The 70,775-nt window shown below is 38.7% G+C and overlaps 6 protein-coding genes and 1 pseudogene across 13 annotated transcripts; 3 read left to right on the forward strand and 4 right to left on the reverse strand.

The window, feature by feature from the left end:
• Nucleotides 1-889: 889 nt before the first annotated feature.
• Nucleotides 890-6,053, reverse strand: LOC103705458 (basic helix loop helix DNA-binding superfamily protein). The gene is made up of 2 exons (XM_088712276.2): nt 5,912-6,053; nt 890-5,832 (listed from the first exon to the last, which is right to left on the reverse strand). Exon 2 carries the CDS (start codon nt 3,606-3,608, stop codon nt 1,854-1,856), a length of 1,755 nt encoding a protein of 584 aa, XP_088568402.2. The 5' UTR covers nt 3,609-5,832; nt 5,912-6,053; the 3' UTR covers nt 890-1,853.
• On the reverse strand, nt 5,897-13,870 carry LOC103705457 (uncharacterized). 3 transcript variants are annotated; one of them, XM_039115213.3, is made up of 6 exons: nt 13,619-13,849; nt 8,013-8,075; nt 6,958-7,072; nt 6,773-6,862; nt 6,418-6,516; nt 5,897-6,305 (listed from the first exon to the last, which is right to left on the reverse strand). In XM_039115213.3, coding segments are annotated over exons 2-6 (408 nt in total). In that variant the 5' UTR covers nt 8,015-8,075; nt 13,619-13,849; the 3' UTR covers nt 5,897-6,203. The 3 variants fall into 3 exon arrangements, with proteins under 3 accessions (XP_038971141.1, XP_008787389.1, XP_088568404.1); XM_008789167.6 differs by lacking the exon at nt 8,013-8,075 and having other exon boundaries at nt 13,619-13,870; XM_088712278.2 differs by lacking the exons at nt 6,773-6,862; nt 8,013-8,075 and having other exon boundaries at nt 6,904-7,072; nt 13,619-13,857.
• A 1,809-nt stretch (nt 13,871-15,679) lies between these two features.
• On the reverse strand, nt 15,680-26,787 carry LOC103705455 (autophagy-related protein 9-like). Of its 4 annotated transcripts, none has more exons than XM_088712541.2 (10): nt 26,444-26,786; nt 24,671-25,290; nt 24,262-24,582; nt 23,791-24,013; nt 21,515-21,694; nt 21,213-21,419; nt 18,040-18,117; nt 17,886-17,956; nt 17,659-17,769; nt 15,680-17,097 (listed from the first exon to the last, which is right to left on the reverse strand). In XM_088712541.2, the coding sequence occupies exons 2-10, from the start codon at nt 25,162-25,164 to the stop codon at nt 16,254-16,256; spliced, it is 2,529 nt and encodes an 842-aa protein (XP_088568667.2). In that variant the 5' UTR covers nt 25,165-25,290; nt 26,444-26,786; the 3' UTR covers nt 15,680-16,253. The 4 variants fall into 4 exon arrangements, with proteins under 4 accessions (XP_088568667.2, XP_088568668.2, XP_089783986.1 ...); XM_088712542.2 differs by lacking the exon at nt 26,444-26,786 and adding an exon at nt 26,214-26,389; XM_089927860.1 differs by lacking the exon at nt 26,444-26,786 and adding an exon at nt 26,073-26,389.
• Nucleotides 26,788-32,355: 5,568 nt separating this feature from the next.
• On the forward strand, nt 32,356-38,800 carry LOC103705454 (uncharacterized). The gene is made up of 5 exons (XM_008789165.6): nt 32,356-32,542; nt 37,847-37,961; nt 38,062-38,151; nt 38,276-38,359; nt 38,461-38,800. The coding sequence occupies exons 1-5, from the start codon at nt 32,475-32,477 to the stop codon at nt 38,560-38,562; spliced, it is 459 nt and encodes a 152-aa protein (XP_008787387.1). The 5' UTR covers nt 32,356-32,474; the 3' UTR covers nt 38,563-38,800.
• Nucleotides 38,801-40,305: 1,505 nt separating this feature from the next.
• On the forward strand, nt 40,306-46,108 carry LOC103705453 (protein KINESIN LIGHT CHAIN-RELATED 2-like). Of its 3 annotated transcripts, none has more exons than XM_008789164.6 (3): nt 40,306-42,095; nt 43,577-43,794; nt 45,473-46,108. In XM_008789164.6, the coding sequence occupies exons 1-2, from the start codon at nt 40,444-40,446 to the stop codon at nt 43,785-43,787; spliced, it is 1,863 nt and encodes a 620-aa protein (XP_008787386.2). In that variant the 5' UTR covers nt 40,306-40,443; the 3' UTR covers nt 43,788-43,794; nt 45,473-46,108. The 3 variants fall into 3 exon arrangements, with proteins under 3 accessions (XP_008787386.2, XP_008787385.2, XP_026659824.2); XM_008789163.6 differs by having other exon boundaries at nt 40,308-42,095; nt 45,513-46,108; XM_026804023.4 differs by lacking the exon at nt 45,473-46,108 and adding an exon at nt 44,720-44,911 and having other exon boundaries at nt 40,338-42,095.
• A 1,928-nt stretch (nt 46,109-48,036) lies between these two features.
• LOC103705563 (RING-H2 finger protein ATL16-like) lies at nt 48,037-49,493 on the reverse strand. The gene has a single exon (XM_008789326.6). The coding sequence runs from the start codon at nt 49,158-49,160 to the stop codon at nt 48,168-48,170; it is 993 nt and encodes a 330-aa protein (XP_008787548.2). The 5' UTR covers nt 49,161-49,493; the 3' UTR covers nt 48,037-48,167.
• Nucleotides 49,494-58,645: 9,152 nt separating this feature from the next.
• LOC103705561 (ethylene-responsive transcription factor 14 pseudogene) lies at nt 58,646-59,281 on the forward strand (annotated as a pseudogene).
• The last annotated feature ends 11,494 nt before the right edge of the window (nt 59,282-70,775 follow it).

Here is a 70,775-nt window from a genome sequence, read left to right on the forward strand (position 1 = left end):
TGTCTGTTCATTTGGACAGAGAGATTTATTTGAGGCATTCTCCTCTCTTGCCAGAGAATGGCAAACCCCAAAGTATTCTTCGATATACTGATTGGAAAGGCAAAAGCTGGTCGCATTGTGATGGAGCTGTTTGCCGATGTCACGCCAAAAACTGCTGAGAATTTCCGGTGTCTCTGCACTGGAGAGAAGGGGATAGGGATGTCGAGCAGACCATCGCATTTAAAAACTTCATGTGAGAGGGTGGAGACTTCACCAGGGACAATGGAACTGGTGGTGTTATCTATATACAGATTCAAGTTTGAGAATGAGAACTTCAAGAGGAAGCAACCAGTCCTGGTGTGCTATCGATGGCCAATGCTGGTCCCAACACTAATGCATCCGAGTTCATCTGCACTGAAAAGACTCCATAGCTGGATAGGAAACATGTGGTGTACGGATATGTGTTTAGTCTTGCATCGGTTATTCACCAAAAAGATTTTGGATATTTATACAGGACTAAGAAACCAAAAAATATAAAGTTATCAATGGTTGAGTTATTTGCTGGTGGTGATCGAAGACTGCGGACAGATCACAGGTTCTTCTTGGTTGTCGATGCACGATAATATGACTTGAGCAGCAGTGTTTTTTGGAAGGACCTGTTCGGAAAGACTCAACCCTAATTACAAATGATCAACCCTAATATGACTTGAGTAATTTTAGCATGGCTCTTGCTATCAAATGATCACTGATCAGAGTGCTTGTACTGTATTATTATTACTGGTGATCCATATGTTCATGTTATTTGTCCATTTTTCGTTGACACATTTGGACAGGAGGGTTTATTGAAGACACTCTTCATTATCTTGAGAGAATGAAAAGCCCCGAAAGTGTGTGTGTGTGTGTGTGTGTGTTGATGGAAAATGGAGGCAGCAGAGAGCTACCCCCTGTTTATTGAAAGAAGAAATTTACAGGAGTTGACATAGAGTGTGATTTACAGAGGTTACAGCATTGCAGAAGGAAAATAAGAAGCAAAGTACAGGAGGCTATAGAAATGTTTCGCATTCACATTCAAGAATTACTGGGGTAAACTAAGGATAGTAGTCTACTCCCAAGGTGCTGATGGGAATCTTCCATCTTGGCGGTGCAGAGATGGCTCCAACTGCAATAGGAGAGCAGAATTTTCTGAATCACAGAATAAACAGAGCCTTTTCTATTCAGAAACAATCGAGCATTCCTCTCCCTCCAAGTTTGCCAACAAACGGTGGCAATTAGCTGGTCCCCTGCCTTCTTATCCAATCTGATATTGTTCTTCCTTCTCCATTCAATCCAGAGGCTATGGAAGTTCAGTTGGCTGCCCTCTGAGTTGCAGCTATAGCCTGATGGTGGTCCACAAACTCTTAGCAAATGGGCATCAAAAAAACAGATGGTTGACTGACTCAACTCTTGAACCACACAAAACACAGCCAGAGCTCACATTCCATCCCTTCATCTCTAATAATTCATTCATATGTAATTTGTTGCTCGCCGCTAACCACAAGAAAACTTTCACCTTCTCCGAAGTTGCCGCCTTCCAAATAATTTTTGAGAAGGGGCAATTGAGTCCACCAAAGTTCAGGAAGTTGTAGAGCGAGTCCATGGAGAACATGCCATTAGAAGCAAGCTTCCATACCAGCACGTCCGCAATACGAGAAGGTCTGATTGGTGATAGCCAGTTGTATTGTGATTAAGTAATTGGCCAGTGTCACCCCAATAACCATAGCTGAGAATTTCAGCATCTTTATACCAAAGAGAGGGCATTGGGAAATTTGGCAAGCCACTGCACTACAAGTGCTCTTCTTTGCACAGAAAAATATGGTTCCCAGAAAAATTTCACACTACAATAATGAATTGAGATCCAATTCTGGTGAATAGCCAGCAAGCTTCAGCTGCCCATCCAATCCAACCAGTAACAAGCAAACCTTATTGCTTGAGGGATGAAACATGTCTGAAGCAGCGAATTCATGGACTACCCCATCCATCTCAATCCAACTGCACCCCGGACCCCTCTTCTGGACTCCCCTGCCCTTCATCATCCCCCTCACTATCGCAACCTCGTCCCACCGATTTGCTTCTGCATGCATATTGACTAGAAGCATATGATGTGCGCTGTTGTTTGGTTCCAAAACCATCAGCTTCTCCACAGCTGCTGCTGCAATCTCCAAATTCCCGTAGATTTTGCACCCCGACAGTAAAGCGCCCCAGATGACTGCATTCGGCTCTACAACCATATTCCGAACCAAATCCAGTGCCTCTTGTAAAAGACCAGCACGTCCTAGAAGATCCACCATGCAGCCATAGTGCTCCATCTCTGGAGAGATCAAATAGTCCCTAATCATGCTTGAAAACATCCTGCGGCCTTCTTCAACCAAGCCGGCATGAGCACAAGCACTAAGAACACTCACAAAGGTTACTCTGTTTGGGACTATCTGCCCAGCCTTCTTCATCCTATGGAACATATCAAGTGCTTCGTTTCCATGCCCGTGAACCGCCAGCCCCTCGATGACAGAATTCCAACAGAACAGATTCTTTTCTGCCAACTTGTAAAAAACCACCAGAGCTCTCTCCATGCTCCCACACTTTGCATACATATCGATCAACGCCGATCCCATATAAACATCATGATCGAACCCATTGAGCAATGCATACTGGTGCAGTTCCCTTCCCACCTGGAGGGCTCCTAAATGAGCGCAAGCTGAGATAACAGTGGCCATCGTCACTTCATCGGGGCTGACCCTTGCAGACTTCATTCCTTCAAAGGTCTCGACCGCCTCCTTGAAGTGCTTGTTTCGAGAGTAACAAGAGATCATGGTGGTCCATGAGACCAAGTCCTTGTTGGGCATGCCATTGAATAAGGAAGCAGCCGACTCCACATCCCCGGCCCTTGCATACCCTGCTATCATAGTATTCCATGACACAATGCTCCTCTGCGGCATCTCTTCAAAGAGTCTCCTCGCTGAGTCCAAATCCCCAACACGCGCATAGCCCAACAACATCACCGTCAATGACACAACATCTCTTTCAGACATTTCATCGAACACTCTCTTCGACTCCTCAATCTTATCCAAACTCGAGTAGAAATCTACCAGTCCGGTCTGAATTAAAAGCTGGGAACTGAAGCCAAACCTCCAGATCTTCCCATGAACAGCTTCCCCGAGTCCAAGAGCAGGTACTTGCATGCAGGCCTTGATCAAATAGGAGAAGGTATAGCCTGTGGGGAGAAGATGGGATCTCGACATGTCTACGTATAATCGAAGGGCTCTGATCGGTTGGGAATGGCCGACGAGACCGCCAAGCATGGCGTTGTACACGAAAACATTGGGTTGGGCCATGTCGGTGAAGGTCAGGAAGGCGTAATCGATCTCGTGGAGCCGGCAGCAGGTGGTGAGGAATTGGTTCATGAAGAAAGTCTGTTGGTGGGAATTGGTTTTGATCATGGAGGCATGGATGGATTTCAGGTCCCGCGGTGCACTGCATCTCTTAAGTTTCGATATGATGGGGTGATTGGAGCAGCTTGGAGAGAGTGTTTTGGGGGTTTGGAGGGGTGGTTTGACAGAGAAGATGGGAATAACGCTCCTGAGCCTAACGGTCATGTCAGAAAATCTGAAATTTGGAACACTAAAAAGGGTATATATTTTGACAGTCAAATCTATTTGTTTTTCAGTTTATAGCTGCCGATTCGAGATTGCGGTAGGTTGCAAGGAGAATGGGGAAAAAAGGAAAGGAAAAATATGATGCAGCGAATCGTTGTCTGTTTCGATGTTCATTTTAGCGGGAGAGGAGTTTTTTTTTTTTTTTTGGCCTTTCGAAGGGCCATGGGAAGTGGTTCACCCCAACTGCCCCTTATGCCAGAAGTCAAGTCAGTGGACTACGTCATGTTCCAGTACCAATGTGCAAGGAGGATTTGGAAGCTTGCCATGATTCCATCAGAGATAACTCGGCGTCATTTCTGCAGGTGACAGGTGATTATTTTGGTGACTTATTTGGCTTATTAGATCTGGCTGTCTAGAAACGTCTGAACGTTTGGTGAAAACTTCCCCCATCGAGGTTCGTTGTCGAGCAGACCCGACTCCAGACGGCAGAGATCACCCAGTCGCAGCTGTTGGATGAATCTTTGTCAGCTCGAGATACCTGGAGCTCTTCTTCTGCTCTTGGAGCATCTCGTACAGTGTTCTTCGCCTGGGAGCCCCCACCCTCGAGCTTCTCAAGGTTAACTTCAACGATTGCATTCTGAATGACGAGAGTAGGAGAGGTGCCAACTTCATCATCAGAGGTCCGGAATCCAAAGTGATTGCAGTTAGTGGTTGCTAGATCTTCGATACCTCGATCTCAAAGGCTGAATTGAGGGCAGCTTGGGCTGGCCTAAGTTATGCTCAACGAGTGCTGCAGACCAAAGTTGTACTACTCAAGGAGGATTCAGTGACAGTCATTGGTTGAATCCAGCAAAGCACAGAAGGGGTAGGTAACCACCACCCATTGTTTAGGAACATCCGGGCTATGGTCTGTGGTGGGTTGGTTTTGCAGGCGAAGCATGCATTCAGAGAAGCTAATGGAGTTGCGAATATGGTAGTCTCTCATGTAGCCAACCACTTGGGAGATACTCTTCGGTGGAAAAAAACAGAGTTAACCGGTGCACTCCAAAAGTTACTATTCTTCGACTTTTTTTGGATGTATCCATATCTATACTGTATGATACATCTTTTTTTAAAAAAAAATCGAGCACCCTTCAAACTCGAGAGAAGATCAAATTAAGCAATCCACCGCGTTTTCCATCATTTATGCCAGCTGTAGATCTATGATTGGCTGCTTAGTGTCTGTATGTTTGTGATTAGACGCCTGATACAAGCCTGAGTACGGTCCATCCGATCATCAATTGCTTCACTTGCTAATGAAGGATCGGTGAACCAAACAATGATAAAATGGAGGACATTTTGACCCGTTCGTGTGCGGTGAAAAATTTGAAATAGCTTTTTAGTCCTTCTGGCATTGAAAAATTTCTAGCTGGCAAAAATTTACATACACACATAATTTCTTTGGCAAGATTTGCATTTTCTTTTTTCCCTCTTTTCTTTCACTGAAAAAGTTTGTGTAACCTCTTTTTGCTCATTAGCTAAGAAAATAAAAGATACAAAGCTAGTTGTAGAATATCTAAATTAAGACACATTTAATGTAGTGAATGCTCCAAGTCTAAGCTTCATGTCCATCTGAACCATAGCATGAGTTGCCAAAGGAAACTCGGCTTGGCATCGGCTATCATATGATCAAACGCTAAAAATGAGCGGGAAAAAAAGAAAAAAAAACCATCATTTTTTTTTTTCGGATGTTATTTGCCTGAAAAGATGATTTTTTTTTTTACTGGTTTAAGGAGCATCGGGAAGGATAGGGCAAGCAAGGGAGGAGAGAGACCACGAAAATCGATTAGAGAGAGAGCCCTTAAGGCAAAACCCTTTAAAGATCTCTCGCTCTTCTCCGGGTTGAGAGGAGGAAAGGAAGTGCTTTAGAAAATTATATGAAAACCGAATAAATTGAGCCAAGAACCCAAAAGAGGGATATTAAATTAAAGATCTCTCGCTTTTTTTTCTTGCCTCAGTCCGGGGCCAGATTGACGGACTCTTCTTTATTTTTAACTCCTCTCCAACATTGTTCTTGCTTTCTAGAATGTGCAGTCACAGCTTGCCCATTCTTCTTCTTCCTACAATGCACGCGGCTGGGTCGGGCGGTATCAGATTTTAACTCTTGTCCGGGTTATTTGGAGGCGATCTGGACTTAGGTCTGAGTAACCAGCCAAGCAAAGCAGCGAAACAATGCCAGCTGAATCTGTTTCCTCACCAAAAATAAAAAAATAAAAAATAAAAACCGCATCTCATCTTTAAAAAAAAAAGGCTCAAAGAAATACCTTTAGGCTTTCAAGTTCTCATACTTTGGGCACAATCTCAAGATTAAATATGCTCTTTTTTGGGTATGAAGTATACAACATAATCCTAAACTGCCAACTCACATCTCAGATGCAGAGCATCTGACCACAGACAACTTCCACAAACAACAACAAAAAATAGGAACACAAATAGAAGTACAGAATGACAAGGCCGGCTGCCGTAGATCCACAGAGGCGGCAACTGCTTGTTAATGTAAAATCACCTCAATGCCGCCTGATTTCCCCGCTGCATCAACCAGCCTGCAGGGTTATCTCATGTGGTCTTCGTTTTGGGAGTCTTCCTCTTGGGTTGTTTCTTTGGCATTGAGTTCTTGATCCCAATAAAGAAAAGTGTGGCGCCAAAGAGAGCCAAATTCTGCAGCGATTAACACCAAAAAACTATTAATTGCAATGCAGAGATTTATGGCCAGAACCTGGCAGAGTAGGATAACACATGGTTAAGCCACATGGGAAGTAAAGACGCAAACCTGCGCAAACTTGACAACAAGTTGTGCAAACTCGGGCTTCTCAACATTGTAGTTATAGAAGTCGAACAAAATAGGTGTGACCAACGCCAAATACAAAAGCTGCAATGAAGTAACGCTTTCAGCACCACCAAATCTCAGGAGTAGCTAGAATAGCTCAAGAAAGGATATAGCAAAACTTGAGTACAATATTAGATTGTTATTAACAGAATTAGTAAAAGGACACCTTCCCATGCAAAAGAACCCGCTTGCTGCCAGTTTTACATCCGCAATTTATCCTTGGTGCCTTTTTTTTTTCAGCTATAATACAGTGCTTTAAAAGACAAATGAAGCTTAAAAAGGAGCAAGGATTACAGACCAGGAGATAAGCTCCAAACGAGCTGCTGAAGATAAACAGAAGGCCTCCAAGCCCTCTCAGAACTATAGTAGAAATGACAATATGTTTAATCTGAAAGTGAAGAAAGAAATATGCATAAGTAGTGAAATCACCTGCGAATTTTCGATGGGAAAAAGAAAAGGAACAGAAATAAAGCAGATACAAACATCAACTTCTGGTACTTTAACTCCCAGATGTGAGGAAACATGATTCACAAAAAGGTCATATTTCGGAGCCAAAGCCTCAGCTGCTGGACCACCATCAACTCCAAATTCAGAGAACCTGAACAGACAGCTCAACATTAGTATAAACTAACAGTGCCAAAAGTTCAATTATATCAAAAGCAGCTTCTTAACAATGTACATGCAAAGCCAACTGTTGGAAAATGTTTAACAAACATAATTTTGAAGTGAGATAGAATAAAAAAGACAACTTTCAAGCATAGTGATTCACAAAGAAAAAGGTTGACATTTCTCCTTCAATACCTATTTTTCCTTCATAAATTTGCAAGTCAGCTATTGACAGCTACAATATGATCATTCAAGAACTTCAAGCGGACTAACACCAAATAACATTTTTCCACATCACTTACTATCTGAGCGTTATGGGTTTGAAACATGAAAATAGCCTCTCCACATATCGGAGTAAGGCTACGTGCATCTGACCGTTCCTAGAATCCGCAGTTACGAGAGGTCTCCAGAATTTTTCCGCTTTTTGGTGTATAGGTTTCAAGATTTCGAATGAACCTTTTCATCACTACGCTTATACTGTCCCGTTAGAGAAATGCCGTTCCTGGCCCCCATGTTCTCCCTCTTCTACTAATGTATGATAAAATATATAAAGAGTCTCAATACTTGCAACTATAAAGCATATAAAACTTTTTGATAGGTATCAAAGTTCCAACATGAGCAAAATATTAAACTAAAGTTGAGATATTGAAACTGTGCTTAAGGCAGGTCAGATTGTAAAGAACCCTGTGAAGTGTGATTTCTAGCTTTCAAGACATTAAACTACGGACAAATAACATGTTTTTCGATCTTATACCTTGCATCATTACAAGGAATGAATTCATCATGCTACTACCTCTATGAACATGATCAGACCAACCAAATCCCAAAGTGGGCAGCCATCTAGAATGTGCTGCCTACATGTCATACCAGAAGTAAAGATTAATTTCATCCAACAAAAAGATGATATTTGATTAAGGAACAATGCTACGCACATGGGAATCCATGCATCACAATGTCAACCAAGTGAAATCTACCATCAAGCCAACAGCATATTCCTGTCCATGGGAAAAGTCATTTTCTAAACAGATAATCATGTATTATACAATTTCAAAACTAAATGCATAAGCAGGTTACATAAGGGGCAAAACAATCCTCTTAATGTGTTCTACAAGTAATAAGTTAGGTCAACAGGTCATGACAAATCATTTCTACCATCTCTCTGTTTGACAGCAGGAAAACAATAACGCCAGATAACAATTTCAAATCTAAGTTAAGCCAATCACAGCATTATCCCAAACACTCCATACTAAAGGTAAGGCAAAGGAAACCTTACCTAAGTATTCAGATTTATCAAATGACACAACCCCATATCAATCAAAAGAATTACAACTTTATGCACCAAAAAAAAAAAAAGAAGAATTACAACTTCAAAATACAAGATGTTGTTTACAATAGTCATCATGATCTTAGCTAATAAACTACAGAAGCAAAACGATTTTGGGAAAGCATTTTAAAAAAAGAGCACTAATAAAAAAGCAGAAACAAAGAAATTTAAAAGCTCAAATGACCATTCTGGAACATCAATTGCACCTCAATCCACACAAAATCCAACAGAAACTTAAATCCTAGCTTAAAAAAAGAAAAACAAAGAAACACATAAGCAACATATCTATCAGGAAAAAAGCGGAAAATAGAAATATTCAATTTTGTTATTATATCTTTTGCTCATCTCCAGACATAATGGTGATTAAAAACTGCAGCATTATGTTCATCAAAGAAAGCCTATGTGAGGACAGCCCCTACTTGCTGATTGGCTCTGTCAGACTGTCGCGCAGCGGATCTTTAGCTGGAGGCTCATAAATTATTTCATCTCTTACCGATCACAACAGCGGTGAGTCAACTTAATTTGATACAATCAGAAAAACTCATCTCACCTCTCGATGCCTCCAAGGCCCAAAAATTTACTCTATCTCTTTCTGATTACAAAAGAGGTTCGACTACCAACAGGCCATTGGCCTCCATCTCATTGTTTAATTCTTCAAGCTTACCATGAGTCCCTCCAACCTCTTCTCTATATGCCTAACATATTTCCATAGCGAAAACAGATAATGGAAACTCAAATACAATAATCTGTTAAATACCCATCTGAATCATGAATCTGCTAGGTTTCCATCTGAATCATACTTTTAATTCGGGGTTAACCAAAGAAGCACCCATTAAACAAGTACCCCTTTATCCCAATCCTCATGGGTTTTCATAAGACTACCAATTCACCCATAAACTATCACCATATCAACCTAGTGTATTATATTGTTCTCTTTATTTCCTTTTGTTATTAGATCTTTTGCTCATCTCCAGACATAACAGTGATTCAAAAAATGCAGCACTACTTTCATCAAAGAAGGCCTATATATATTAAGGACAGCACCTACCTGTTGATTGGCTCTATCATTGAGTGGACCTTCAGTTTGATTAAGCACTATTTCACCATCGTCCTTCCCCCAACCCGAGGTTTGATCCAAAATTGATCAATGGTTGCAGTCAATTTTGGCTAGCTTTGGCCAATTTCGATCAATTTCGGCCATTTTCTACCAAAATCGATTGAAACTATTTATTTTTATTTTACTTTATTTGTTTCATAAGTAAATTATGTGATGAAGCTGGGCCTTGGCACAATGATAAGGTTGTTCCATTGGGACCTGAATATCACATGTTCGAAACACACAAACAACTTTTCCATAATAAGTGCAAGGCTGCTATATATGACCCTCCTCAAACCCTTCAATGGCGGGTGCCTCATGCACTAAGATTTTCTTTGCAAGTAAATGTGTTTGATGCTATCTAAAATTCATCAATATAATTCAATAACACATTCATTAAGACCTCATAGGTGTTGACAAAGGGCTAGATAGGGACAGATGATATTGACCATAAGAAAGTAAATGCAGGATGGTCGATTGTAAATTTGGAATTAAGAGTTCGATGAAGATGTCATGTTGGAAGCTATTTCTGCCATTGCAAATACTTTAAAGTGTAACACGTAGTGATTCCGTACATAATTAAAGTTTGATAACGCAACCTTTTTTAATAATATTATGACATTTTACTCCATGGATAAAGTATCCATCCATGTGGTGAAAGAAGAAGAAAAAGGAAAGAAAGGAACGAAGGAAAGAAGAAGACAAGGAAGGAAGGAAGGAAGAAGAAATGGATGATCGATGCATCAAATGCATGATTGATGCAAAAGGTTCCCCAGCAATGCAATTTTGCTTCTTTTTTTGAGAAAGCTATAGTTTTTGCATTGTAGATGACTTCTATGAATCTCAACCATGTTGCCCTTGGAGACCCAAGAGAGGAGCTAAATAATGGTGTTTGCAACTTGAATTGAAGCAGGAAAGAGCCATGCTATTTTTTTCTCTCCCCCACAATCCTAGGCCAAAACATTTCATTTATTCTACTTGATAGTGTGGAAAACCATCTCACATGGCATTTTATTATTTGCTAACTTGGAAAGTATGAAAATGGGAAGGCTTCTAAAACAAGGTTTTTAATTAAATATTTTAAAAATAATATTTCCTAAAAAACTTTTTTTTTTTGCAAAATTTGTGTAGGAAAACTCAAGGTTCCTCCATTTGCTAGGTTGAAAGCTCATGTGAGGCTATGATGGAACAACATTCTGCATCTGGTCAAATTTAGTGCACTGCCTAATACATGGTCCACTAAAATATGCAGCCAAAGAGATGGAAACTTCTCAATTTTCACCTCCTTTTCTTTAAAAAATTCAAGCATGCCACCTTTACAAAATAAGAAATTTATTTGTTTTGGCGATACCGTTAGCCTTTTTGCAAAACTTGTCCATTGTAATGTTTGCATAAACCCATTTGAATAAAACCTAAAATTCAGAAGGGGGAAAAACAGCTAGTATCTATTTGTTTTGATGGTTCTGGCCAGAAAGAAGGGTTTAAGTCACTACAAGGTCCAAAGTACCCCAATACTAGAGCTTATACGTCATGTACCAATACCTCAACGTGCCGTTGTATTGACGCTTGGATTATTGGTATGAGAGCTGCTACATACCTCACTATAACTCGATACAGGGTAATACGTACTATAGCATGGTCGATTTGTCAAACCTTGATCACCATAAGTGGTGATTGCACCCCACCAGAAGTAGTTAATTGAGTTGCTTCCTATACTATCTAAGTTTTGAGTCCAAATAAGACTCCAAATCTAAACCAATTGACTAACAACTACACATCTAATGCTAGCTTATTTTAGAACTTTGTGTAAACCCCCCAAAACAATACAAAGTAAAGGGAAAAAAAATGCTATGAAGCCCCATATCATTACCCAAAATTGTCTATACACCGCTGACATGCAACATGGCATGAGGGGGCTAGTGCCTTATAACATAATTCCAGCATAAATTTCCCCAATCTCTTTGTACCACATTGCATGGTAGCTATGAAGAGAAGTTGTGGCACCATGTTTGAGCATTCAAGCCATGACAACTTGTATCAACGAGTATGATTTTCTTTATTAGCATGATCCTATATTAGCCTATATTATTTTTCTTGTATGGAAACTGTACATGAGTATATATAACCCCTGAGATGTACCAAATGTGTTAAAATAGAAAAATCAAATTAATTTTCTCTCTTTGTTTGTTTTTCTCTTCTTCTGCAAATATTTTAATTTGGTATCAGAGCCACCAATCACCTAATATGCCACCACCATCTCTTCCACCTTTGCTGTGGTTGTCGTTGTCATGTCTAAAAGCTTTGAAGGCTTCTATTGTTGATCTGCTGATCTCTATTCTCGAATAAATCAACACTTAAAGATCCTCTATTTTTTGGTGAATCCGCAGATTCTTTATTTTCCATCAGATCCCCTATTTTCTAGTGAATCAACATTCGAATATCTCATATTTCTTAGTAGATCTGCATATTCTCTATTTTCGGTAGATTAATACTCAAAAAAAAAAATATTTTCTAATGAATCCGCAACTCTCCACCGTTTTTCTCCACAGGTTTTGATATTCGGTTGTCTCTTACCGTGGCTCAGCCACTTTCTCTCCATCTCCGGTTTTATTTGCTGCCTCCAACTTCTTCACCATCCAGTTCGAGGTCTCTTGCTTTTCTTCCATGGTGCCTCCGTCTATAAGAATCGTCGACCTTCAGTTGTCTTCTCTTTGAACTCTGTCCTCATTGCATCTGCTATCTTTTATGTGTCTTCTCGCTGCCTCATCATTAGACAAATCAATCGGCCACATCGACAGACACACCAGATTACTATATTAGTCAGTCATGTTGGTAGACGTATTAGTCTACCATGTCAATTAGCTACGTCAGCATTATCAAACACATTAGTTTGTTGCGTAAGCTTCTTAATCTTTCGCATCAGTTCCTAAGCTACTATGTCAACTTCTGTTTTGAAATATCAAATTTTGTATTATCACATCAGCTTGACACATCAGTCTACCATATCAACTCCTAATATGCTACATCAGCTTCTGAGCTACTATAACAGCTCGTGTTCTGCCACATCAGGCTCTATGCTGCTATGTTAGCTCTTGATCTATCACTACGTCAGCTTCTAAGTTGCTATTTCAACTCCTAGTCTATCAAGTCAGCTTCTGAGCTGCTACTTCAGCTCTTGATTTAGTACATCAATTTTTAAGTACATTCGTGATATAGTTTTCAAACTCAAGTTGGCACCTATAGTACCATCTTGAGTTTAAGGATGGATGTTAGCATAATTTTAAGAATCATGTAATAACCTGTATTAGCTCATAATATTTTTTTTATTAGCATGATCCTGTACCAGTAAGTATTATTTTTTTTATTAGCATGATCTTGTTAAAGTGATTTTAGGAATCCCATAACAACTTGTATCGGTGATATTATTTTTTTTTATTAGCATGATTCTATATCAGCCTATATTATTTTTCTTGTATGGAGTCTGTATACAAGTATATATAACCCCTGGGATATATTGAATGTGCTGAAATAGACAAATAAAATCATTTTCTCTCTCATTTTCTTTTGTTTTCCTTTTCTTCTACAAATATTTTAACTAAATACATACTCATATCAACAGTGTGAATATTACATGTTACACGACTGTATTAGAGGACCCATCTACAGTATTAGTAACTAATTCCAAAGTACGATACATATTAGGGAAAAAAGAAAAATACATATTAGGAAAAGAAGAAAAATAAGCTCCGTAAAAGATCAAAATCACCAGATCCAAACAACAACTGCGTTTCAATCCATATAAAACCTAAATAATCAAAAAAGCCCTAGTTTTTACAAAAAAGAAGCACGTCAATACACCGATATGGGGGGGAGAAGGAAACAAACCCAGTTTTTTCCCCTTTTTTTTCTTCACGAGAAGATCTACTATTTCAGCAAAACGGAAAAGTGCACGACCGCAATCTAAAGCATAACGAAAGCAGAACCCTAAACCATAAAATTCGCCCGGACTGCCCTAAAAGAAAGAACCGTAGCAAAAAATTCAAAACCGTAGCCCGCTTAGCAAGATTATTGGCAAGAAAGAATTACCGAACCAGACGGAAGAGAAGACCAGGGCTTACTCTTGATACGCGGTCAGGATGAAGAACGAGGCGAAGAGAACCCTCCCGGCGAATGACAAAAACCCCATCTCAGCCTCCGACGAAGAGAGCCCCCAAGAACACCGATGAGATCGAGAACGAAGGAGAACGCGAGCGAGTCGGAGAAATCTCGCTCGCTCCGCCCCGCTCCGATCGGATGTTTAGGGAGGCCTGGCCGCCGCCTGGCGGCAATTTAAAGCACGGGACACGTAGAAGAGGCTGAAAAGAGAGCCTACAATAAGCACCCTTGGTCTTTGGACAAAATTACTAAAGTACCACGGCCTTCTTACACGCGGCCGCATCGGCCGGTGTGCGGACAGTCGTATGAGTTTGGTGGGCCGCACACGGCTTGAGGTTGATTCAAAAGAAAAATCAATATGGACCGTTTGATTTTCTGATCAGATCAAAGGAATTTTGTCATGGCCCTATGAGATACGAGACTTCTGCCACGTCTGTAATAGGACCATCGAAAGTGACCCAAGGGGCGACCACCGATCTTGTGAATCCGGGTTGATGGAGCCCCGGGTACTCGTCTAATCAAGGGCCGTCACCTCATGGACGGCCGGACTAAACCGACCGAAAACTGTGAAATTAATTAGGAGGTAGGTAAGATAGAACGACCACTAAGGTGATAGCCCTATAATAATGTGGCTTTACTTCCAACCAAATGGTTCCGAATTCGAAATGTACCGGCGTCGAAAGATCGTATGCTTCCTGCTCGGACACAAGATTTGGAAGGACGTATCACTCTACTGGTAGCTTCGGTGGTGCCAGATATGACGTACTCACACGTAGTATTCGTGCTGGAGCCCATACGGATAACCGAGCCGGGCCCATAGATGAAGAGGGTATTAGTAAAATCGGCCGGAGTGTCTAACATACGGTCATTTCTGCCCGCATCGAATATTCTCCTGGTGGGGTGGGGGCCCAGTAGGGGCTGCTACGCGGGGGGCTTCCGAAAGAGGGTAAGATGAACGATCCTTTTTTTCTTTTTTCCTTTTTCTGTAACATTTCTTTGACATCCCGTCATGCAGAATTTGTAAGAACTTTTTTCGTCGCAGCCGATGAATACATGACTAGATTAACTTCTCTACGCGTATGCCTTTTTAAAGCTCTAATTTCTATTAAGTCCCAATTTGCAAACCACTACTCTGTTTCCCAGCGCCCACCAGGGAAAGTAATGCTCTGTGAAGTAATTATTAGAGGGTATAATTTGCTTGAAACTGACTTTATAAACTTGCTCTGGCCTTTCATTGATTTTTTTACAATTTTTTAGAAAAATAATCATCTGATTGAGTTGAACATTAACTGCAATTCTAATTAACACTAAAGTATTAATTAGAACAAAATCGATAAACAGTAAGACTTGTGGTTGTGGAAGTTCTCACAAAGTTCCAACATGACCATCAATTAGATGTTTTGCCAAGAGCATTCTTATGATTTTTCTAGATTAGGCAACATAAAAGAGGACTTCCATGTAATCTGTCTTAATCTAACTCGGTCTGCTGCTTTAGCATTCAATGAAACAACACTGACCAAAGAGTATCAAACAATAAATGAGGAACCTAACAGGAAGAGGCCACAGAAGACTTTCTATTTTAAATATAGCAAATAGAACTGACTGGCTAGTTGTAAACTTCTGTAATATGAATTTTTCTGAGAGATGCTACAAGTGACTTGGGCAGCCACACAAAAAATCTCTTGGCATGACAAGATTTATGAGACTCACAACAGGGCCAAGCGAACGACGCAGTGGCAGGCTTGTGCCTCATCAAGGAAGAACTTCTATGCTGCTAACTGCCACTGGTTCAATCACTAGAGATTGGGTACAGGAGACCTAGGTTCGAGTCACGCTTTCATCGCAGTTCATGTTCTAAATGAGTTTCAATATGCCATTCCCCATCTTCTTCTCAAAAGAAACACCACAAGAAGCTAAACCTATTATGTTGCAACATGGTCCACACTAGATCCAGCTTGTATTAAAATATCAAAACCTAACACTATAAATTATTTCTGAGTCTCTGACAGTGTTAGAACCAGAAATTCAAGTGCTGCCAATGTCATTTCATCATCTGTAGATATTAAGAATCAGTGCCAATATTCTGATAAAAAGATCCACAACATATATCTGATTCGAGACACTGTAATATCTATAAAGACACTCAAAGGAAGAACTACACTCACCTGGAAGACAATTAGCCAAACCTGATGTACATCCATATTGGTGCAGAGATTTCAGACAACTACTCTAATTTTGGCCTCAAGGAGTATATGTACCTGTATGTGCCTTTCTACATGTTTAAACAAGGCCAATAAACCGACCAATTATGCTATCAACCTCAGAAAAGCTTTTTTCTTCCTGGTAACTTGCAAATGCTTTCAAGAATATCACTATGATGGAATTGTCTCAGAGAAAAAATGGAAGACATCCCTTACATTAGTAGATAGAATATCCAGAGGAATGTAGGGCTGGCACTGGATAAATCTATAAAATGTACAAAAGAATATTGCCCTTTCTTTCCCCCCAAATCAATCGCACCTTTGTCATCATGTTTTATGACATCAAACGTGGTCCTTAAAGAGGTTAGCAAACTGCTAGCTAATGATGGATTTTTCACTATACTGGACCATTACTTCTCGGTATTATTCTAATGGAAAGGTTTTTTGGTGGCTCAGCATGATCATCAACAAATGGGAGGTTGAGTACTTCCACACTGTCTGATTCATTCATGTAAGTTGTCTTGGATAGATTGTGAAAGTTATTCCAGTTTGTGCCACCATCAGTGCCGCCTTGTTGCACTGCAGTTCCATCATAGATATCATCACTGTGTTGACTATAATTGCGGTGACCAAAGCAGGGAGGTTCAAGAAAACTGGTCTGAAGCCCAGATGACTCAGGGATTGCACGGGCCCACCAATGGCTCACAGTGCGATGCTCTGGATCTCGGTGCTGATAGACATTGTTCCTGAATAAAAGACTGGATACGGAGGCATCAAGGTAACTCTGCTGTCTCTCTGAGAGAGGACCCCAGTTCTCATCTTCATCATTGATTTCCATTCGTAGCTCATTGTGTGCTGATGACGAACCTTGGTCTGGCTCAAAGGCCATTTCATTTGGTGACGGAGGAGAGTCTTTCAAATCTTCCCCCACGTCTACAGGGTTAGAAACATAATAACAATCCAGCAGATAAGGCCTTTGATCAGGATTTGATAACAAAAAGGGATGCAGATGATGACCAGTTTTAGGTACATCCTCGTTATGACAGAGTCCTTTCTGCAAGGTGAATCTGTGAATGGCACCACCTTGGCCTCTCAAACATGGGGCAAATTGCCACGTTCGGGTTAGTAAATAATTCTGATCAGTTTCCTGAGGCTCCTGACTCTGCCTACAATTGCGAAGAGTGAATAGAAACTTTTGGCCATGGGCACTTGGTTCCCAGGTTGGATATGCACTTTGGAAGCTGTACAAAATTCGAAACAGAATCAAGTCAAGAGACCAACTCAATAAAATACAAAATAAAATAACAAACATGACTTCCATAGTTACATGTCAAGCAATAGCAATTCATCGTCAGGAGAGCCATTAAGAAAATGATATATAGCTCCATGTGGGCAGTAATAACTCGAGCATCAATTAACCGCAGATGACTAGCCAACTAAATGATGAACTGGGATAAAATGTTATTTTGGGGGAAAACAAAGTCGTATGAAGACCCAAAATAAAATTAAAAAAAGTAGATAAATAAATAAATGGCCCACAATCTTACAATATAAGTTGAGGTGGAAGAAGCCAATTCAGAGGAAGTGGTGAAAGCTTAATCAATGAATTATACATAGAGCAATAGGACTGATAGGGCATCGGTAAAAAGAATAAGCATGGCTCTTCATAAACCCCGAGTTGCAAAATAATCAGATGATACACTTGTATCAAAAACTAACAGCATGTTTAAGATCAAATGATCAACAATGAAAGCCTAAAGAAATGTGGTCAGTCATACCAACTAATTACAGAGAAGCAGTACCTTAAGAAAGATTTCTCCATTTTCCCTTGAATACTCCTCCTGTCCTTCGCTGCATCACATGGTGAACCATACTTCCTATTGCCATGTCTTTCAAAGTCAAACACGCTCAAACTATTATACAAAAAGTAAGAGATTAAATTAGCATGCATCAACATGATATCTCAAGAAAAAGGAAATGATTCAAGAATGTTTCTAAGATACAATCGAGAAGAATACAAGCACAATACCTGCAAACATGACCAACCCCATCAATATACATGGTGAAGTCTGATATGAAATGCAAAATGTCATCAACGCACTGCACAATGTTTGAAAAAATTGTTAAATTATAAGATGCATGCAGCATATATTTAGTATTTTAACAGCAGGTCTGGACGTTGCCTTCGGTATGACAAATATGAGCAGAATTGGGGTGAGAAAGATTGAGACCATCTCCTCCAGCAGCATCATGCCAGTGTACTGCAAAGTTAAGAAGTATAAAGATTAAAGAGTTTGTTGTAGTTTTGAAAGCCAACTTTAACATTGGATACATATGTACATATACACGCACGCATGGACATGAACACATATACACAAATGTATGCTATATCTAGTTTGCTATTTGCCGCTGTTACAGATATCAAGGAACGAAGAATTCCTGTTTAGCTTAAAAAGCAGAGCTTGCACCATCTTTAACTGACAATGTAATAATCATTGTAAGAAAAATTATTTAAATGTACCATAAATTTTATGACCAGGATATTGTTTTTGAGGAAGCAAAAGCCGAGAAATCACTCTGAATCACAGAGTTCTCTACAAAATATGCCGCATATATCAAAGTCTCCCTCACCTTAATTTTTAATTTCTTAGGGAGTGAATTTAAAATTTATCATTCATAAGTGACCACACATCTGTCTATACATGTCACAACACATATTTTTTTTCTCTTCTTATATTGGAGGTAGCCTCCAATATCATAAAGATAAGGTTACAAAAAGTTCACATTGCTTGATAAAGACACCACAACACTCATATTTTTTCCTCTTCTCATATTGGAGGTAGCTTCCAATATAATAAAGATAAGATTACAAAGAGTTCACATTGCCTGATCATGTATTTAGCTTACAAAACAAATCAGTGGGTGTTTTGAGAATAACAGCTGGTATTTTAAACTACTTAATACTGCTTTCAACCATCTCTTAAATATCTTGGTTTCTTTCTTTCTTCATCACAGCCTACAGCACCTCCAAGTAAAAGAATAAATGAAAAGCAGCAGCACCTAACGTTGCATGTCGACTGGTAGATCTGGATGAGACGTGAGTTCCAAACAGCATCCTGATACAAACTGGGTATGGATACAGCAGATTTGGACGCAACTTGATTTGATCCAATATAAATTATTTTCAAAATGGAAGTCTAACCTACATGACTTGGATCCAGTTTGAGTATCCATCCCGCCAACAGAATAAGGAGTGAGTTGAATATGGCGACAGTCAGTGGCCCTAAAATATCCAGGTCAAGCTAGACCCAAAATATATATATAGGTTCCTTGCACCCTTAACAGAAGTACAGCAATTAGCATTCTCTTTCTTCTCTTTGAAGAAAATTTCTCTCTCTTATACTTCAACTTCAAATTTACTCAATTATTTGGGGCTCTCAAACATTTTTAAGTTGGTGTCCTCCTTGACAGAACCACCAAAACAAGCTGCTCAATGCTTATATGATACCTCTACTTTAAGCTGGCAACTTGACAGCTTAGGACTTCCTAAGCATGCATTACATCTATTTCTGCTACAAATAACATTATGTTGTTTCTTTGATGACCATGACCCACCTTCTCCAACAAATTCAATTTGAGTGCATGAAATTCAGGATGTAGGTGCTCTCACTTGTTGAAGCTGCAAGAGCAAGGATGGCCGAATTGTCCCAAACCGCCCGATTCAGGGCATGCCGAGCCGTAACGGCAGTGGATTGGGACAATTTTGGCAAGAAAAATGAAAAACTGAAAGAGAGAAAAAGCCAGAGAGGGGGAAGGGACCTTCCTCCACCACTCCGTGCGGCTCCCCCGCCCTTTGTCAGCCTCCACCTGACGTCGGCCCTCCCTCCCCCACTCTCTCTCTCTTTTCCTCTCTCTCGTTCTCCCACCCCCCCCTCTCTACTGTGTCAAGACGCGCTCTCCCTCCCTCCCTCTCTCCCTCCCTTTCTCCCTCCCTCCCCCTCTCCCTCCCTTTCTCCCTCTCCCTCTCCCTCTCCCTACCTCCCCTTTCTCCCTCTCCCTCTCCCTCTCCCTACCTCCCCTCTCTCTCTCTCTCTCTCTTTTTCTCTCCCTCGTCCTCTCCGCTATGTCAGTACAGGCCCGGCACAAAAATGGCATGTGGCATATTGAACCGTGCGTCAGGCAACCAGTCTAGGCATACCGGCATAACAATCCTTGTGCAAGACTCAAGCAAATCTCCAATGTTGTGACAACATTAATTGAATTGACTGAGTTGCTTCTATAAGTTGTTATCCCATTTTAATACCAAAATCTTTCTAGGTTGCAAACTTGAAGTCATAACTTCTATGTATTCAGCCCTCACTTCAAAGTTTAAACACAATAGGCTGGTTTACCCACAAAAAAAAAACAAAAAAAAACAATAGGCTGTCACTTCCAATTAGAAAGTTCAATCTTCAAATGCTTAATAAGTGTAACCCATTAACATGGCTAGGTAGGGTCACTGAATGGAAAGGAGCTTAACGGCTAATCAAATCAAATATGGATACATTTCATGGTTATTGACCTCTTTTATAACCGGCCATCAACCTGACATTAACCCTCCACCTTCCTCATCCAGGCTTGGTATCAACCACAATGGTGTTTCAAGCCAGCACCCCTTACCTTGATTAGCTTAATGGTTAATAAAAAAAGGAAATATATTGTAGATATATGCCTTTCCAATGTGTCCCCTTACCTCATGGAAAACTAGTTTCAAGCTATTGCTAGTTAATCGGATTTGGAGTGCCCTATTCCTGATGTGAATTTCATTTATTGTGAACGATGTTAAGCAAGACTAAAGGTAAAATATGAACCATTTTGTGTTTCAATCATGTAAGGTCATAGATTTTCAATTGTAGAACACAATTTTTTATTGACAATCAGCAATCTTTTATTGACATTCTTCATACATCAATTGCATGTGTAAGGAATCATTTCTAGAAGAATCAGATGGTATACTTATGAAATAAATAAAACTCTCAGCAAAATAAGCCTCTCAGCTTTTATTTATTTAAATATCAAGACCAAGTTCAATTACCTATTTTTCTGCTAGCCCACATCATACGGCTATGAAGCAAATGCCTATGTGCAATAAAGCAAAATGCAGTTAGCTGTCAAAAAGTCTATTCATGGAAGCCGTTTTTCATGAATATATACATGGAGTCAATATAGTGGTGATGGTAAGAGCTTATTGAGAAGAAAATAATGGTACAACAGAAAAGTCTCATATACGATGATGCAAAGATCAATAGATATTTCACAACCAATTGAAACCACAGCTTAAAGCATATCTTGACCATCTGTAGTTTAATCAATTAACCTGAAATAGGGTTTCAAATTCTGCTCGAACCAAAGCACTGTGTTCTTTACCACGCCATCTCTTTGCCATATAATGGGTATGCTGGACAACAAGAGACATTGCTCCTTCCGGATCAAGAACTTGAAGCTCATCAACCATGGCTGCTCGACTTATAGCAGTCACAGCACCAAAAACAGCAGCATACCACAACAAGTTGCGACCAAGAATCTGCAGAACCAATTAAAGTGCAAAAAGTTGAAATCACACATTTTTACATTAAGGAGAGTAATGCAAAGGCAAGGTGACTTCAGTAATGGACTTACATGACCCTCTAGCAGAGATTCATCTATAAATCCAATGATGATCAAAATAGAAACAAAGCCACCAGACGCAAAAGATATGAATTTGGCAATTATATTGATGCGAGGTGATGGAAACTGCTTGAGATAATTTGAAGCATGTTCCATGCTATTGCTGATTCGATGTTTGAATAAGTGGTCAACCTGAAACATAAGTAAAAGAAAAGAAGAGTTTATAATTATAAGTTTACCTGGTTGTGTATAAACTGCATCCAAAATGGGTTTCCATAACAGACATGAACTCGATGCTCCGCATAACTGATCACGCATGATGCACCACTTAATTTATTATGCATACTCCATGCATTTCTATGAGTTTTGTTTCATCTTTCAGGAACCAGGATTATAAAATAACATGAGAAGCTTTGTAGATTTGAATCAAACTAGCAGTTCCATGAAGAACTAATAATATTAGAGTTCTCATCCATCTAAAGAAACTGAATAATTTATTTTTAGAGTGCATCAGAACAAAATTTGAGTAAGCAATGGCAAGAAATAGGAAGATGCAATGTTTTTTTAAAAAAAATGGGTACAGATTCAAAACCATTCAGCAGAACATTTCACATAAGTTGTCAAAAGATGAGGGTTTTCTACTTCAAAGCCTGAGAAAATCATTGGCTTAAAATACACTCAAATAGAAGATACTAATGAGTTAATAGAGATTAAATCTATGAACATGTACTCTCTAATAAATAATCTTTATATGGAACAAAGATACACTTGCCATAATGGTTCCTCCATAAAATCTAATGTCAATTATGTTTGCCAAAGGACAAGCCTTATATAACACACGCTTCTGTAACCACGGTCTGATAGTTATAAAATTTAAACTCAGCCAATAGCTCCATTTGATAAAGAAAATTCTACTTAGAAGAAGAAATAATTGAGAACAACAGTCAGGAATAATCAGTCACACTGATGGTTTATAATCTAGATATTAATTTTGACAACATTAGTTGCATAAGATACTTCTAGTTTTGAGTAAAAAGAAAAAATGGTGCAACAATACCAAACCCAAATCCCATCAATATAGGGTTGGCTTGGACAATTTTAGCCTCATGCAAGGACTCAACAAAAATTTCCAACTGGCAGGTCACCTTACAGCAGGTCTTGAACAGTTTGTTCTAGAATTCTTCACTTATGCTGGTTGACAGGATAGAGGAAGCTTGCCAAAAATTGAAACAAAATATCATAAAGAAAGGTTGTGGTAAAGCTGCTGTGGACAAGCATACTCCACTTAGCCCCAATTCATATTATGTATAGTAGTATACTCATGCAGTTTCAATTTGTGTATTCCAGATTACAAACATTCTTGTATCGACGCTACTTCTCGGCCTCAGTTGTTGGGCTGTAATCTTAAAATCTTTCTCCAGCATTCTTGTCTATCTAAAGTTGACCTCATAATAAAATCAAGTCACTTAAAAATCCTCAGCACTACCTCCACATAAGTAATCTTAGGCCTGGTCATACTCCTCACTCTTCTACTTGTGCTTATGTCACCCCCCTTACAAAGACATCCTCTGCTTTTCACTTCGCATGCTCAAACAATTAAACCATCTCAATTTGTATAGTGAAAGTTTACATAATACTCCAGGAAAAGAAATATCCTTTTATTCATGTCAAATCTTTTTTGTAGCAATAACAGCATTATTTATTGACTCAAGAGCATAATGGAAAAAAGAATGCCGGTTAAGCATCATTGTTAACATACAGTAAAAAGGCATGCTGGTTAAGCATTATAGTTAACTCAAGAACAAGACAGGAAAAGGCATACTGGTAGAAATTAAGCTAAACATAAATGGCATGACGATTTGCATGTATACATGCAGTTTTGCCCCCTTTCCTCAAGGTGAGGGGTTGGAGGGGTTAGGGCAGTAGGAAGGCAATGGTTGTGACGAGTCGATGATCTTAAGCAATGCAAATAAGAAATCAAACCTTATAAACCAACCTATCAGAGTTGATGCCTTAACTGATAGACAAGCAAATTAGTTTCTAACTGTTACATGTTATAATAAATGATAACAAAACAACTAATTATTCAGAAAGAAGAAAAAAAGTTTATGCATTGGCAAAGGAAACCTAATGTTCAAATTTCAAAATTCCAATAACGAATATATATATATTAAAAAAAACACATAGGCAATGACATAAGTTGATAAGAGAATTTTAGTGAAAACCAGATCTGAGGTTTAAATGTTTGTTTTCAGATGTTATCAATTGAAGCCATTTAGAGAAATTACCTCATTAAATTCTCTGAAGATCCACTTTGATAAGTTAGACCACCTTCGAGAATACACTATACTTGGATGATGATAAAATTGTTCAGCGTGCCTCAGAAATAAATACGCCAACATAAAGATAACCAGGCATGGCGAAATGAGAAGCATCCCAGTCCCGATAATTATTAGCCTCTTTTTTAATAATGAGGGGTTTGTGACAAAATCCCTCTGAACACAGAATTTACTGCAGAAAAAAATCCAGAGTGAGCATGTACCACTAAATGATTTCAGACTCCAACTTCTAGTATCATGTAAAAAGATTTTAAAATCTCATTAAAAGAAATTTCAAGATTTTTTTATACAGGAAGCATGTGCAACTTCCTGGATGTAATCCAAAGTTTAAAGTGATAAAAGTTCAAGCAGATGTGTGTGGTGATCAGTTAAAACAAAATCCACAAAGTATATAGAGTACAGAATGAAACCAATGCCTACTTGTCAAACATGCTCTGAAATATGCAACAATTTAGCGTCCATTCAAGAGTCTTTGTCAGTATCAAATGATTTTTCCTTCCATTCTTCCTGGATTTGACAGCTGGACCAGCACCAGGGATCCACCCAGGCATTGGAAAGGCAAGAACACCTTTATTTAGCATCCCAATCAAGTAGTTCTCCTTGCGCATTATTCGCATCACCACATCATGCGCAGAAAGATCTTTGACCACACAGAGTCGTTGTGAGTGCTGTAGTTGAACAACTTTTTCTAAAATGACAGGCCATGGTGTTGTTTGAATTTCGCGATCTGTAACATTAAGACTGAAAGATACACAGGAATATAAATTGAACCTTGGTCCATTTTAGTTTAAGAAATTAAACTGCAAATTGAACAGAACTGTAAATTTACCTATTATAATAGAAGTGATGAATTTTCAGAGCGTTTTTGAACTGCACAATGAACTTTAGAATGTTGAACAGTCCGTAGATTGTCATTATAACCATGGACCCAACAATTATCGCTTTTGTAATTGTGAAAGGTACCAATGGATGAGGTTTAATTGCCTTCTTTGCCAGATCGCAAGGCTTGCTACCTGATTCAAATGCATCGATCCCACACTTCACATTCCACAGGGCATGCCAATCAACAACCAATAAGAAAAACCAAATAAAACATTCCACAAAGATCACAGACAGAATTTCAAATATCCACTTGACTATAATGCATGAAAGCCCCTTCTCACAATAATAGTTATACAGTCTGTCAAAAAACAGGTCTAAATCAGCAATTGGTTCCGCTTTCGGTCCTTCATCATTAAGAAGCCCTGATGGGCTCTCACTACCAGAACTTGGCAACCTTTGGTATGCAGACAACTCTATCTCAGGAGGCACATCATCAACCATCTGAGCAGTTAGAGGTGATTCACTTCGCAGTTGCCATTTAAATCTGCTGGAAATATTTCCACCCTTTCAAGCACTGAACATCCTCAGAACAGGTAAAAGTAACCATCCATGCCCCGAAGTGATTATCTGAATGACAAAGAAATGAGCAGGCGTTAAAAACAGCAATGATTATAGTCATTGCTAGAACGAGGATGGTGCCCCTCGAAAAGATTAAATTCTAAAAGTGTTAAATCAGAATATCGCATATGGAAGACGCACAGGGAAATTCCACATTGTTCTTCTAGAATGAAAATTCAAGTCAATGAAGAAAACACATGGAACAATGACACTCGACAAGTTTGTTCTTGATTATCATATTTAAAAACATATATTTTGGTGTTTGAACTAATGAGGGATAGGAGAAAAACAAACAACACCAACAACAAGATACACCAAATCAATCATGCTTTTCCTCCACGAAAATACTGGTGGATAAAATAAATGAAATGCTCCATTGAGTATCTCTTCTTTTAAATTCATGAGTTTGAGTCCCTATAACAAAAGCTGAAACGTATCATCTTATCCATAGCAACCAACTTGACACCATTGATTTGGGTTCAATATCCAACTCCTACTCTATCATGCAGACCTATAGATAAAGCAAGCAGTTTTCTCCCTTGTTTTTAAAGTCTAATGGTCCACAAGGAGTGAGAATGTCTTGTAAACTGAGAAGTGAGAACAGAACGAAGGTGGCTGGGGCACAGAGAAGAAGGAAAAGAGACGAAAAGGAGAGAGTAGAAATAAAAGAAGATATCGTGCAAATCAATGCGACCACATTCCCACAAGATCGGAGTAACTGTAAAATTACGATTTTATATTCACAGTGCTTCTAATATATACCCTACAAAAAAAATTTAACCCTACACTACCTTCAAGTAAAAATTCAGCTCTTAAGATTACAATAGGAAGTATCCGTCGGTACTTTTATTCTCTAATCTTGGCCAAAGCTATCTTCATCCTTCATCGCTTAAAAAAAAAATTAATTCAGCAGCCAAGAATCAGTGTGATACCTCAAATCTTGTTGAAATCTTCACATGTAGAAATCGCAACGAACAAAATTAGCTAAAACTCTAAATTTCACCGAGCAACAGATTCCTCTAATAAATCTTTTTTAAAAACTCATAATGCAAGATTTCAAGAATCCCCAGTTAGTCTAAAACCAGAAACAGGTTTGGAGTAATGGAGAAAAGAAAAAACAAGAAAAAGAACTATTAATCACTCGAAGAGAAAAAAAAGTTACCTGTTTGTCATGGAAAGATAGCGCTGCCCACCGACTGAAAGCACCTAAAACCCCCGGAAAAATCGAATTTTTAAAGAATCCCAAGAAGAAAAGTCCGACTCAAATGGAAACTTGGTAAAGAAGAATCAACAAAAAGGAAAAGAAAAGAAAGGAATTAAAGGGCGAGATTTTGGAAGAATGATCGACAGAGGAGATAGATTGATTGCGTGGCAAGAATCGGAATTTCTTGGAGCCAAGAAAGACGTATCGGTGCCGGTCTCGCGGCGTCGCTTCCGGATTTCTCTCTCCAGCTGCTGCGATCGCCGACTTCTACACGGAAAGGTGAACAAGAGAACGGGACGGAATAATCTCCGTCTCCGCCTGGAAGTACAGTTTCCTTAACGGCGTGATTCCGTTATAACGGATCCCACTAGAACTGCTGATGATCGTCGTAACAGTCATAACGGCCATTATTTTTCCATCTTATATTTTGAAGTATTAAATTAACAAGGGTCTATTGAAACGATACTCAAAATAGAAAGCAGCAATATTATTCACTTTATAAAATCATATGATTCTGGATACAACACCTTTTAAAATAAAGTTCCGAAAATTTTGAATTCCCAAAAAATATTATTATATTAAACAATAAAAATAATAAATAATAGTTATTGGTTATATTATAATAAGTTATAATTAAGTTTTTTTTTCATGAATACTCTTCTAAAAATTTAAATTTACATGAATACTTTCTTCAAATTTACATTTATTTTTGTAACCTCATAAAACATTGTTTTTGCACAAATATCCTTAATATAATGGTTCTTCTAACACCATTAATAAAAAATATATTTATTTTAATTAAAAATAAAATAAAATTTTATTATTATTTTTTTGTCGTCTGCTGCGATCATCTTATAAATATTTCTTTTTGCAAATCTACCTATTAAAAATATTTTAGTCATTTTAATTTCAAACCATTAATTTTTTAATGATTTTAGATAGCACGGCTATATATACAAAAATAAGAATAAAAAAATAGAATAGTAAAACAAGTATTTTATAACAATATATATATATATATTAATTTTAAAAAAAAATTCATACAAAATTTGATATTTAAAAAAATATTTATGTAAAAAAAAACCTCTATAATTATGATGGCGTCGTCATGGGACTCCATGCAGCCGGACCTAAAGCCAGAGAAGGGACCCACCTTAGCAAAAAAAAAGCGACTGCACTCGGCCGAGCTTTTTGGTGTGGGGAAATGATGGGGGCGAATATCGGCGCCCTGTGAGACGTAGGGTAAATTATTTAGCACTGTGTCTCCGATACGCACTGTGGGAAGTTGGGAAAGAGAGCTCCTGCTTCACTTAAAAGCCTGTTTTCGTACTCGGGCCGTAACTATGCTTCCCAATGCAAGACATAGCAAACGAAACAAATGGGAAAATTTTTATGGAATTCGATGATCATATGATTAGACAAACAGACGAAACAATTGAATTTTTTTCTGTACTTCAACAATCATATGATTGTACTTAAAATGTGCGTGCAGGAGGTTGATGCGCCATTATTTTCTCAGTTCATGTACTTGATTATTTTAAAGTGGTTATGGAAATTTTGGTTGCATCCCATTCAATTTCAATTTTCCTCCTCCTTTTAGAGTCCCGTGATGATCATAATTTAAAAATCTATAATGATGTTCAAATTGTCTGACCGTAGGCTTCGGCTTTGGAAAATGTTAGGCTATGCAACTCATTTGTAAGGAAGATCATAATTGTATCAAGGTAAAGCACCAATAGATGTAATTATATAAAAATAAATGCTATCTTCTTTTAAACCGTCCACTCTTCTTGTGTCTATATGTATGCATGTGAGCATGTTTGTGTTATGTACGCATGCATGCATGTATATATATATATATATATATACCTGCATGTATATATATATATTATAGGTATATATGTATTTATATCTAAAGTACTTTAAAAACCATTATGGCAACATTCCATTGTGACCAAGGGCTATGGACCATGAAATAATACTCGAATTATGATGGCCTGGTTCATTGGACCAGCCTATTAATAAGATATCCCCAGCCTACTAAAAAAAAAAAAAAAAGAAGTGGAACACACACCTTGCACATGCCTAGTTGGAGGAAGACTCCCCTCGGCGACTCCCGAAGAAAGTCGGACTCTTAAAGGCCACCCCCCTCCTTCAAGCCACCAACGATCATCATTGATCTCATCGTCGATTTGGATCCTTTTATTATACTTTATTTAAGATTAATTTACATACAAAATTAGTATTATTGGCTTTGTGTTACTATAGGCGGTACCCACGATAGCATGGCCATATAATATCTCGAATTTGGGATGTGATACGAATAATTTAAATTATAGAGATAGAAAAAAGATGGCTGGTAAAGTTTTGGAATTATGCGGCTGTATGTGAGTTTTGTGGAACCATGAAACCACAAAATACTATTCAATATAAAACAAATTTTTAGAGGGCCTTTTTCACAAAAACCCAAGATTAATGATTTATCAGTGCTAGCAAAGCTTGTTTTATAAAAAGTAACCAAAATAACCATGCCTTGAATTCATTTATTTTGATTTCACTATAAAACTCATGAACCCAAAAATAAAATCTCAATTATATCCTGTATAAGAGAAAAAAATAGATAAGGTTGCATATTTTTAAATTTTAATTCTGTGGCTGGTCTCCCTATTAAGAGATGAGTAATTATAAGTAAAATGCAGGCAGGTCATCCTTCCTCTTTTCAACCCCTACCCAACAAAAAAAAAAGAAAAAAAAAGAGTTGAATATGAAGGAGAAATTGGATCTAGATATACATGCTCTTTTATGCTTTGCATCCGTGAATGGTTGTTTGAGATTCAAGCATATTAGAATATCAAAAAGTCTAGAAAAAATTATACAAAACACGATTTGGCACTATGAATACCATATGTACGGTTTTCTGAGACGACAACTAAGCTAATATGCAGCAAAACTCCAATAAATATTAAAATTTTGATTATGATACTTTGCAAAACTAAACGAACTATCAAATCCAAATACTCTCAACTTTTTTTAGGAAAAAAAAATATAGTTAGTGCAAATGGTTATTACAACGACATTGAATTATAACATGCTTCGCAACACATCCAATTTTTCCTTTTCATTTTATGTTGTGAATATGCAAAAAAAAAAAAAAAACAACTCACAACCTTTACCTTTTTTTGTTAAATTTCCATACAGTTGAATGCATATGAAGTGAGATTTAGACACCATGGGTAAAGAGCAACTAAAATCAATTATCAAGTCAAAGTTATCCTTTATTTGTTTAGCTGCTCATGTTTCTGGTATGGATTGCTAATCACACTTTCAATTTTTGTTGGCATTATTGAAAAAAAAAATAAGAGAAAAAAATTATATTTCCATCCGCCTGTTACAATATACAGAAGCAGCCTTTATATAGACTAGAAAGTTGACCAAATTTAGTAAGACCGACTAAGTTTAACATAATCAATCAATCAATGGACCTAATCAATCATATGATTTTAATTCTTCCTCAAAGCTAAAGGTAAAGTAGACACCAACTTGAGTTTGAAAACAAAAGATCGCAAGAGGCTAAAAGGATGAGATTTCGTGATCAAAGAAGAGCTTTGGTGGACATCATTCTTGAAGGAACTAATATCATAAGTATAAAATTTCTCAAAGTACCATTGGACAGAATTCAGTTCTATATCCATCAATAGATGCATATTGCTCTAGAGGATAATGCTCAACCATGCCATGATAGAAGCTTTGTCAAAAACATTGCAATATCCCTCTCACTTTGTGCCTGATAGGTGCGCTCTAATCTAGCAATCCTAGCATCAAATCGAAAATTTATACAAATAATAGAAAACATAACCATGCTTGACATTGCTATGGCTCCCTTTTAATCTAGCACAGTAGATGCAACAATAACAAAGAACCTTAAAAGAGAATATATGCAACTTATTTAATTTCCAAGCGAAAGTTTTGCGTGACGTTGAAGCATTCTCTATTTATACATCACGACACAGGCTCGTGCGAGGAGAGAGGGGCCACCATCTCCACATCTCTAACTCTATTTTGTCTCCACATCATCCCTTAAGTGTACTTTTAAAAAAAAGGGAACGAAAGGATACAAAATTATAGTCTCAACGGCATTCTCTCTCTCTCTCTCTCTCTCTCTCTCTCTCTCTCTTTATTTATTTATTTTTTTTTATTTATATAAAATGAATGATCCACCGTTTAAATACAAATACATTCAATAAAGTCAAAAAATAAGTCTTGAAACACTCTAAATAACTCTTTGGAGTGACTGGGCACATACGAAGCCATCCAGTTCGTAGCTCCGTTAACACATCTGTTGGAGGTGTAAAGGGGGGCCACAAACCTTTAATCCCATACTACTTAAGTAGTGGAAAGGATTGTGCTTATAAGGGTCTCCATCTTCTTTTCCTCGCGAGGCACCTTTTGGACAAAGCCATGAGGGGTATCTTCCGTCCTGGAAAGACGGGGGGCTCTCTAAAACAGATAATACCTTGTGACGGGACGCAACCTCTTTTCTTGCTCTAATAGATAGGGCACCACACGTGCATGGACCTTCCCCCGCATAATCCTTTCCACTCGGAGATAGTGTTAGGGGTGTAAAGGAGGGCCACAAACCTTTAGTCCCATACTGTTTAAGTAGTGGAAAGGATTGTTCTTATAAGGGGTCTCCATCTTATTTTCCTTGCGAAGCGCCTTTTAAACAAAACCGTAAGGGGTATCTCCCGTCCTGAAAAGATGAAGGGCCTCTCCAAAGCGGACAATACCTCGTGATAGGATACAATCATTTTTTTTGCTCTAACAACATGCTTAGCCTAAAAAGTCACATCATCGTTTGTCATAGTCTAAATATTTTCTGCAACTTATTTAATTTCCAAGTGAAAATTTTTGCGTGACGTTGAAGCATTCTCTATTTATACACCACGACACCGGCTCATGTGCGAGGGGAGAGGGGCCACCATCTCCGCATCTCTAACTCTACTTTGTCTCCACATCATCCCTCAAGTGTACCTGTTAAAAAATGGAACGAAAGGATACAAAATTGCAGCTCGTTCTTCTCGCGGCACAGCTCTCTCTCTCTCTCTCTCTCTCTCTCTCTCTCTCTCTCTCTCTCTCTCTCTCTCTCTCTCTCTCTCTCTCTCTTTATTTTTATAAAACGAATGATTCACATCCTTTGAGTATGGACAATAACAAGTCCTCGAGTGCTCTACATAACTCCTCTTCTTCAATCCATAAGGTACCTTTGGAGTGACGGTCCACATACGAAACCATCCAATTCGTGGCTTCATTTATTTCTCTAAACACATGCTTAACCTGAAATATCAAATTATCACTCATCATAGCTCAAATATTCCAAAGCAGGGAGTGACCTTCCACCGCCACTGGAGCCACTCTGCTTCAGAAATTGAGGTATCAAAGATCCGGCATCCACCAACAACCACTATTCTGAAGTTTGAGCTCCTGATGACGAAGCCAGCACCTCTCCTCGGCCCACAGCAATCTCTTTTTGGGGCACCTCATTTTCATCCACTTCTGGTGCTGCATCCTAATTTATCGTTCCATTAAAATTTGATAGATAAAAGATGATAAATTAGGTTAAACTTTATCAGTATCCGTGCTTCCTTTCACCTGCATCGCGTGCATCCAACGCCAGAAAATTAAGCCGGCTCTACCCCAACCTTCCCACGTGGCTCGGTCCAATTAGTTGCGGCAAGCGTTTGCGTTTGACGCTGCTCGCCCGAGGTCGCAGCCACAGCAGCATTGCAGCGTCGCACCGACCTCCTCGCGCTTTACCGTGGTGACGTCGTCGTTTAGGACGGGGTGTGGGTAGCGCCCCCGCAAGGCGCCAAGCAGGCGTAAAGGCGGGCGACACGTATGGGCGAAGTCCTATATCTTCCTTCGTTTCCCCCGCCCTCTCTCTCGTTCCCCTACGCTCTTGATCACAGTCTCTTCTCTTCTCTCGCTCGCCATGGTTTTCTTGGTCAAGCTCGGGAAGGCTCTCTTTGCGCTGCTGTTCATCCTCTCTGCATGGCAGCAGTAATCCCTTCTCTTCTTCTCTTCTCTCCCTCTCTTCGTTCTTTTCGATCGGTTCTTAGGGTTTTGGCGTTTTGATTCGCCTCCGTAAAACTGCGGTTTTTGGCTTTTGATTTGCTTGAATGAAGCGAGCTATGGTTTCGTTTGGGTTTCTCTACTCGCTGCATTATGAGAAAAAAACGGCTTCCTTTATCGTTTATCCCGTTTCTTTCTGTTTCTTGTGTTTTTTTTTTTACTCTGATGTCGTTCGAAAATGTTTTATAGGAACTGTTTTCTTGATTCACTAGTGAGGAGGTGAAGAAGAGACTGCTTTTGAGCTGTGATTATAGTTTATTTTTTTGAGAGATCAACGTAGCTTGTGGACTCTTCGAGGAAAAACTGTGTTTTGTGTATAAAAAGTTCGGATTTTTCTCTTCTGATGCTGGAACGGGAAGTTTATGCTTTTGTTTTGATTGCGGTTTCTTTTGAGCGATCAGCGTAGCCTGTAGATCTGTAAGAGAAAAAACTGGTGTTTTGTGTCGTCTTTGCCTAATCTTTTTCGGAAAAACTAGTGCTTTGTTGATAAAAAAAAGTTTGGATTTTTCCGTTCTGACGATAGAACGGGCAGTGTAGCAGAGGATGGCTCAAGGGGAATTATCTTTTAGATCTATTGGGTTGTGGTGCTGCAAGCTTTTGTTTTGAGATATAAAGGTTGTTCCTTTTTGCTCTTAAAAGTTTTGAGGACACACTGGTCACTGGTGTTTAATTTCAGCTAGATTACACATACATTTTCTTCTGGTACAGAGGACATGATGTTTGACTTTCAATGCAAGCAATGAAACTGGCATTCCTAAATGGTGATGAAATTATTAAATAGGAATATCATATGAACTACCATGGTTCACTCCTACGAAATATTCATGCTAGGGTTCCATGATAAGAATATGAATTTTTTTGGAGGGATAGCTACAGTTTGGAACTGGAAAATTTAAATCTTGTTGCATTTGAACTGGATTGTTAAATATCTATATCCTGTCGCATGAAAAATATTTTTGCAAACTAGGTGGCTGAATGATCTAAATGTTGCCATATGCAAATTATTCAACTGCTATTGATGATATCCTCAGGTTTCTTGTTTTAACTAGAAAATTTAAATCTTGTTGTATGTGAACTAGATTGCTAAAAAAAATCTAAATGTTTTCATTTGTAAACTATTCAAATGCTGCAATTATATCCTTAGATTTCTTGTTCAACTAGAATATTGTAATCTTGTCGTCTGTGAACTAGATCGCTAAAAAATCTAAATCTTGTCGTTTGGAAACTATTTGATTGCTTCAATGATATCCTCGGATTTCTTGTTTAACTAGAAAATTGAAATCTTGTTGTTTACGAACTAGATCGTCCAAAAAATCTAAATGTTGTCGTATGTAAACCATTCGACGGCTACAATGATATTCTTAGATTTCTTATTTAACTAGAAAATTGAAATCTTGTCGTTTATGAACTAGATTGCTAAAAAAAATCTAAATGTTGTCGCATGTAAATTATTGGACTGCTACAATAATATCCTCGGATTTCATTAGAAAATTTAAATCTTGTCGTATACGATCTAGTTCAGTAAAAAATCTAAATGTTGTCGTATGCTGCAATGATATCCTCAGATTTCTTGTTTAACTAGAAAATTTAAATCTCGTCGTATATGAACTAGTTCGCTAAAAAGGCTAAATGTTGTCGGTCGTCAACTGTTTAACTGCTATGATGATATCCTCAGATTTCTTGTTTAACTAGATAGTTTAAATCTTGCCGTATATGAACTAAATCGCTATCTAAATGTTGTCGTATGCAAAATGTTTGACTACTACAATCATATCCTTAGATTTCTTGCCATGTGTGAATTGCATTCTAAGAAAATCTAAATCTTGTTGTATGTAAAAGGTTTGGCTACTCCGATGATGTCCTAAGACTTCTTGTCATATATAATCTATTTTGCCAAAAAAATTGAAACTTGACATATAAAATATATTGGATTACTCCAATGGTATCCTCATACTTCTAATTGTGTCTGAAGTATATTGCCAATATCAAGTTTTGGTGATATCGATTTTTGATGTATGTTAGTGTGTCAGATTTGGAAACTGAAAGAAATTTAAAATCCATCAATGTAAAAGATTTTGCAGGTACTATTCAGATAATGCTATCAATGACTATAAATACATTAGCTTACATGTTTATAGTTCTTGTTAATTTTTCGATTTTTGTTCTCCTTTGTATAACTTTCATTTCCATCATAGTAATCAGTCTAGAATCTTGATAATGAATATTCTAGTGTTAGTTTTAGCAAATCCATTTGTTTCCGTTTTATTTAGCAGATATGCTTACTGATTGTATGTGAGTTACATGTTTGCCTACCTTTCCATTTTGAAAAGTTAACTAATTAAATTTTTTAGTGAGTTTTTGAGCAGCTCTAATTGTTTTTGTTAGCATAAGTGAACTATTTTCTCTGCAAATATATACATCAATCCTTGCATCTTTCATACATCCAACCTTCGTATTTATCTTGTGCTTTGGATGAATGAAAGTATACTGCAATTTTGTTCGCATGCATGGATGTTTAGATGTTTGGAACTTTCCAGAAACATTGTTGATCCGGATTAAAGCTGCTGAAAATATTTTATTGTTGTAAATTTTTGCTATTATGCTTCAGTGGACATGATTTACCAGTAGTCTGGAATATGGTTTTGATGAAAAAAGAGAAAAAATATTTTTCTCAGAAATTTTATGAAGTTTTTTATGGATTCTGAGAAAGAGAAGACTGTGTTTCTATTTTCATATCTTTTGAGGTCTAGCCTAGAATTGAACGGAATAATGTATGACTTGGTTATATACAGATGTTATAGATTTCTGTTTTCTGCTAGATCTGATTACATCCAAATACAGATCAGACATGGAACAGGAGCATAAAAGAGAAATCTGAAGTCCATTAAGTTTTCTAAGTTAGAATTACTGGCCAATAGGGTTCAGTCGCAACGAACGCGTCAAATGTTAGAGTTCTAGTATTTGCTGTGGTTGGTTTCAGAAGGATAAGAGATCTGATGACAGATTTATTGAAGATAGATAAAACTATGAAAGTGGATTTGGAGAATCATAGAAATATAAAATAAGAGAAAGTTGAAAAAAAGAAGAAGAATTAATGACAGATGTGCAATACAAGAAACAAGATGAGCAGAAGGACTCGAGAAAAGGAAAGAGGCGAAGAAACTCATTGAAAGGAATCGTAAAGCATGAAAGGAGCTTTTAAAGAAAGAGAGGCAAGTATGGGACAATAAGTATATATGTGTTGAGTCTGTTGACAACGTATTTTTATCTTTGGAGAAGGATGTTTCTTTAAAGGAAATTTTATTTTAGATCAGTGATGGTCGATATACAAAATTGCAGATAGAGAAGACTCAGAGAGAGAATGATGACTTAAGTTGGTGCTTGTTAGTACAAATCTATATTTTAGGTCCTTCGCTAATGAGGGCAAAAAAGTAAATATCAATTAGTTGCTAAAAAAGAGAATTCCCTTCTATGAATAGAACCATCACACTTGTCCATTTCATGGTCTCTGGATCAGCCATCCAGTATGCTCCTCAAACACTCTGTCCAACCATGTCTTCCTTCGCCATGACATTAGCAGGAACAAGTTAGATTGCCTTACAACTATTTATTTTCATTTTTTTTAGTACTTCCTCGATTCAGTCATTTTTCATTTTTCCTGCAACATGTATGTTTTCTATGATCTATATGCTTAGCTTCTTTTATAACATTGCTACTGTTATCACCCATCTTTGTTTCTTCATTGCATCTCTTTTTAGATGTCAGTATTCTCTCTATTTCCAAGTTTATATTGATTGATAGGCCAGGGGTATTGGTTGATCAGGTTAGCATCCCTTTTGTGTGTTTGGAGTCAGTCATGGGTTTGAGAATGGTGGAGGAGACATATTTCAGGAAAATAGGTTGTTTGCTCTGCCTTCTTCAGTATCTCCTTTACAATTTTCATTTGAAATCACTTTGAAGGGGGAGTTTCTATTCATGGTTGCTGAGAAGGGGGATGTAGTTTTAGCTAGATCTTAGCAGAAATGTAGGGGTTGAAGGATTTATGACTTTGTTTAAATTTAAAAGTCATACTGATAGGCTGTTCTACTTATGGTAGCATAGACTATGGAGTTTAAAAATGATTAGAGCTCTGGAATTTGCTTGAGATTCTGAGTTTTTCCCAGCTAGTGGTCTTGTGGAAGGTTTTGACCTTTCACAACATTATAACAAGGGGTCGAGGCTTTGTCAAAAATGTGTTTTCTTTGAGATGATGAAACCATATCTTGTGTTCTTTTGTGCAGAACTAAGTTAGGGAGAATATTGTGATTTTTGGCTCGTAATTGATAACCCTTTTGCTTTTCTCCTGATTTGGAGAAAAACTTTCTAAGCTTATCTTAAATTTGCCAGTGTTCTGTTGCTTTTTGGTTGGTATGGCTTTGTGGTTAGTTGTTGCATGTCTGTTTGTTTCTTTTTTAAAGGGCTTTCCCCTGAGTGTTCTCTTTATTTGTTTGCCCCTACGGACCACATAGGCGATATTATCTCTTAGTTTGTGTTCTTCCCCCTTCCCTCCCTCTTCTCTCACTATGTAAAAGTGATTATCTGCGAGGCTTTTAATACGAGCACTTGAGCTTTTCATCAGCATCTTATGGCATGCTGGTTTTCAATTTGCATAGATGATACCCTTGATTTGTGAGTCAGTTCAATGATGCGGTACATTAAGTAAACATCTTGTGTTTCTCACATCCATAGATGATAGTGCACAAGGCCACAAACTGTTGTAGATGATGAAACAAGTGATGAATGTTGAAGTTGATCTGATATACATTATACAAATCATGGTACATCTTGTATGTATCTCAAGCGACTAATGTATGTTGATGTGCTTTGAAATGGTTATGCATGTGGACTTTTTCTAATTTAGATTGTTCTTATTTTGCTATTAGCTATAGGTGCCGATGTTATAGATATTAATGCTTTGTTGGTAGTTTGGGGTCCAATGATATGGATGCTTTATCTCAAACAAAGATTAGACTTGGATTATTCTGATATTTAAGAATATGGTATATCAATTTAATGCTTCCCATAATGGTCTTGTTTCTAGTGCCACCAAATGTTTCAACAATTTAGTAAAATCATCAATTAGACATTTTCCAGCAGATACAAAGCCAATGTTTTCCTTTTGATGGAGCTCGCAGTCAGCAGCTGTTGCCTTTTATTGCCTATATAAACTAACTCCCATCATTATTTTCTCAGGCTTGATGAATTTGGAGCTGACGGTGGACCTGCTGCAAGGTTTGTTGGGCCCAAGGTTGACTTTGTCACGGATCGCGCAAGCTCAACACTGGGAGTACAGCTGCCAAAGATTGAAGTGAGGAATCTTGTTCATCCTTTTCCTTTGTCCATTTAGTCAGAAGTAATTAACTTGTATGACTGCTTACTTGGGTGCATCACCTGTAATTTGCTATTAGATTAAAAGTCTGATAGCTACTGGTATAGCACTGAAGGGAATTGGAGGCATTTTATTTGCTCTTGGTAGCTCAACTGGTGCTTATCTCCTGGTCAGTGTACTTTCTGTTATCAAAACTTTATACCCTTTCTTTCCATTGAACCTTATATAACCAGCATGATCATCACTGTTGCATACATCGTTTATACTAAAATTCCCCTTCATTTGTTATGCAGTTATTGTATATGGGAGTCAGTGCCCCTTTTCTGCATTATTTCGACGACTATGATGATCCCAACACTCTCCAGGGCATCACACTGGTTATCATCAGCATTCTGACTTTACTATTCTACAGCATTCAAGGATCTCTATCCTCTTTCCTTGCTGTTTTTTCTTATGCATGGCTTCTCACTGCTTGCAGGATCTGGCAATTTATGGAGTGCTGTTTTATTTTGTCGGAATACATAGGTTGATGCTGAAGCGGCAGGCCAGGAGGAGGTCCCTTGGACCAAGGACCATGTAGACAGCACAGATGTATCGGATATCCGTCTACATAAAATAAGCAAGTGGGATATGGACACTGTAGTAGCTCTTTGTTATGGGATCTAGAAAAGCTCAGAGAGCTGTGGTTTGGTTTCTCGAGTTTCAGAGTGCTTCCATATACATTGGCATGTCATTGTGGAGCTTCTTGTGTTTCTGTTTATTCTGACATAAACTAGTATTCTGCTTGGGTTAGTATATATGCTGAATTTTGTTCGCCATGCCTGATCTTGAAGGTATCGACGGCCATCTGCATCTGGTATGCATGATCGTAGATGCAACAAATATGCTCTTTGATTGAAGGAAACAATTGTGTAGTTCATGATGTAGCTCTTAGATGCCTGCTGTTGGATAGAAAGAGTAAGGGCTTTCGGAACCATATAATGATGAGTATAAAGGCTATTTTCAAGGATAAATAAAAGGACTATTTACAGGTGGGTATTCCACAATTCTGATAGGTTTTGAGGATCAAAACCATAGGCCAAGATCACATGAAATCTGAACTGTAAGAAAAGAATAACATACCTGAAAATTTTGCTGCTTCAAGGATTGAAGTTGAGAGGAAAATCCCCTGGCAAAACCTAAGTAGAATCCATCCTGGATCAACTCGAGTTGTCCCAATGGGAACGAAAGCAGAATTGAGAGGTTGGGAAAAGCCAGTAGACAAGAGAGAGAAGAAGAGAAGATCTCTTGATTCTTCCACTTTGCTCGAGCCAGCTGACTCTACTCGGTCAACGGTCTTTGGGCCAGTACTTAAAGGGCTCGAGGCCCCACAATGATTAAGGCCCACAAATCCCATAATAAATAAGGTCCACAAATACCACAATAAATAAGGGCCACAAATACAACACACACCCGAGCAGCCCATCTCAGAGTTGGGGAAGGCCCGGGAAGGGGAGAACACGGAGGAAATGATATCGTTTTGGTACTCCCTAAGCCTGAGATGGATGAATTCAGCTCTTGCCTATCTAATGGCTTAAGACTTCTTGGGATACGATCCCCAGGATTGTCTGCAATCAGCCAAGTATTTGTGCTGATAAAGGTTATGCAATAGTTATATGAATTTGATTGCGGAATTTTATATTTGAGTGCTAGATAAATTTTCCTAAGTTTGAGTTTGTTTGAGTTAAAGTTTTTGAGTTATCATGGTAGTAAGTGTAGTGTAGTCATATGATTGTGCTTGGAATCAACTAATTCTAATCTGCAAATTGGAGTGCAAGTAAATTGCTTAATTGTACTTGCCATTGGAAAACAAACAGGAAGACCAGTATCATTGGTGGATCAGAGTTTACCATGAAATCAAAAATTTTGGTATCGCTGAGGTTTTAGATGACATTATTGTTTAAACATTCAAACAATTTAAACAACTAATGAATGATCTGGGATTTGTGCTGGTAATCATTACACTACAGTCACTACTTAGCAACTTCATCTTCGATTCTTAGGTTGTGCATACTCAAAAAGCTAATACATGGTAATTACAATATCAGGGGGCCTCACCTTTTCTTTTTTTAAAAAAAAGTTAAACAATTATATTTTATTTTTCTCTCTATCTATAAGTATTTTTCAATTCTTGTTTTAAGTCATAATAAAACATAACCTAAGAATTTAATTCTCGGTGTTTGAGAAATAAATAAATAAATAAATAGAACAGGAGCTTGTTGCACGTGCGTCGTACGTGCCATACGTGCCAAAGCACTAACCCCGTGTGACGGCGCTCAAGGAGAGGGGCCGCCGTTTCTGCTATCCCGGCGGTGCAAAACGGGGCCCGTTATCCTCCCGAAACGCGACTCGGGCTTATCTAGGGTTTTACGGAAAGGAACGAAACCCCTCTTCCCGGAATACCCCTTCCCTCCTCTCAGCCATGAGACGAGCTTCTGCTCGCCTCCTCTCCGCCTTCACCAAAACCCATCCCAATTCCCGAAATCTCCCCAAACTTCTCTCTCCCCGCCCCCTCCCTTCGAATCCCTCTTCCATTTCCAACCTGTTCCCCAGAACCCATCCCCCGATCCCGTTCCCCAAATGCCCCTCCCGCTCCCTCCAAACCCTTTCCGCGAACGCCCCTCCTGCTCCCCTCTCCTCCCGGCAGCAGAAGCTCAAGGAAAAATCCGACCTTGAGGAGGCCTTCGAGTCCGCCACCACCACCGACGACATCCTCGCCGCCTTCCAAGCCTTGGAACACGCCCTCGACGAGAGCGACAAGAGGCTCGGCCTCGCCTGCCTTAAGGTCGGCCAGCATCTCGAGTCCATCGACTCCGAGGACCATGAGAAAGTCCTTGGCTTTGGCCTCAGGGCTCTTAAGATCCTCGACAAAGATGGCGAAAGCTCCATCTCGGTTGCCATGGCGCTCCACCTGGTCGGCTCGGCGAGCTACAATCTCAAGAGGTTCAATGATAGCTTGGGGCTCTTGAATCGGGCCAATCGGATTCTGGGCAATTTGGAAAGAGATGGTTCGAGCGAATTCGATATTCGGCCGGTGAGCCATGCAGTCCAGCTGCTGCTCGCCAACACGAAAACGGCAATGGGTAGAAGAGAGGAGGCTCTGTTCAATCTTAGAAAGTGTTTGGAGATTAAAGAATCGATCTTGGAGCCAGATAGTAGGGAATTGGGGGTTGCCTATCGGGATTTAGCAGAGGCTTATGCTGCAGTTTTGAACTTCAAGGAAGCCTTGCCGCTGTGCTTTAAGGCATTGGAGATTCATAAGACACAGTTGGGGCAGAATTCGGTTGAGGTAGCTCATGATCGGAGGCTTCTTGGGGTTATCTATACGGGTTTGGAGGAGCATGAGAGGGCCTTGGAGCAGAACCAACTCTCCCAGAAGATTCTGAAGAACTGGGGCATGGGTTCTGACTTGCTCAATGCCGAGCTGGATGCTGCCAATATACAGATTGCTTTGGGGAAGTACGACGAAGCCATCAACACTCTGAAAGGGGTAATTCAGCAGACTGACAAGAACAGTGAGACTCGGGCATTGGTGTTTGTCGCGATGGCTAAAGCATTGTGTAACCAGGAGAAGTTTACAGATGCAAAGCGGTGTTTGGAGATCTCTTGTGGTATTCTTGAAAAGAAAGAATTGGTCTCTCCTGATAAGGTTGCTGAGGCATATGTGGAGATATCAACGTTGTATGAGATGATGAATGAGTTTGAGACCGCTATTTCTTTGTTGAAGAGAAGTCTTGCAATGATTGAGAGAATTCCGCAAGAGCAGCATGTGGAAGGGAATGTCTCGGCAAAGATTGGCTGGTTGCTTCTCTTGACTGGTAAAGTAGAGCAGGCTGTTCCATACATGGAAAGTGCTGCTGAGAGGTTGAAGGAGAGCTTTGGGCCGAAGCACTTTGGGGTGGGATATATCTACAATAACCTGGGAGCAGCGTACATGGAGATGGAGCGGCCACAGACAGCTGCGCAGATGTTTGCACTTGCAAAGGACATCATGGAAGTTTCACTGGGGCCACACCATACAGATACCATCGAGACGTGTCAGAGCCTTGCAAATGCATATAGTGCAATGGGAAGGTATTAGTTTCTCATCATTTTTACTCGAGTGTCATTTTATTTTATTTTTTAATGTTAATGGGAATCCGGATTCTGATGATACCTTTTGATGGCCACAGGCTAGCATAATAATATGATCTGACAATTGATTCTTTTGGATATTGATTTGATGCAATGTGAGATGGCTCTGTGGACAACTATAAAATTATGGTGGTTCGTTTGTTATCTTGGGATCTAGACATGGTTTAGGTTCTCCATGTATTGCACCATCATGCCATAATTGTGTCAAATTCATAGCCAATCTTGTTGCAGTCTTTACCCTTGTGATAGAGCACCAGTTGATAATTTATTGTCCCTGCTTTTTGTGTTGGTTAAGAAAAGCCACCCTATCGTCACTAGATTATGTATTATGCTGCTTAGATGTATTTGCAACTGGGTTTCACTATGGCAGGATGATGAAATATAGAATCTATATAACAACTATGTAATCTAAGCCTGTCTTATCAGATAGGATTGGCTTCAAAGCACAGCCCTGAACAATAAGTTATGTAAGATTGAGGGCTTTGTCAAAAAAATTGTTGCTGAATTTATTTTCTCAGCAAGAGGCCAGACACTTTGCTTCTCAACACTTAGTGTTACTCGGCTCTTTTGCATTGTCTTCATATAAGTGGACCTTAGTTATTTTTTCAGTATTATTTGTTATTAGGCTTCTCCAACAATCTGATTTGGTACTGTATCTACAGAGTGAATTTCATGATACTTGACAAAGCATGGTGGATGTCTGTTATGTGGCTAGACATTCTTTGGATTTTTATGTATGTGTAGGAAGTACAAACAACATTACTTCCTGTTCCACTTGTAACATATTGCGTGGAAAATTTGACTTATTTCTCGAGTCAGCACGACTTTGTGTGCTTTTGTGTCTTATGTTAGACATCACATTTTTGGGGATTCTGAAAATTGCATGTCAGACTATCAAGGATTTCGCATGTTCAGTTATGCTGACATTGCTAGTTCTGCATAAATTTGCTGTTGTACAAGATATGCATCCTTTTGAAGCTCTACCGTCTGTCCCTTACCTCTTGTAGTTGTAGATCTGGAGTTTTAGGTTGTCATTGAAAGGACATTTTATGTATTTGGTCTTTTCTAGCAAATCATGAAATCAAATAGTCAATTTATTGCAAGACACTGAAGGATTGGAGTCTAAATCTCTAACTCAATTAAAAAAAGGTTTCAGCTGTTTAATTATCATTACCTATCATCTTAACTCTTTCATCACGAACTTGCATTGGAATGGCCTGTGATATTCCTGCCATCTTTTATAAAATCATTTAATATTAAGTTGACAATAGAAATCTTGTCGTTGCGAAGAACACTTAGATATGTAATGAAAGACAACTTTAGAATCTTGTGAATTATTTTGGTAATATATTTTCATATTGAAGAGATATTCTACTGAGGCAAATCATATTATAAATAATATCTTCTGCCATGAATTGCAGCTATGCCCTTGCATTAGAATTCCAGCAACAAGCTGTTGATGCATGGGAGAACCATGGTCCGAGTGCCAAAGATGAGCTTCGAGAAGCTACTCGGCTTCTTGAGCAGATAAAGAAAAAGGCTTTCGAATCTATGTCTAATGCAGTTTCTCAGGAGGCTCTGCCTCTGTCTCATGGAAGTGATGCTGTTCCTTCCAAACTTGAGCAGCATTGATGACAAGGTCAGTTTGTACGTTTTGAAGCATTGTGGATTTGCTGCTGGTATTCTTATATTCACGCATGAATATATATGTCTTAGAATTCTTTGCCATGTGAAGTTGTGATCATGCTTCTCTTTCCTTTCGACTTAGCATAAGTCTTGTCTTCCATTTGAATTGTTAGCTTTTATATCTAGAATAGCAGCATACCAGCATCTTTGTAGTAGCTTACCCTATACTTCTGTTGATCTGTTTCATACATCTCCAAATCCTGAGAGAAAAGTACTCTATTTTCTGGTAGCTCCTGTGGTGGTGGAATTGATACCCTGTCGCTACCAATCATAGCTTATCTGGAACTCCCTTTTGGAGATTATTTCATGTGCCAGTCATGCCCATAAACTTCATCAACCCATGTCTGTCCAATAGAGCAAAATTTTATGCGTGCTGAACCATCGACTTGGAAGATTCTCTTTGTCAACTGAAACTTGCATGTGTTAGAGGAATAAACAGCCCCTTTCTGATCCAGTCTAACCGACCTCAAGCTGTAATGGCATGTATTGCTCTCAGTACATTTGATTGCTATACTAAATTTTCCTTTTGATCTCCTGTTCTTGAGCATCACAGGAGACGTAGTCCTTGAGTATGACACTAGCTGGGAACAGTAAACCTTCTCTGAGGTGGAATAAGTAGGAATGGACGTTAATGTTTGAACGGTGTAAACCTAGAAAGTCTTGTTTTTCATAACATTCTTCTTTATCTAATCCAAGCAATGAGTGGGGAGCTCTCCGACTGTCAGTTTTTGTTTGATTAACTGTCCAGTAGATGTGTTATGGTCTTCATGTCTATGTTGATTCTATGAATCATCAAACTAATCAACACCACCACCTAATTCATGCTATGGCTGCATTGTTCATCCTACCAAGTAACCTCCATACTCATTTGTTTGCAGGTCGCCATCATGACCCCCACACTTTCTAATTTGTACAATATCTGGTTTAGAATAAGAATGTGGAGCACTTGGCAGTGCCATCCATTGAGAAGCTTTTTCATATAAATTTATCTTCAAGAACCTCCTTATGATGTAAGCATATTTCTTCAAGAGCTTGGGAACTGAATTTGATCTGCAGACTCAAAATTTCAACACTGCCCTTGAGATCTATGTTTTCTCTAGATCCCCAGTCTAAAATTTTAATTGCATAAAGTTTGTCTAAGAATGATGGTTTTTATTTGTGGATTGCTGCCACTTAGGTTTCTTGGTCCAATACCTGGGCGGCCACCTTGCTTATTGGACCTCCATCACTCAACGTGCCCTGTTTTTCTTTTTTGCTGGAAAGCTGTTGGTCTATGTGTATACCTTATTGCAGAGTGGACCCCATATAGCAACATTTCACCAGTGGTGCCAAGAAATGTAGTAGTCAGATATCCATTTTTTTTAGAGCATAAGAATGCCATGTAAATCCAAACTATTCAATTTTTGGGGATAAAAAATAGGACCAAGATGTTGCAAATTTGTGTCATAAAGATACTCTATTTGCTACACCAGTGATTATCCTTAAAAGCGATCACAAATTCTTTTTGAATAGTTAAGCATCAAAAGATGTAACTGACCTATTGATTCAGATCATGCCCATTTCTGAGTGGTTTGCAAGCCTTAATAGTATTAATTTGTTAGCCTTGATTTTTGCTCACATTCTTTATGTAGGATTTCTGGTGGGTGTGATTCTAAAGCGCATTTTTTGCAGATGAGATTCTAAACTGCATTTTAGAGAGCGATCACCTATCCATCTGAGAACATGATGACCGGTCCAAGGTGTACCAGCGGTTGGAAAAGGTTTCTCGGTTCAGATTAAAATAGTATATTTCAAGTGGGTCGCTCATAAAAGTGAAGAAATAAGATGTTCGTCAGGCACCATTACCTAATGATTCCTGCAGCAAGCACCATTGTGTTGCAGAATCCAGACAGACTATCAAAGAATGTACTGGGCATTGGAGGTCACCAAGTGTGGATCATGGTGTTGAGTTCTAAATGATGTTCTCACTGGTAGCATCAAATTCAATACATTGGAGTTGAATAAGTCGGTGCCCGTTTAGTACTGAAAGGGACAAAAAACTCCAGGATGCTTAGGTTTAGTATTTAAAAAATGATTTCTTAAAGTGAGATTTTCAATGTATACAATTGCAGGTGCAGGTGTTATGTTCAGAGTTTTAATCAAGTTTTTCTGGCACATTTTCTTTGGATTCACTTAAAGGCTACATGTCTCTGAGCCCGTTTGGGCAGTCTCTGATATTCTGACAATGCATAAGCCAATTGGTCTGTATGAAGGATTTCATAACTGCATCCTGTGGATCAGTGTCGACCTGTTTTTGAAATTGGTGGTGGAAGAAGGCTGGATAGCCATCAGCACTGCATGCACCCTCATGTTGCTGATGTGAATGATGCTTTCTGCTTACTGGAGGGATGGTTATTTTTGATGGACAGGTCTGAGATGGTTGGATCCATTGTCTGGTTTTATGGGACCCTCCATGTTCTGGACAAGTGTTTGACAATTATAATTTGAATTGCTTCAAGCCTGCAAGAGGCCAAGTAGATATCTCAAAAACTTAAAAAATGAGTGTTCGAGGTCCCCTCATGGAGAACGTAGGCCTCAAGTTTGCTACCCTCCAGGCTGCTGCTACTCTTCCTCTCTTGCTTGACTTGTGCCTCCTCCTCTCTCTCTCTCTCCCTCCCCCCCCCCCCCCCCCCCCCCTCATTTGTTATGGAGTACATGAACTGGTCATCATTCCTACTTGTTCCTTTCATGATAGCAGCGTGTTCTGAAGAAATTTAAGAGGAAAGACCTGTGAAGTTTCTTTTGGTAGCCCAAAGATGCGAACTTATGCTTTAGTCCGGTTTGAACAATATCGAACTTCTTGCACACCAGGTATATTGGTAAGTAAACGACAATAAGGGGTGATGACCATAAATCTACTTCTCCGTCGTCTACTTGCTTCACAAATGAAAATAGTTATTTTGGCATGATTATAGGTTTTGATAAAAAGCATGCCTATAGGTTTGGAAAAGTATTGGGTTTTGTCACATTTGGACTTGGAATGATGTGGGGACAGCTGTTGCCCACTTGCTGTAGCTTTACTTTGAATTGCTTCAAGCCTGCAAGAGGCCAAGTAGATATCTCAAAAACTTAAAAAATGAGTGTTCGAGGTCCCCTCATGGAGAACGTAGGCCTCAAGTTTGCTACCCTCCAGGCTGCTGCTACTCTTCCTCTCTTGCTTGACTTGTGCCTCCTCCTCTCTCTCTCTCCCCCCCCCCCCCCCCCCCCCCCCTCATTTGTTATGGAGTACATGAACTGGTCATCATTCCTACTTGTTCCTTTCATGATAGCAGCGTGTTCTGAAGAAATTTAAGAGGAAAGACCTGTGAAGTTTCTTTTGGTAGCCCAAAGATGCGAACTTATGCTTTAGTCCGGTTTGAACAATATCGAACTTCTTGCACACCAGGTATATTGGTAAGTAAACGACAATAAGGGGTGATGACCATAAATCTACTTCTCCGTCGTCTACTTGCTTCACAAATGAAAATAGTTATTTTGGCATGATTATAGGTTTTGATAAAAAGCATGCCTATAGGTTTGGAAAAGTATTGGGTTTTGTCACATTTGGACTTGGAATGATGTGGGGACAGCTGTTGCCCACTTGCTGTAGCTTTACTTTCCCAGCATCCAGAGGAAACCTGCGACCTTAGGGATTTTTTTTTTCCTGGGTTTTTTCCTTTCAAGGCAATCGAAAGTTTCCAAAGACTGCTGAGAGTGGAAGGATCTTAGGAGAACTGAATGAATATAATACGATTGACCATTCTTGTTTAGAACTTAGAAGTTTCTCGGCCATCAGATACATGATGCCCCTGTGATGCAATTCTAAAAGCTTCAAGGTAAGAAAGGATGGACGTATAAAAAGAAAGGACACCTGCTTATAAGAGAGGGTTATAAAAAAATATGCTTTTTTGCTGTGTTCTCACTTAGGTTCTTGGTTCTAAATCCGTCGATGGAGCTCTTCTTTCGACAGAGAGAAGATTAATATATGCCTGAAATCAAGAGCTCGGGGAAAGACTAATGTCTCAGTATGGGGGCGTACGCTTACGCTTACGACGCAGGCTCGTGTAGGTCACTTGGTCAGAAGAAAAGAACCATAATGGATTGAAGTGTTAAGGTCCTATAGCATGCAGAAGATAATTTTTCACCACAAAAAAAGGGGAAAGGAGAAGAGCTTAGTTAAACAAGGAAGAAAAATTTTAGCCTATCCAGTGATTCAATTCCAGTATACACTCCCTCTATGTTCATATGATAATCTATTCCAAAGCCTGTTAGAAAAAGAAGCAGCAGCAGCAGGAGAATTCTCTTTGGTCACACCTCGTTTTGAATTGGAAGAACGGAACTCCTTGAGCTCCGGCACTGACCGAACGAGAAGAAAGTCCGCCGGATCCTCCCTGAATTGCTGCTGCTGCTCTCCTCTTGGAAGTGTGGGTTCTGCTGCAAGATGTTCTGCACCGCCATGTAGAGCTGCCTGTCACTGGAGGAGTCCATAGAGAAGGACCTCCTCATAGGCTGGATGGAGAACCGCTCGTCTTTGCCCCTCGCATCGATGCACTCGTCCCCCATGCTGCTCCCATGGTGGAGTTTCCTCTCCTTCTTGTGCCCACCCCTCTGCTCTGCTTTCCTGGGGGGAGGATCCGTATTGGTGCTACCGGTGGCTGGTTGAACCTCGTCCATGCCATCGTTACTAATATCTATCACGATATCCCCACTGTGCTGGAGATTCTGGTGGGAGGCCAAGTCCATCAAGTTGTCGGCAGGAAGTGGAGTTGTGGTTGTGATGTCCGACCTGCAGAGGGGACAATTGGCATTGGTTTGAAGCCAAGTATCGATGCAGTCTATATGGAAGACATGGAGGCAGTTGGGAAGCAGTCTAATCCTCTCTTGATCTTGGAACTCATTCAGGCACACAGCACACTCATGGAAGGACCTCTTCCCCTGTTCATCGCCATCATCACCACCACCACCACCACCTTTCCGGTATCGGAATGTCGGTATTGCCCGGATGGCGGATTCTTCGAGGCCGCGGCTCTGGGTGGCTCTCGCGTAGGCCATGAGCGGGTTCTCCCCGAGCCTCCCGGAGCCAGAGAGCCGGGTGATGACATCGGAGCGGCGCCAGTTGAAGCAGCACTTGATCACAAAGACATAGTAACTGAGGAGGAAGATGGATGTGGAGAGGATGCCAAGGATCGAGATAGCTAGGATGGGGAAGTTGCTGTATGGGGAGGGAGTTGGGGATGGTGGTGGGGGTGGGAGTGGGGGTGGTGGCTTAAACTGCGGATGGTGCCCGCATCCTGGACCCATTAAAATAGGAAGAAAAGCTCCTGTTGGGAAACAAATGAAAAAGCCTGAACGATCAAAGTTAGAAGCGGGGGAGATTGGTGGTGATGGAGGTCATGAACATAAAATAAAAGCAGAGAATTCGACGAAGAATGCGATCGAACATTCACAGAACTTCTACAAGAACAGGGGAATAGGATTCTACCTTCCCGAGCGATGGAGAAGTGCACTCAGACCAAGAAACTTTAATGGAGAGGAGATGGGATGGGATTCGCAGCGTTGGAAATGGGAGTCGGGGATGCCATGGGCTTTTCGGTTCACGGAAACGAGTTGATAAAGAGGACTGGAGAACAGGGCGAGTGGAGAGGGGGAGGTAGATTTTTTCTGAAAAGGAAGACTTCGTGGCATCATGTTGACAAGAGCGGATCCAAGACCGCCCGGTCAACACGATTCTCTTTCTATTTTCTCTTGATGAGATGGTGAGATGACCCAATTTTATGGGCCTCACCTATTTGCCCTAAAGGGTCAAAAATTGAGAGGAGCGTGATAGAAGTTTGCCTCCTTTCTGAAACACTAGGTCCATGTAGCAAATTGGTGGTCAAATTGATTTAATTTTAGACCAATAAAATCTAACGCTTTTAAATTCTAATTGATGAAGAATGTTTAGTTTTTACGTACATAAATTAGACATGAAGGTGATTAGAAAGGCTATAGCATGTAGACGTGTCTGATAAGTTGCTTTACTGTAGAATCTAAGTCTTTTTTGAGGGAGAAACATAGGCTTCATAGCCATAGATATAGAAATATACGTACTTTGATCAAGTCAATTTAGTAGCTTAACGTGTAAGGCGAGCTCAGCTGGTGCATAGCTTGACCAATTGATTATGAACTGTGCATTGAGTTTAAATGTTGGATGATGCACTTCTCAATATTTTTCATCTAAACAATTTATAGCTGGTGACTCTCTCCCTTTCTCTCTCATAAATTTTAAAAAAAGAAATGTTTAGTTAATAAAAAAAGATTATTTTCTATATCCTGTTTGGTTTACTTGTAAGTTTGACTCTATGGTAGCTGGAGCTGCATTGGCCATATATGATTGTTTCTTCCTCATGTTTTATTAATTGCGACATGACATGAGAAGATACTTGTATTACTTTAACATGGTTCATCTGCCTCGAAAAGAAACAAGAAATGTCGGCATTATTTTTTTCATAAAATAAATGACAAGATATGGGGCTTCGTAAATAAATCTAAAAATATTTAAAATTATCGGATGGAAGCTCCTAAACTTCTAGTAACATGCTATTAGCAAACTTTTAACCTTGTTCCTCACATAAACTCACGGTTTAATGCAGACATTTTTGTCGTGAGATGATATTAAAGACAAGAAGATCTGTGATGGTCGCAAAATATGTTATATAGAAATCAGCAGGCAACCAAGTCCACGAGTAAACGACCGAACGTAGCTGAAAGGTTGGCCTCTTGACTTCCAAGTCAAAAATGCGTTATCGAGAGAGGAAGAAAAAAAAAATAAAAATTAATTTCCTACTCTTTCAATGATGCTGATATATCAGAAAGTTTTTGTTGACCTAAACTGTCGTTTTTACTTTAAAAAATTCGCTAATAATTTTTTTTTCAATTTTAAAGATGCCTTCACGGCCCACGGATATTTTTTTTTTAAAAAAAAAACAACACAGGCCAACGAGATTAGCTTCTCTTCCTCTAAAAGTAAAAATATTATTTTCTACGTTGAATATGCCGTGTTCCAATCACAACCATTTATTTTTATATATTTTATTTATCAAACATATATCTTGATGTATTATTTAAATAATTATGATCGGTGCTGTGCATAGCCGTACGTGCATGCATGCATGAGACCGAGGAAATAATTTCTCGAGTGGGGACTCGGTTAGTCTTTCCAGCCTTCGGAGCCTTCGGAGGGGAAATACCGCTTCTTGGCTCCACGGGTTTACCAAGTCTGGTCTTTGTTCAGGAATTAGCTTTTTGTTTTGTTTTGGTTTTTTTTTTTTATGCGTGTGTTCTTGCTAGAATTTAGACGTATTGGAATTCTAAATTCACATCACCATCACCAAGGAGGAAAAGTAAAAAAGGATCTTTCCTAACATCAAATCATAGAGTTGATTTAAAATGATTCCAAGGCTGGAGATGATGTGATGGCGGACATGATCGTGCCTAGAAATTTGAATCCCTGGCTACCAATAGGATAAAGATTGCAGAGTGCCAGTAGTGCAAGCAGCTATGATCATATTCCTGTACGACCTTTTCCATGACCTCATTATTTTGGTGGGGCCACACCATCCTCTTCTTCATGGGGGGTAAGCTGATATTAGCTCAATAATATTTGCTGTGATGTTGTGATGTGGATTCGATGCAGGAGACTACTGAACTGCAATTGCTTCAGAGAAAGATTTCAAAAAATAATTGCTTAAGATTTTTTTTTTAATCTTTGAAGAAATATGGTTAGAATATCGCCAAGCACCGTTAACAAATTGGCTTACTTCTGTACTGTTTGACTTGCTCTTATGCGGTCAAGAAAAGGTTTGATCTTAAATTGGGTCATGATGTTGATATGCACCGAGCAAATTCCAACGGCCGGATCCCGGAAGGTTTTGCTGATGGAGGCATCATTTTTTTATATATATAAGTTAACCTTTCTCGTCCTGTTGGTTAATATCGAGTTTATCATTTAATATCTAATAAATGCACTTTTAACTCATCATAATATTGAATTAACTTTATGTTCTAATTATTTCATTTCCTGCACCACCAGCCAACTTATTGTGTATAAGAAAAAAATATCTATGGACTCGAGACAAATTCATATCTTTACTCAACTACATGTGAATGAGCACCAAATTATATCGAAACAATGCAAATGTGTAGCAATAGATGACTGCTATCATGAGATGAACGATCATTAAATAATATAATTCATGAGCACATATCGAATCACACATAGTATGCATTTTTTGATGATCAATCATCTTTTAATAGTGGCCGGCTGGCCGTTTAATCGCGTGCCGGTATGCCTCCAAACCGTTGGTTTAGAACAGCTATAATTCTCAAATACTGCAACAATTTTTGGCGACTTTGGGAAGCTAAGTTCTCTAATCTTTGACTTAATCCAAGTACCATGTACCACTCTTTTCTTTAATTTAAACATATACAATGTTGGACTCGAACTGCTCCTGGACAATCTGTTTGCAACTACTGGATGCCAATGCTATGCTGTCAAGGGCCGAGTGGGGGATGGCTAATTGGCGACCCCACATATAAAAGCCAGAGAAGGACCTTTCAAATCCATCAATCTGGCCGAGGAAAAGCTTCTGCAGAAGGGGATGGCTTTTATGAGCAAGGGACATCCAACCCATCAGAGAGCAGAAATTATCGGCAGTGCACAATTTGGTGATACAGCTATTACCTTCTTTGGGCTGGAAAGTAGATGCAGTCCCCAAGAAAATGATAGAATTGTGACAATTTAGAAAGCTTAAGAACAGTCATATAGTCCCTGTATGAAACTTGGCAGCCTTTTTGTTTTACTTTCTTTCTTTTGTAAATCACATTTCTGTACTTAGTAAATAAGTGGTTTGATTCTCGAGCAGTACATCTCAAAAATCCGGGCTTCTGTGTAGTTCGAGTGTCCTTGAATTGGTGGGTCTCCCAGCTTTTTCTCCCTTTTTGTTCTTTTTAGGTGGAAGTGACTAAAAGAACTCATAGGCTAACTACTTATATGGTACATACTCGTCGTATATGATGCAGATTTTGACAAGCTGAATTGAGGGCATCACTCCTGATGAGTCCCATCTGAATTGTGCTAATCACATAGCAATGAGAAGTGTATGCAATGGGAAAAGAAGGTTGTATTGGCAATATTGACATCAGGTGTTCAGAACTCTGCTTAGAACTACCTAGCTTAGCCAGAATTCTGCAAACAGTGCTAGATACCAGAGGATATACATCTCTCATTTCTCCACTGGGTTCTTATGAGTTTGCTCTGGCAGAAGGGAGTATCCTGCTGAGAAAAATGATTTAAGGATAAGTTAGACATGCTGGTGGAACTTGGCTTTCCAATTCATATAAACAAACAAGAATGACCAATGTGTTTTCCCTAATCAAAGCATATTCTCATAGATGTTTAGGGCAAGCAAGATCGTTTTGAGCAATAAGGTGGTGATATGCCTCCACTTTGAACTCTAAATCTCTCTCGAAGGCAAACCATTAGAAAAGTGGTGCCGACTAATTGAGCTAACGACTGTTGGATGAGCCGAAGTTGTCGTGACATGATCTCTTATAACATAATTGATTTATAGGAGTGCTCTACATGTGGTAATGAATTGCGCCGATAATTTCATTAGGGAAATATATTATTCTCTAGCACTGTTTCATCTCTTAGCACCATTGCTGAGGAACTTCTCCATTCTCCAAAGTCTAAAGGCTGGCATCTAATGGTGATTGGAACTTGCATTGTTATCCGTTCGGTTCTTGTAATTAAGTTGGCTTTGGTGCTATGTTAGGACTTGGTCTTGACAAGAAGAAAGCACTTACAGAAGTTAGGATCATGGTTGCTACTTTTTGTATATTTATTTAGTGGGTTTTGTTGGATAGTTCGGATTGGCCGATGGAAGTCAACTTGTTATTTAATCAGTGAGATGGTTCAAATGGCAGGTGGAAGTAAACTTTGATGATAATTGTAGATGGTTCAAACAGTCGATGAAACTAAACATTCTTAGTCATATGTCAGATTCAGCCAAATCTTTCTCCTGAAGAACAAGCAAAGGACTTGCAACTATTCTTTGAAGGGTTTTGTTATATATATATTTCAAAGTTCAAACAGACAGTGGGATCAAATTTCCAATTCATCATGTATTAAAATTAGGATGATCCATGAGATATGTGTTCATCAAGGAAAGGTATCCAGCTTTGGTCTAGATCCTCCAGGCTAGAACCCTTCTTTTCCCTAGCTTGCTTGTTTAGGGCAGGTCAGCACACATATTTTAACTGGTGCTACATTGCTGTTCCTATCACTTTCGCCGATCTTGGTGCTTGCATTAACTTTCCATGAATCATATGGAAATGATATACAATTATTTCAAACACTAGTGGCTCATTGTGCAACTGAAAAGGGGAACAGAGAAAAGGGAAAAGAGAGGAATATGTAATTAAATCAACAAGCTTTTATTTTACAAGAACAGAAACATTATATACTTCTGAAATCTGAACTTGAATGTTTCCAATATTCTCTTGCTGTTGCCCTCCTGAGCATAAGTAGTACTGAGGAATTCTGAGAAGTGGAATGATCTATAGAGGGGATTATTTTTGTTGGCCAAAGATTGTGTTGGAGTGATGAAGCTATCCACAGCAGGCATGACAAATGTGGCAATTGAAGTTCTAGTGACAGCCGAGATAAAAAACAGTCTACTATCAATCCTAGCAGAACCAAGAAAGGGATCGGAGAGCTTAAGAATTTGAAGTCAGACATAAATTATGAAGCTTGTCGCAACACATTGCTCCACAATCTTCAGCATTCCATTAGTAATTATCTCTGCAATCAAAGTTTTCATAAAGTTCCAAACTTCATATTAAGCAAAATAACCAGTTAACAATCTAAAAGCTGAGGAGATATAAGATCCACGAAGGCCGACGCAGTCATCCTCTACCATTTCTCTTGTTCTGCGACATTTTCTGAATTGGACTAGTACCATGTTGGTTAAGCTATTAGATCGTCTGGAATATAGTTGATGATCTAACTAGGAAATTCAAACAATATTTCGATGAATTCAAACTCCAATTATCCAGGAATATTTGAAATATTTAAAGCTGGAAGTTTGTTTGAGGTCAATGACTATGTATTCTTGGTATCCATCTTAACATTACATCTTAAAATCTTCTTTTCTACAATGTTTAGTTAATTTTGAATTTTGTTTATTTTGTAATAACAAGCATGCGAGCTCATCCTTGTCATCGATATTCTAGGACTAATGGCAATTCATGCAAGTTTTGTCTTATATCAACCAGAACTGATTGGCACCAAGACTATCCTAGAGCAATATTAGTAATGTAAGAAATGAATCATTTAAAGTGCGGTCATATATTTTTCATTGCCCTAGGGCTTCTTCCGAAAATCTTTTCTCTGAGCTCCAAGAGGCAAGAGGCAAGAGGCAAAAGTAATAGCAGAAACAAATATACCTCTTCTCTGTTTCACAATTTAAGAACACTAACCTCTAATTGATATCCAAAATTCACAGCAAAGGCATTTCGGATGGGCTCCACTCCAATCCAGGTGCCATTGTATAAGGCTTGAAGCCCAAGAACGTTCCCTTGAAGAAGAAGAGTGATGAGATTAGGATCACAATGTTCTGGTAAACCCAATGTTAAACTTGGATCTGGAAACATGGTGCGCAGTAATTCACATTCATAAAAACATTTCTGCTGAGTTCTCCACTAAAATAGTCCTCCTCAAGTCCCAATCCTTCATTAACGAGCTTTAATGGCCTCAGAGCCACCCCTCCTGTCTCCACAATATATTTTCCAAGAATTTCTCTGCACAAATATGTAGAGCAATAAGGCTCAGGGTGTTACTGCTTCATGAATGCTTTTCTCAGGTGGTTAAAGCTGATAGTGTGAGAAAATTTTGAGTCATGTTACATGAGGCAGAACTCAATGGTTTCTTCCAACTATCCACTTGATCAGCTCTGTACGCATGCATGTCTAAGATTGAACTCATGCAAAAGATGCAAAGAGTAGCAAATGATGAATGCCACAGTCCCCACCTGTAAAGCTTGTGTTGATAGAATTCTTGCGAGAAACTGATATATAGAAAACCATGCTCTATGGCTGGAAGGAGAGAGTTTGATTTTGAGACTCAATTTCTAAAGAAAAGAAAAACGGAAAAAAGAAAGAAAGGTTAACACTTAACAGAGTCGGGGACGGAAGAGTCGGTACCGTATGTAGAATTGTTTAATATGGACGTGGCAGGTGGCTGAAAACAGCCAGCCGGCTCGATTAAGCTTATTTCTTAAGCTAGTGAGGTTTGTTTTTACTGGAGCAATCTTTAATAATGGGATCTGATGTGGCAAAGATTCAACAGTCTGTTTGTGATTATTACTGATCTCAGCAATCCACGGAGGCGCTGACTTTCGCATCGGCCGACTTGCTGACCTCATCATCGATCGATTTGCCGACCCAAACAGCCGACCGAGTTGCCAATCCGCGCGGATGGCCAGCAACAAGGGGCCATGCGTCTTCAGATTAAAATATATTTAAAACAATTAAATCTTATTGAAGGAAACGTTATAGCACTATTATAGTCCGTCTTGCATGGCATAACTTTCGTAATTAAGCTCCTAACGTGCATAAAATATAGGCAGTTACCGAGCACTTAGGGTGCACGTCCATCTTACTCGATAACAAGAATCGGCCCTCGTTCTATATAAATCTATACTCGGGACCCTATGTCTATGCACTATTATGCTCCTCACTACTTTCTCAGATTTATGCTATTTTTCAAAATATTTACCTAAGGTAACTCTATATCCAAGGCCTTTCTGTTCGGCAAAATTTGGCGGCCTTCACCATTATTTTTCTTTTTGCTTTCGGGTTGGATTCTTAGGGCTCGTTTGGTTCGCGGGAAAAGAAGAAGGGAAAGTGTGGTTAATGGAAAAGTAATGAGATACCTCTTGTTTGGTTGGAGTTTTCAAAGAAGAGAGATGGAAAGTTGTATTCCCATAGGAATATGATTCCCATATTTCATGGAAAAGTCTATCCCATGAGAAACATAGGAAAGTTACTTTCCCATGAGGCGGGAATCACTCTATTTTTATTTTTTTTCCAAAAAGGCCCTTCAGCATTAAAGAAGCATTAAAGAGGCATTAAAGACCTAATTTTTATTAAGGGTATAATAGAAATTATACATAACTTTCTCAGGAAGGTGGATGGTCAACCAAACATAAGCACTTTATAAATTTGTCACTTTCCCATAGTCAACCAAACATGCCAAAAGTACTTTCCTAGGCATCTCTTCCTAAAAATCTACTTCCCAGGAATCATATTTCTAGGGGAAAAAATACTTCTCGCAAACCAAACAAGCCCTTAGGTCTCTTCGAACACAGCTACAACTGACCACTTACCATTCGCTCATCTCAACTTGGAGCTGGTTGGCCCTCTTTCAGCAAAAATTTTTGCGGCGATAGGATTATATTAGATGGTTCTTCAAGCAACCGGTAGAACTAAATTTTTCTGCTCATATATTTAAATCAGAGCTACTGGTGCTTCCTGGCATATCCAAGCCAATAAATTTAAGTCACAGATCAAATGAAAAGCCAACACGTGGAGTTTAAGAAGCAGAAGAAACCAGATCATCAGCTAGCTCCTGGGCTTGTTGCCACCTTAAGAGTTAGAATGGACCCATGTAGGTGTCATCGAATGGACCCATGTACAAGTCGACCTCCTTTTTGTCATCTCGGCGTGCCTTGGGAAATCACAGTGATGATAGCTCGGATCATAATTCCGAGTCAATGGTTTCCACTTGGCAGGCTAAGGATTAAAAATGGGTCTGCAGTCACCTACTCCGCGTGAAGCCAATTAATACATCCAAGATTATGATAAGCAACGTGACTCTTTTCTTGCTTCCAACACTTTATCAAACTTATGTGGAATTTGATGTCCGTGGCCATTCTAAATTTTCATATTTTTTTAAAAAAATATATATAATTATTTAGAACTTTCAGTAATGAATATTTTTGCTTATTGGTCTGAATGAAATTCTTTTCTCCACTGCAGCATCAACATTTTCTATTCTAATTATTAAATATTTGGTTTGGAATCATTTAGATTTTTTTTTCTTGCATCTATTTCTCTTCTTTCTTGATAATGTAACTCATCTTTATTTTTCATCTCGATTGTAAATACGATTAATTTTTAATAAATACCGAGTGACTCCTCCTGCCTCCCCTTTACATCAAAAAGATAAGCGACATGGCTAAAGTTGGTTAGGCTCCACGTTATATTTGTTTTCAATAAGAAAGGTTCTTATTAGGATGGGCATCTCCATTAGCCAGCCATACTCTTTTTTTTTTTTTTTTTTCCCCTAACATGCTGATAAGAAAAGGTTGGTCCCAAACGTCACCACCACTGACCTCACAGACCAGAATAGAATTTGATGTCAAATGCACCCCACGAGGATAAATTTCCAAAGATTCCATGATACCTCTTGTTATCTTATATGCTAATACACCATATTATAACATGAATGCATCATAATAATAATAATAATAATAAAATACAAAACAAAAAAGGGCCTTCCAAAAGCCATCACTATGACCCATCCATGTACAACGAATCCAAGTCTAGTTCTTCCCCCCCACCTTCCTCCAATTCTATTCTCTTCCCATCACGTGAGAATCTTCCACAGGCCACCTGGCCCCACCACCATCTCTCCCAATTTAAATCCCAAGAGAGCCGTTAGCCGCCTCGCCCCCATCCCCGCCCCCAAACCAACGGTTTCTGATGGAAGAAGACCCTTCCAGGGAAGGAGGGAAGGAAGGAGAGACCAAATACCGAGGCGTCCGGCGCCGTCCGTGGGGGAAGTACGCGGCGGAGATCCGCGACTCGACTCGGCACGGCGCCCGCATCTGGCTCGGCACCTTCAACACAGCCGAGGAGGCTGCCCGGGCCTACGACCGGGCGGCCTACGCGATGAGAGGTGAACTCGCCGTCCTCAATTTCCCTGATGAAGTCCATTCTCGGAGCACCGGCTCGGCGTCGACCAGCTGGGGTGCGGCGAGGGAGCAAGGGAACCAGGTGATTGAGTTCGAGTACTTGGATGACAAGGTGTTGGAGGACATGCTGGATCATGGGGAGGAGAAGGGTGGCAAGAAGAAATGAAAAGGCTAGCGTTGACATGGAACCTCATCTGCTTTTCTAAGTCAATAATTTTGTTTGTTTTTCAGTGCACCATACCTCCTATATATGTATGCCTCCCTTTCTTTCTTTTATAGCTCTTGCCATCTTTTCATAAAACCAATAGAAGCCGTATTCTCCCCGCAAGAAGTTGTATGATATAAATTCAGTGCGAGTAATTCTAGATGTATAGATGAATGCAGTTGGGCTTGGTGCCTCAATTATTATCTAAAAAGTATATGCGTGTATGCGCGCGTTCGTGTGTGTGTGTGTTTGTGAGGGAGAGAGAAGAAGAAAAGTTTCTTATGATAGAGAGAGATGGTGGGTGATAGGGTAGTTAAAGCTATGATGCTTTATGAGAGACTTCGTGCACATATCAACTTCATGGGCAGTGAAATAGGAGTCGAATGTGATTTCCATCATGTTAGCGTGTTCTGATGGGCTGTATTACTGTTCAGGTTCCTGACTTTTGAATCGGTTTGGTTGGCAATATATATATATATATTAAGATTTTTTTTCTAAAAAATAGATGCATGCATATATATGATACCTAAAAAAAATAATTTTTGTATGTTTAATTGGCTATAAAATAGCTTATATTTGGTTGAGTAAAAATATCCTAATTTTTAGCTGATAGAAATTAATTTTTTTTGGTCTCTATGAATTTTTCTTTCTCATAAAATATGAAAATTTTATTTTTTTAAAATAAATATTTTTTATTTTTTAAAAAAAATTCAAACAAATATAAGATTTTTTTTTTTTTTTGGTTGACCCAGTCTCTTTTATTCTCTTCTGGCAACCAAATGAGTCCCTTGTGGTCTGAGATGCTACCAAGTTAATTGGCTGATATTTTTTGCGTAGACCACCGTCTCACGATGATGGATAGCGGCTGTTCTTATCATATATACACTGTAGGTTCGACAATGGCTGGTCAACTCATTTCTATCCTAGAAGAATGATGGAATTCTGTACGAAACATGGAGTAGAAATGTCCATGGTTTACACCAGGTTTCTTAAGCCCAGTGATTCATCAGACAACTAAAATCACCATGTTTTTAACCAAAAGGTCTCCAATTGTAAAAAACTCAAAAACAAATATATAATGACCATCATTTGAGGATGGTAGAACAGCATGTAACCACACATATACTTGTTGCATCCTGGAATAACAATGTCATGCATGGATAACATGGGATTGATACACTTAAACCCATTCTTCCGCCATTTTCTAAGCTGAGCCTTAAATCATACAAAAAACGGACCATGGTACCATTATGTTTCCAACTCGCTATTGAATCACAGTCGCCCATCCCATGCTGGATCCTATTTTCATCATGTACTCCTTAATTTTTATAAAAAATTTAGAAATCGTTGCCGGCAAATTTTATTTTATTTTATTTTATTTTTGAGGAAGAGGGAGGCAAAGCCACTCGGCCTTTATTAGAAAAGAAAAGTTTACATAATTAATTTATAAAAAATTGCAAGAAGGAAAAACAGAAAAGTGCAATAAATATTTTTTACAAAAGATAGTGATCTATAAGTAAATCTATTAAACTATTCAACAAGTTGAACAATCTCATAAGTGATTTGAAGGATTTCTATATCTTCAATGCGCAATTATATAAGCTCTATATCCTAATGTGAGTCAACATTTTTTTTAAAAAAATAAATCAACATCTCTCAACGTGTAGTGCCAATGTTGCGAGATTATTCCAAAGTTTGAGATGAGGATTAAACAGCTTTTCTGAATACATATGCTTCTAGCTGAAGAAGGTTGATAAGATTTTCTCCAAAAAGCAATAGATAGAACTTGATTTCTTTAAGAAAATTCGAGCATTTTGCTCTTTACATATTTTCTAACATATAGCAGCAATCAACTAATCCACAACTTTTCTCAATGGTTGTTGGAATTTTTGTTTCTTTATTTGGTCCACAGATTACTAACGTTGGTAGGTCATCCTCTCAGATTTTGCTGCACTTTAATTGTTGTCCATAAACTACGGGCAAATAAACACCTAATTAGTAGATGGGAGATCGTTTTTGTTCTTCTTCTACACAACACGTATCCATCACTAACCTGCCATCCTTTTTTAGGAAGAATCTCTCCTATATGTAGTCGATTTCTGAGTACAAGCCACATAAAAATTCTTACTTTTTTAGTAAAGCCGCCTTCCACATGCTCTCATAAAAAGGACAACGAAGGCCACTATTATTAAGAAATTTATAAAAAAAGTTTATTGTAAAACAATCTCCTTGTGAGAGTTTCCATAGGGGGACATCGCCAATTCGAGATGGTCTTACATGCCAGAGAGCTTCTTTAAAGGTATATAGTTGACCCATCTGTTGTCTTGTAAAGGGTCCTCTTACTTTAACTTTCCAAGAGAGTGCTCTCCATGACCATTGTAAGGCAATCTTGCAATCCTACTTTACTACATTAGCATAGAGCTCAGTAAACAAAGAGGAGAGCTTCAAGAGCCCCAGTCAGCTATCCTCTCAAAAGCGAATGTTCATGTCATTTTTCAATTTAAATGACAGACAGTTCTAAAAGACTTTAAGCTATTTGCTGATGTCTTTCTAAATAGGGAATAGGCTTTTGAGGCTTTTTCTAATCGTCATCCCAAATTTCTTCCTCTAATAGTAAGCTCTTTGAATAAGCTTCCACCAAGGACAGTCATTGCCCTGCAAAAACTTCCAAGCCCATTATGAAAAAAATGCTAAATTCATTCGCTCAATATTTTCTCTACCCAGCTCTCTTTGTTTCTTAGACCTACACACCAAATTCCAATTCACCAAATAATTGCCACTCAGCAAAATTCGAGGAATCTATTTCAGCGTCCGAGCCAAGAAGAACAAGATGCAAAGGGAAGAAGTGATCTTGCTATATGTCTTGATTATTTCTCATATTTTAAAGTTGAGAGCAACTTAATGCAAAAGCCAATAGATTTTTCTAATGTTGATGCTCCCCTAATATGCTCAAATATTAGTTGGATGGTCAACTAACTAAAAGCTAGCTAGGAAGATGGCCAACAAAAGTCCTAAGAAGAATTCACATGTTAATTACTACGGTGTGCAACTAAAGTCCTTGCTCCACCAAGAACGTACCATAGGATGATAGCTGCGGAGGTCCAAGAGATAATTAAATGCCCCCCACCTAGCAAAAAGGGAATCCTAGGCGAGGACACAATAGATTTGTTCTATCTGATTTTGAAGAGACAAGAAACCGTCAATCAATTAATAATATTGTAAGGAGAGATGGAGATTATGTGATACATCCTGTCAGTGAGAAGGTGCAGTGGGTATCCAAGCTATATAGAATTCTTCACTTTTGGGAACCGAATTTATCCAACAGTTGTACAATGTGGTCAGATTTATTAAGTTAACACGCTCTATAGATTTGGATCGTGATTAAAGTTCACTAAAATTATTCACTTTCTAGATGAGCCAGGCATCTTAAAAGAATAAAAATTCCACACCGCACCGTCCAAATCACCATCGCGTTCTCCACCCAACGTGGCATCTAACGAATGGGCCATACCGAGTAATGACACCAATCTCTTTCTGCCACGTAAGCGGTGAAAATTTGGCGGGGACGAAATAGTTTCCTCAAGAAAAGGCACCCATCAACCCGGCCTTTATGCGGGTCAAAAAGAGCAGCCGGTCAAAGCCGGACCCTTCCGTTTTTGAATTTGACTACCTCGAGAGGGATGCCACGTGCGACAACTTAATAGGCTACTTACCTTACCCTACATGTGTTTGGTTCCGCTGCTTTGACCCATGCCGCCGGACGGCCATGTAACGGCCGTGCAGAGCTAAACTTACGGTCACAATGAAAAATTCCTAGTAGAGGTTGTAATAAGGTCCGAATAAGATACGAACCGAATATATAGCACATCATAAGCTTCCCGATTCCAATCTTAGATAAAAATTTATATCTACACTTGCAAAAAAAAGTTAAACAGATTAGACGGTTGAGCTAGTAGTCAAAATTAATATATAATTAAATTAGGAAAGTTGTCGGTGAATATTAAGTTTCAATTGATAAATAATATAAATATATTATATAGATATCAATGTTAAATATATAGCTGTCTAGAGTTAAATTTATCGCCGTAATAAAAAATTTCTTTTAGAAGTGGTAATGAGATCGGATCGAATAAGATACAGACCAGATATATGGCATACCAGAAACTTATCGAATCGAATCCAATATATTTGTTAAGTTGATAAAAAATTTACATCCGTACTTGCAAAAAAAGTTGAACAGATTAGATAGTTGAGCAGTGCCATTATTAATTTCGATAGTCAAAATTAATATATCATTAAATTCGAAAGTTATTGGTGAATATTAAGATTAAATCGATAAATAATATAAATATGTTATATAGATATCAATGTTAAATATATACTTAGGAATCAAGAAACCGTCAAAATTAACCATGTTTTTCTCAAAGCAAAAAAATTTCAATGCATTTATGTTTTTTATGATAGATTAAAAGCCAAAGATAATTTGGAGGAAGAGTGGCCTTGGAAGCTGCTTTGGAGGTTAGAAAATAGTTGAAACAAGAAAAAGGTTTCATATATACCATGGGTGTATTGCTTCTTTACCTCAACGTGAACCTAGAATGAGTACTAAACTGGACTTTGTACGGCATACACAATGGTAGCTTGTTGGAATTGTAGTGTCCATTGTACACCTAACTGCTCAACAAAAACCTACTTTGGGTTTGCACTAGGATATGTCTTAGGATATAGAGCATTTTTTCAATGCCACCTTTTGTTGATTTTCTTACTCATGACTGTTTTGTACATATGATGGCTGGCCCACAAATCTTCCATACAATTTGTGACACAATTACCATAGAATAGATATGTTGTATGTAGTTAGTAGATATCATGTTAGTGTACAAAAGTATTCATACGAACAATAGGACATGGGCATGACAAGAAGTCTATTAAAAGCAGATATTTACCAAACAAGAGAATATGGATGGATCATCTCAGGAAGAGACAACGAAAATAAATGAATGCTCAAAATAATTTGCACTATAACATTAGAGATTAGAGATATATTGCCATAATACTTTTCCAAATTTTTAATTAGCCATCATTAGAGTTTAAAGAAGATCCTTCTATTGTTTAAGAGCGGATTTCTCTGGAGCCTGCTTCCTTTCTCTTTCAGTTTGTTGGGTTCTTTGAGCCGCCAGATATGCCGTTTATGTTAATTGTCTCAAATCCCAATGAAAGTGTGCTGGACTTAGTCAACTATCTTTCCCAAGGTTCAAAAAATAAATTTTCGAGATGCCATTCTAAAGTATTTCCCAACAAAGTTGAATAGAAAAATGATTAATCTTCTCTCACCACATATCTCAAAAGTATTTTTAACCTTTCCATTCATCCATTTGCAGAGATCTCAAAGCAACTATCATATGATTCGACGACGGATCCATGCGAAGGAAGGTAAATCCTTCTTTTGCGCGAAAAATACAACCCTAATCCGAATTGTTAATTCAGGAGGCGAAGGTCCATCCCTTTTTGGCAAGCCTCCTTATTATTTTTATCTTTCAGATCAAATCATCAAAGGATCTATTACTTCTTCTCGTGGTTATGTGCTCTGCATCTGGCACTCATCAGAATTCGGAGGTGGTGGGGTTGGCTTCGGCTGGCACCATGGAGTCCTGCGTTCAATGAACCATATATTTCTCCAAATTGGGACCCGGGAGGGAGGCGTTTCGAAGCACGGAGGCCCACCTCATCCATCCATCGCCAGGCTCCCTGCAGGCCGCCTCCCACTTGGAGCTCAAAGCCTTACGATTTCATCCAAGCGTTTGAAGCGATTCTCCTTTCCAAATCCTGATCTTATAGTTTGCTTTCAGAAGAAAGTCTTGATCTTTTTGAAATACTTAATATTTTCATTTCTTAAAACACTTCGGCTCGCATGGTGGTTTAGTGTCGTTCTCTTTGTTACATATATTTTTCACAGCTGATATGTGATGACTTGGTGGTGGCACACAAGCTATAGCAATGCTAAAATAATATACAAATCATATATACAACCCTAGGCTAGTATAGTTCCTACATCTTATTATTATTATTATTAATTTGAGTTGCCGAGGGGATCATTAAGGGGACTCGGTTACTGTAATCAGTCGGATTAGTGGACAAGAGATTCGCCTCATAGTTATTTCCAAGAAATTAAAAGTATGATTTTTACCTTCATGGGTTGCACTATCTCAAATATATTCGGAGGAGATCGGCATTCAAAATGGACTAAACTAAGCATTATTGCCACTCCATGCTTCAATTATCCTTGATCATATTATTGTGCAATGGAGCAGGCATGCATGCATGCAGTGGGATCAGTATCCGTGATGGAGATGCGGATAAGGTGGTGCATGCACTAACTGCTTCTTCAAGCTTCCAAGGCTTCTATCTATGCTATGGTCACCTTGGTATAATTTCGCCCTAAAAATTTGGTCTCCCTTTGTTTTTGTGTGGATCCTGCTTTTCCTTGTCTTAGTGATGCATACTGTTTTGTCTTCGAATCAAATTTTGATGCTGATCTTCATATGAATTTCCACTTCTTATAGCTCCTTTAGTTGTGATTGAGATCTCAAATAAAACACTAGCTAATAAATCCAGTGATAGGGCGGCACTACACCAAGATGATGTTAAAGGTCGTACATGATGAGTCTTTCTCATCCAGTTGACTGTAACTTGTTTATATGTTACGTGCGAAAGATGAAAATTAATGCAGAGTACCGTCCATATCGCTCTCATGAACTATATAAGGAACAAAAAGAAGTTGATTCCTCGGCAAATAAAAAGGGCAAGAGATCCTGCTAGATTGGGAGCATCTTGCACACCTAAGATGAAAAGGAAAGGCCTTGGCTCTCCTTGGACGCAGGGCGGCACGACAATTCTGCAATACGGTAATAGGGAGCGTCTCGCTGTTCTCAACATCATTCTATATAGTTTCTAAACTTCCATTTAATTTTTCAAAAAATAAATTTGTGAGGATCCGTACAGACGTATATTTAGTCTCACATTAGTTATTCGCCGAAAAGATCTTGGATACTTATACAATATTAAGGAATCCAAAAAAATATCTTTCAGCTAGTCTTTTTGAGTAAGATCCTAAATTGTGATAAATGGTAATCGAGCGAACTCGCCCATAGCTTATATGAACTAAAGGACACTGCAACATGAATATAGAGGCTGACGACGAGCCGATCATGTGATTTAGTCTTATCTTCGAAGAAACTTGTCCTTTGGAACAGCCATTCATGGAATCTCCTCTAAATGTCTGCATGGACAAAATGGAAGGCGGATTATCGCAAAAGAGTCAAATTATCTCCTTGTTGGAACCCCAAAAGAAGGTGCTCTAGATTGTGGAGGGATGTGGTGAACTCTCTACAACCTTTTTGAATATAGTTCATCACAAGATCGGAAATGGTCATAAGACATCCTTCTAGAAAGATACATGGCTGATGCATTTGTTCCCCACTCTTTTTAGCCTTGCCAGGAAAAAAATCAAGTTCAGTTGCTTGGTTCTTTGAGCCTTAAATCAAACTCTCGGAACCTGCAACCCTCCTCCTTGGCACGGCTTAGAGCCCAGGAAGAACTTATGGAATTGCAGAAGCTCCTAGCTGAAATATCTCTCAACCCAGAGAATGACAAAATCCTTTGGCCAAATGATCTTAAAGGCTGTTGCTTCACCACCACTTCTCTCTACAGGTTCACCATCAAGAAGGGTATAGGCTGATCTTTTGCCATATAACTTTGAAATATGTATCTGGGAGAACCACGTATCTGCTCTTCTCCTTTGCACTTTCTTTTCTTTTCTAATTTTGTGGGCTGTATCTATACCCATTGTGTGTGAGTCGCTGATGTACCAAAAAAAAAAGAAGAAACATGTATGTACCCCTCAAAGGTTAAATATTTCATATAGGCTTGGTGGATACCCGAAATCATGAATCACGCACAAGTGGAGCTTCATTCCCAACTTCCAAATGATAACTCGATTTAAAATCCATATTTAGGCCTGGAGATGAGAAAATCATATCCAAACCTAATATGACCGACATAAATAAAAAGTGTAAAGCTTTAACCTAAATCTATAAATCCTCAAATCCGACATGCTAAGAATCAGAGATTCAGAGTCTAAATCTTAAATCTGAAGCTAGCTTACTTGGGACCCAGCTAGATCCCGGCCCAATCTAACCACTCGTACCCGAAGGATGGGATCAAATAGCTCAATTAATAGAATAAAATGGAACCGGATAGCCTACAAATCCACCAATTCGAATTCCCGGGCCAGCCCAGCCCCTTGAGAAATTCTGGACAAATAAACTCATTGGCAACTGGGCCGGCTGATGGTGGTCTTGAAGCACTTGTGGCCCAGCAATTCTGGATCAAACCTTGCTCAATTTGGGCCCGGTCTAAACAAATGTAAGCGATAGGGTCCACGATCGGCCTGCATGGCCTTCCCAGTTCTACTTCAACTAAGTATCCAAAAAAATGGCTTTTATAATTCTAACAGTAAATTGGAGATGGCACTACCATTCCATTTCAGATTTCAGAAAGAAACTTCTCTGGGGTGAATGGAGCTATTTTAATGTTTCTGAAAGCTGGTTTGCTAGGAATGTGGTCTCAAAACATTCTGTAGTTTGTGGTACAAACTGCAGCCATGCCACATTGGTCTCCTACAATAAGGCTCTTCTCATATCTAACATAAGACAAGCATAAAGGAGGCAATAATAACAAATATCATGATTATTTGATAATTCATGATATTTCACAAGTGACTCATATACAATCCATGAAATCTGCGCTTGATTTAGTGGATCCTCATCTGTGCTATCATTCATTGTTATGAAGCATCATGAAGTTTCGATGATAAGCGGTCGGCGTATCAATTTTCCATATGAACAATTACCTCCAAATGCTGGTACTTCCTTATAACAATCCCTTCTCAGGATTTAAAGGTAATCTAATTTGTTTGCTTGACAGTAAAAATATATGTTTTGTTGATCGACCATCTAAACCATCTTGAAATGAACAATTGTTCTTGTATATGATTGGACACATCATTTGATGGCAGGAGCAGCACCCAAATTGCCAAATTTATGTGTGTGTGTGTGTGTGTGAGAGAGAGAGAGAGATAAACCATCTTGAAAAGAACAACTGTTCTTGTATATGATTGGACACATCATTTGATGGGAGGAGCAGCATCCAAATTGCCAAATTTGTGTTTGTGTGTGTGTGTGAGAGAGAGAGAGAGAGAGAGAGAGAGAGAGAGAGAGAATGAATGTGGAGTACTCAAGAAAACAGGAGTCGTAGTCTTGTGCATGGTCATGAGAATTATTAGGATTAGGTGATGGACGTGGACTCGTGGAGTAGTCATTCTTCGTTCGCATGCCGTAGCCTCGAGACTGAGGCTTTGTCTTCTACTAAAATTTCCAAGGTCTTTATGCTTTACAGCCAGATATCCCTGTGGGCTGTGGACTCAGGAGATACTTATAGTTTTTCCAAGTGGGTAGTGCTATCATTGTTCCAAAAGATTGGTTGCAGACTTTGAAATATCTGGGCGCAAATTCGGCTCGAGATTATGTTCCACATAGGAGCTTTTGGATTGTTCTTTACTTTTTATTTTTTGATACGTCAGTCACAACCATCTTTTCAAATGCATGGAAAAATGAACTGATTGCCTTAAAAAATGGCAAGACTTAGCGCAGTATTATCTTTCAAATAAGCGAGCTTGATCTCGCATGAAGGTGAAGCGAGGAAAAAATGAAATTGGTGAGATATTGATGAAGAGTCATATTTAGTGGAACCTAAATTGATGAGATTCTCTTTCTAGATAAAGTTTACTACTTCTGGATCCATATCTAACTTACACAATCATTAGAAAAATTTAACCAAGGGTTTGGGAACATACTATTGGTACCATCCTATTCTAGTGATATTTGAAATCCTGAATCTAACCATTGTTTCAAATTATAGAATTTTTTATAACTCGATTGTAAGGAATTTGCACTAAAATTACCTATAACCAATTTTAATAGCAAAGGGGTATATCCCGCATCATCTTTTGAATTCTGCATGGATCACACTGCATGGAGTCTGAATGAAAGAGTTTGCATCAGATCAATACCAATTGATAAGCTATATATATCAATTGGCAAGCCTTTACTTGATGATATATATATTTCTTATCAAATGGAGAAGGATAAGAGATGCAGCTGAAATAGCAGTTTTATGTTCCAGGTGACCTACAATTCTCAATTGTTAATATATTTCTCTTATATTTCAGGATACACAAGCTATAAATTGATTGAATTTTAGAGAACACTGTTAATTTGAGAGCAGACGAAGGAATAGTTGGCTTTTTGGATTTTTGTTTTTTTCTTCTTCTTCTTTTTTTTTTGCTAAGACTAAATTGGATATTATTATGGATAAGCTATACCGCTAGCTCGCAACTTGGATTTCTTGCTAGCCATAGATGCTGCTCTTGCCATCAAATGATGTGTTCAACCATATTCAAGAACAATTGTTGATTTGATTATGGTTTTTAGATGATAGATCAACAATAGATGTACTCTTGCCAACGACCAAAGATATTCACCTACCTTGATTCCAAGTTCTCAAGGCACCATCTCCTTTGTACCATGTTGACTCTGCCAATGATCTAACACGGATTCACCTTATAATCCACTTGAACAAATTCTCTTTTTAAAAAACAAAAGAAAAAAAAAGGAGAGCGAAAAGTTTTGTTTATCTTATTTGACAGAAGTTTTGTTCTGGAGAAGACACAGATACTGTGCTGTAACATTCTCCAATCCTTCACTCCTCTTATAATTATGTAAATAGCTTTTTTTTTTATATATAGTAGATTGTGTAATTCTGAACCATGTTGGATCCACCAAGGATCCCAATTTTAATTCAAGAAAGAACACCATCTAATTAAATTCTCTTTTGACTATTTAAAAATATATCATATTCAAGTGGTATAGATCCAAATCTTGTTAACTTAGAGTTGGAGATAAGAATCTACTAATCTCATGATCATAAATGTAGGGAAGAAGACCATCTAATTAGATTCAGCTTCATTTCATTTTCTGATTTCTTTCCCTATTGTATGGTGTCAATCTATTTTGTACCGTGTTAAAATCATCACTTGTCTCTAAGACCTCTGCTCTGATACCACGTTAAAATTATCACTTATTTCAAAAATTTAAGCTTATAAAATAAAATAAATTTATTTATATATTTTATATCTTCTTATACACCGTATGGTCCAACTAGTTGTGTTCCTTCTTAGTCCACATGGCCGGTAGTATCAGATATAGCACAAACCTCTCTCGTAGTACAAATGACAAATGGACCAAATCTTCCATAAAAGCAGCCACCAGAGTCAAAAGGCACTTCTTATCCATCCACTTATTTCTTCCCCCTTCTTTTCTCCACGTAGCAGATTCTTCCATTAATAAATTCAAAAGGTGGCACCAAGCATCCGATTTTAGCTTACGTCGCTGCTGGCTAGCTGGATTAAAGAGGGCAATACTCATGAAATCTAACATAGAGCGTAAAATCGTCTCAATAACAAAAGTTATGTAATAATGATGGAAAGTAAAAAAAAATATATAGTTACGGTAATTTAGAGTTTAGATGTTATAGGCTGCATTCCTATCATAAACTTGTAGGACAACACGCTATATG

Source organism: Phoenix dactylifera, chromosome 16 (assembly GCF_051530095.1).
Source record: "Phoenix dactylifera cultivar Ajwa chromosome 16, Ajwa_hap1_PhDact_Kaust_v1.1, whole genome shotgun sequence".
Classification (NCBI taxonomy): domain Eukaryota; kingdom Viridiplantae; phylum Streptophyta; class Magnoliopsida; order Arecales; family Arecaceae; genus Phoenix; species Phoenix dactylifera.

Bases quoted from the DNA above. Each gene is read 5' to 3' on its own strand.
- LOC103705453 (XM_008789164.6), top strand. From the start codon at position 40,444: ATGAGACGAGCTTCTGCTCGCCTCCTCTCCGCCTTCACCAAAACCCAT. The intron at 42,096-43,576 runs GTATTAGTTTCT...CATGAATTGCAG, and splicing joins GCATATAGTGCAATGGGAAG to CTATGCCCTTGCATTAGAAT.
- LOC103705563 (XM_008789326.6), bottom strand. From the start codon at position 49,160: ATGGGTCCAGGATGCGGGCACCATCCGCAGTTTAAGCCACCACCCCCA.
- LOC103705458 (XM_088712276.2), bottom strand. From the start codon at position 3,608: ATGACCGTTAGGCTCAGGAGCGTTATTCCCATCTTCTCTGTCAAACCA.
- LOC103705454 (XM_008789165.6), top strand. From the start codon at position 32,475: ATGGTTTTCTTGGTCAAGCTCGGGAAGGCTCTCTTTGCGCTGCTGTTC. The intron at 38,152-38,275 runs GTCAGTGTACTT...TTTGTTATGCAG, and splicing joins CAACTGGTGCTTATCTCCTG to TTATTGTATATGGGAGTCAG. The intron at 38,360-38,460 runs GTTATCATCAGC...CACTGCTTGCAG, and splicing joins CTCTCCAGGGCATCACACTG to GATCTGGCAATTTATGGAGT.
- LOC103705457 (XM_008789167.6), bottom strand. From the start codon at position 13,686: ATGGGGTTTTTGTCATTCGCCGGGAGGGTTCTCTTCGCCTCGTTCTTC. The intron at 6,863-6,957 runs GTTTGTATCTGC...CTTCACTTTCAG, and splicing joins TTAAAGTACCAGAAGTTGAT to ATTAAACATATTGTCATTTC. The intron at 6,306-6,417 runs GTTTGCGTCTTT...TAATCGCTGCAG, and splicing joins TTGTTGTCAAGTTTGCGCAG to AATTTGGCTCTCTTTGGCGC.
- LOC103705455 (XM_088712541.2), bottom strand. From the start codon at position 25,164: ATGGTTGATGATGTGCCTCCTGAGATAGAGTTGTCTGCATACCAAAGG. The intron at 21,695-23,790 runs GTAATTTCTCTA...CTTATGTTTCAG, and splicing joins TCTTCAGAGAATTTAATGAG to GTTGACCACTTATTCAAACA. The intron at 17,098-17,658 runs GTACTGCTTCTC...AATTTTGTACAG, and splicing joins ATGGAGAAATCTTTCTTAAG to CTTCCAAAGTGCATATCCAA.